The sequence below is a fragment of the Cygnus olor genome, chromosome 3 (assembly GCF_009769625.2).
Source record: "Cygnus olor isolate bCygOlo1 chromosome 3, bCygOlo1.pri.v2, whole genome shotgun sequence".
Classification (NCBI taxonomy): Eukaryota; Metazoa; Chordata; class Aves; order Anseriformes; family Anatidae; genus Cygnus; species Cygnus olor.
This window is the reverse complement of record NC_049171.1, coordinates 56,711,104-56,783,192: the sequence shown is the minus strand read 5'-3', so window position 1 is coordinate 56,783,192 and position 72,089 is coordinate 56,711,104. Positions and strand designations below refer to the sequence as shown.

General features: G+C 38.2%; 1 protein-coding gene and 1 long non-coding RNA gene across 2 annotated transcripts; one reads left to right on the top strand and one right to left on the bottom strand.

The window, feature by feature from the left end:
- Window positions 1-60,036: 60,036 nt before the first annotated feature.
- On the bottom strand, window positions 60,037-67,178 carry CENPW (centromere protein W). The gene is made up of 3 exons (XM_040552668.1): window positions 67,018-67,178; window positions 62,688-62,801; window positions 60,037-61,081 (listed from the first exon to the last, which is right to left on the bottom strand). The coding sequence occupies exons 1-3, from the start codon at window positions 67,105-67,107 to the stop codon at window positions 61,055-61,057; spliced, it is 231 nt and encodes a 76-aa protein (XP_040408602.1). The 5' UTR covers window positions 67,108-67,178; the 3' UTR covers window positions 60,037-61,054.
- On the top strand, window positions 67,165-71,421 carry LOC121067809. Its single transcript, XR_005818460.1, has 3 exons — window positions 67,165-67,795; window positions 69,819-69,993; window positions 71,293-71,421. It is a non-coding gene; the product is annotated as an uncharacterized LOC121067809 (long non-coding RNA).
- Window positions 71,422-72,089: the final 668 nt, after the last annotated feature.

The following is a 72,089-nucleotide window of genomic DNA, read 5'->3' as shown; positions in this document are numbered from 1 at the left end:
TTTTCTGACAGCAAAGCAATCAGTGCTTTTTGCATGGTATCAAGGCAAGGTGCCTGTGGCACACCTCCTGCTTTATCTCCGTCATCCAGGGGGGATTAAGCTTCACCTGTGTTAAGAGGGCACACTGTCTGGCCATTGCAATTGCCAAGGAGAAACGCGCTTCCAAAGCATGGCTGGGATGACGCCCGTGCATGGCCACTTCATCAATCCTCATGGGCTGGGCAGGGTGTGGGGGGTTATTGTGGAAATCCTCCCATCTGGGGAGACCTCCAGGGCTTGATGAACCGGTAACCCCTGTAAGAGGAGCCTCTCCAAGTCAGTGTTTGTCCAGTACACAGACTGAACTCTGTACTCACTGTCTAATCCTACTTAAGAGCAGCATTTAAATGTTTGCTTGTTGCTCCTAATTAAGTGCCAAAAGTTTTGAGCTTTCTGCTCTCTGAGGGGAGATTCAGCCCAACTCAACCTTGATGTAAATCTGATGACTTTAGTTCTTCAGTCAAGCTACACAAGTCAAATTGATCCCACTTTTTTTACCCATTAGTAATAAAATGCAAAGCTTATTTTGAAAGTACATAATTGATAACATTGTCAACAAAATTCATCACTTCTCCAGCATCACCCTATAATGAAAAACAACTATGTTAATACAACACAGGCCATAAACAAAACATTGTGTAGCTCTGTGTTTCTAGTTAAATTGTAAGGCTTTTAATTTTTGTATATTGAAGTAGAAAATGGAGTATACAGAATATTCTAAATCTATAAATGCATCTAATGAGTTGAAAAAAGAGATTTTAGTTTTTATAGTCTTCTGTTATTATTTAAAATCCCAGACAGGGTTACTTAAACATATACAAAATAGATTATGTTTATCAAGAAATTTAAAGATCAGAATTCCTGTAAACACCAGCGTAACATTTGGGCACAATAAATTCAGTTTCCCTTTCTGTGTTAATGATATTCTGGGTAAATGGCTGCAGATCATTTACTTTGGAAAAATCTCTCTGAAAAAATATGAGGTTTTGCTCAGATTCTCTCTAGATAGAAAAAGTATTTGCTAATACAAAGACACCCCCACCACACACACACACACACTTTGCACAGCCATGAACCTGAAGAAAACGCCAGCCTGCACCTCATCCAGATCGTGGTGGCAGATTTTAGAAATTTAAGTCATACCTGTGCTGATTTCAATGGCCCACTGCACAGCAGGGCAAAGAAAGAGGGTCCCACCTTGTCAAGTAATAGCAGTATTTTTATCTTCCATCTAGCTCAGGCAGGAATTTGGGCTGGGTGGGAAGTTTGCTCTCTTTTCAGGACATTACAAGACCTCAGCCTGGATCTGCTTGGACATGGTGCTCCTGGAATGGGCTTCAAAACATAGAACAGATGCCCACACTGCCACCCTGCAGAATGCTTCATTGCAAGTACGCTGGAAAAAATGCAGAGGATGGGTCTAAGAAAGAATTATTTTAGCCCTGAAAGTTGTCTCATAAACTGAGGGTGCAGAAATGGCTGGGCCAGGTAAGGCCTGTGGGCACCAAGTGGGAGGTCCTGCTGATGGCATCATGGCCTTCCCTGGTCCAGAATCCCTTCACTGCTCTCTCGCATGCCACTGTAAGACCCCCAGTGTCACAGCGTGACTTCTCAAAGCAGGACCATGCCTGAAGTCAGACCTGCTCAGCTGATAAGTGTTGGTAGCTCCAACAGTGTTTGACAAGAGCCATCAATTCGTGCCTGAATCAAAGAAATCTTTGAACAAACAAATTAATCGTGTGGAAACAACCACAAATCTGCATTCACCAACCAAAAATACCAATGCCTGCATGCTTCCCCATAAAAACTGCAAGATTTTTTTTTTTTTTTTTTAAAAAAAAGTATTCCTTTTACCTAATTCATGCTATTATTTTTCCATACTATCTCAGCACAGATGAGTGACTATGGTAATGCTCCTGTTCACGTGCAGAGAGATAGGGTATAGACTCAATCACCATGGTGTTACCTGGGCTGTCTTCAAACCACATAAGAAAGAGCAGCATGATAAGGGTCAATATCATCAGCATTAAAGGACCCTACTATTAAAGTCAGTGGGAAAGACCTTCTGAAACAGACGGATACAGATTGGATCTCGTAGGTTCCTCCAAACTTACCTCCAAATTTGTTCACCACCTTGGATTCATCCCAAGTGACATTTCTTGCACAGCAGTTTTTGTCTTTCATCACCTCACACATTCCTCTATTTCAAATACAACATTTTAACCTTAAAGACTGTTACAGAAAGGTTGCAAACAGTTTTCCTGTTCTTGTGAAGTGACAAATACAGGCCTGTGAAATTTCTAGGATTCATAACAAGTTAATTTAGTCTTTGAGTGTTTTTCTGCCACTTTTATTTAAATCACCCTAAAATATCTTTAGACGCATCAGCTAAGTTGTTGAAGTTCTCCTGACTTCATCTCTGTTGGAATTTTTCTTCATTTTGATATTGATGGGACAAAAATTTGGAAGGTACACACATTTCCAAGAAACATATGCCCTATCAATTTCCAATCAAATTTGGGATCTTAGATGCCCCCCCACACACTTAAAAACAAACAAACAAACAAAACCAACAACAACAACAACCTGGATTTCATAATCAAAGTCTATTTCTAATAATAAGAGTTCCTTTACCTAATTCCATTGTATTAAGTAGCATCACCTGATGCTGTCCTGAGTTGCCCTTTTTCTAAATAGATTATCTTCATTATCACCATCCACAATCTTCAGAAATATGTACTCTGAATAATTTTCCACTGTTTTGCTTACAACATTATGTTTCTTCATGTAACTTATTCTATAAATGTCCGACCCATATTTAAATAAAGTATATGCACAACTCCTGAACAAGCAGTTCAATGTTTAATAGTAAACACACTAAGGAAACAAGCCTAGAAACATGCGAAGTATCATTTCTCATCCCTAGTAGAGCTGGATAATTTCATTATGGCACCAGAAGCCCTTGCTTTTCACTACCCAAAAAGAAACCTTCTGATGCACCCATAAAGTCAGAAATACTGTTGCTTTTTCTCCTGCACAGGATATGCTACAGCTCCTTCTGAAATCTTCAGACTTGCTGACAGAACAAAAAGCAAGGAGCCAGATAAACCCCTTTCTCCCTGTTGCACATACCTAAAAGCCCAACGCTTGCCAATTTTTTCCTCTTAGTGCAACATCTCTAACAAATGCACATATCGCATTGTTTTTTAAAATTCGTGCAGAAAAAAAAAATAAACCAAATGCCACATTTTCAAAGACCATTTCAGTTATAGAAAAAATCTTCTTCATTTAAGTTAAAAGATGGTGGCTTACAATAAGTAGGGCTGTATGGTGAAGATATTAAAGCACTGTATTACAGGTCAGTGTCTGAGGGAGTAGATATTAATATAACCAGAAAAAGAAATTGTGCTTTCAGCTGAGGTTTGGAACAAGTAGCAAGGCAGTGAAGCAGAGATACAAGACGGCTGTTTTGGATGGCAGGAACTTAAGAGAAGGTGATTCTCAAACCAGTGGTGTTTGGAAGGAACTGAGGTCTCAAGATGTAGCCAGCCTAAAAGAGCGAGAGCAATGGTAGGGAGATAAAGATAGGAAGGGCTTTCTGAGAAAGAATGGCAGAAACTTGCAGAGGACTTTCAAAATAATACAGAAACATGTAATAACATTGTAAATGTATCAAAGGTCCTAAAAGAAGAAAGCGTGTCCATGTTCTAGTTGTCTCTCTATCGATAACTTGACTTCCAGTAACAAAGGTCACACACCTAGTGTTTCCAATAAAGGGCAATGTTCCACATTATAAAGCCTAATTTCTGGAATATTGGAAGAAAGATTATTTTTGGAAACATAAACTGGGAAATCATTGAGGTCTCTTTTGTATGCTGATTTACCAGCTTTTCCAAATAGCAATATAAGGAGCGTTTATGAGTTCCTATCAAATATGGCTTCATTTATTTGTCAGAAAGTTCACAGAGAGTACAGGAAGTGGGGGACTTTATTGCTTACATCAAGAGTGGGGGCTGGGAGGGAAGTCTGTCCCTAAATCTTTCTGAAATAGCTGTGTTTCTGGAGAGAGAACATGAGAGAAACTGGGGGGGAAAGTGAGGGCAGGGCAGGGCAGGGCAGGGCAGGGCAGGGCAGGGCAGGGCAGGAGAGGAGAGGAGAGGAGAGGAGAGGAGAGGAGAGGAGAGGAGAGGAGAGGAGAGGAGAGGAGAGGAGAGGAGAGGAGAGGAGAGGAGAGGAGAGGAGAGGAGAGGAGAGGAGAGGAGAGGAGAGGAGAGGAGAGGAGAGGAGAGGAGAGGAATAAATACAAATTGGCATTGCTGAGTAAACACATGGCACTTGGAAAAGCCTTCCTCATTAGTTTTCAGACATTAAAAGAATCTATGTTCCTTGTTAAAAGAATAAATCTTGGCAAACTACCATTGTGACAGAATGGGATATATCTGTGTCAAATTATGAACCCTGTGTTGTATTAAGAGTGCAAACAAGCCAGGACATGCCCAATTACAACCCATTACACTGAATTCGTATGGCTGCTGGATCCAAACAGGATTTTTACACCTCTATAAAAGACTAATGCCCACAGAGCCTGCATCCCCTCCATCTGGGGGCACCTACAGGAGCGGGTGTGCAGGGACACAAGCGAGCTCTGCCCATGTCCGGAGAGGAGCCAGCTCTGGTACGGAGGCCACGTAGGATGTGTCTACATCAGCGATTACAGGCAGATGTGAGCTCGCTCTGCCAGCACTCTGAACCAGCAGGCAGACTTGTGGCCATGTTTACTGTGGCACAGAGTCATTTCTGAAAGAAACAGAAAACAAAAAACAACAGCACGTCAGGATCCTGATCCTGCCTTCCTCATAAAGCTCTGTGTTTGGGCCTCTCGATGTCTATACAACTTGCATTGTACTGCTAGACACGGCTTTTTAGTTCAGGCTCAGTGCTTTCTGAACTGCAGTTGCACCGTCTCCAGCCCGTATGCACAACAAACACTGCCTGCAAAAGACACGCACACATACATCAGTGCAGCACCAATCTCAGGTTAGCTAAGCTATAGCTGCTCTGCAGCTTCCAAAGCAAAACTAGTCAGGTACTAACCCAGATGGCAGAAGAATTCAGATTTCTGCATCCCTCCAGACTTGCCCAGAAATGCCCACCTTTGGCTCCCTGCTGCTGTTTTGCTCCTGAGAAACACATCAGCAGCCCTATCATGCTTATGTATTAAGCATGTGATCTCAGAGACAGTGAGCTCGGGTTTGAGGAACCTGTGGGAGTGTACTGTCTTTAGGGGAGGTTTTCCAGGTGGATTTGGGGGCATCCCAGGTACAAGAGACTGAAGAACGCAACAAGTGTGTATCACCATCCTGTACTACACAGAACCTTGTAATTGGGACAGTCAGATAGGATGTGAATGTGAAGTGCTGCACTACCTGAGCCAGGGATGGACTTCAGATGGAGGTTTCCATAATGGGAAACCATAATGTGTGAGTGCCCTGGCTACCTGGCTTGTCTGAGGTAAATGTGGGGATGAGTCATTCGCTTTTTCCCCTTCAAAATTCTGACCTGTGTTGATGTCATGTCAATACAGAACTGGAAAAATAAGTGTTAACATTTTTAAAGCAGTGAGAGAGGGCAAAGAAGGAGGAATGTCTTCTACCCCACTCCAAGCCTCAGACACTGATTTCAGTGGTCTGCTGTCTGCGCATCCATCCGGGAAGCGCAGTTGGTAGGAGGGTGATGTGCCCAAGCCACACACTGGAATCCACACTGAATTAAAGCCAGATCCTCTGGGATGTAGTGGCAATGGGAGATAAGTGAACATTGAAATGGGCACTCAGATGATCTTCAAATACCAATACTTAGCTTTTACTTTTTTACTTCTTTTTAAGGAGGCGTTTCACAACCAGTGCCTATTTTGTCAGCTTCCTCTAGATAGCCTCATTAATTGCACATAGCTACACTAGGCAACTCATTTTTCTGCTGTCTAGATCTAGAGTAGATAAACTGTGATGAGTGTCCATTTTCCGAGCTGGGAGGGGTTTGGTGGCAGGATCCTTATTTCCTGCAGAGGGCTAACACACTGCACTACTCAGTAACCTGTGACCCTGAAAACCAAGCATTGTCAGAAACCTCAAAAAAGAAGCTGACATAATACTGAGAAAATGAAGATTGTTAAGTGGGGACTCCAGCATAAGTGCAGTTCGCCCATTCCCCTGAGCAAAAGCCAATACATAGCCAGAGCCTTCTTATGGTGTTATTGTTCCTCAGGAGTAACACTTAAAAATTTTACCCACCCTGACAAAAAAAGAAACATAGAAGTCAAAGGTGATAAATTTCAAGTACTATCCAAAGAAGAGCAAAATTAAGGTATTCACAAATAAGCCGCCAAGGAAAATATCTTAGGCTCTCTCCAGGGTAGTAAAACTATGGAGTAAAGCTGTGTGTGCATGTGTGGATGCTACACGGCTTATTTAATGAAGTTCTAAAAGCATGCATTAGCTTATATTATCATACCTATAAAAGATAGTATAGAAATTATGCCAGAAAGTTATGAAGAGGTGAATAGCCATCTATGACACTAGTATCTGGAATAACTTTCTTCAGTTCTGACCTCTTAGTACCAGAATAATGGAGTGGAAATGAAAATCCAGAGAAGGTTGTTAACTATTGTTAAACACACTAGATAACTCTCATTCAGTGAAACATTTAAAAAAAAAAAAAAAAAAAAAGAAGAAAAAAAAAACCTGAAAGCACAGATGAAGAGGGGACAATGACGGTTGCATATTAGTATTTTTGTTTACATCTAAGGAAGTTTGTAGCTGAGAACAAAGTTCTCCATTTCAGGATGCCTTGTTTAGTATTGCAAAACTGTTGTTCCGAGTCACAGCGTGAACTGAAAATTTCTGGGTTGTTTATAAATGAACATTCTGAAAATACAATTTGATCCAGGAGCATCATAATATTTCATATGAGAATTTAGAAACATAATAATACAAAATCAAATAATGTTGAAATGAAACATGATTTCAAAATGAAATGCAAGACGGGATTTTTTTTGTGTTTCTGGAATGTTTTTTCCAATTTTCTTTTGTAATAAAATTATAGTGAATCAGACAGTTTTATAAAGCAATTTTCATTCCAGCAAAAATACATTCTCTACTTGAATTTGGTTTTATTAATAGAACTGTGGCCAGCTATATTCCTACTACTCATCCATTTGAAAAAAAAAAAAAAAAGAAAGAAAAAGAAAAAATAAAAAAGGATATCCAACAAAATTATTAGACAAAATATTTAACACCAATAAAAGCAAGTACAGCTGTAAGATGCAACTGAATCCAGAATCTTCATGGGAATCAAAAACAGATGAGATATTTAAAATGGGTAACGAGCATAGGCAAAGCTGCAGCACAAAGCATTTACAAAAAGAAAGATACCATCTAGTGCATAAGTCTAACATTAACTGATTAGTGAGAAACTTTCTGTACAAGCAAGCTATTCTTGACTGTCTGCTATGGTATTTTATGCACTTTCTGTGAGTTTCTGGTGCCCCTCAGAATCAGGTAGTGTATGAATGGATTGCTGGTCTGCTGCTGTTTGGCCCTGTCTCTGTTACTGTGCACCCTAAAAGAAGTGGAGAAGATACTTTGCAGGCTTCATTGCTGGAAGACCCATTCTCCTCTCACCCTCTGTCCCCAAACTTTTGCATCTGCTGTTTCAGAATTATTCAAAATTTGGCTCACAATGCAACAACTCATTCATCCATAATCATGCTGCCTGGAAAGACCTCTTTGAAGATATTTTTCACTGAACCACTTCCAGAGATCCCCAGTTTCCTCTGCTAACATAGGTTTAGCCATTTCATTGTACTTTCTTTACAGTGTTTACCTACTCAGATGACTTTTATGTCATGGCTTGCATGTCTGCTTGTTCCTTTCAGCAACGTTTCCTCCCCTTGCTTAAAACTTGCTGAGTGCCTTCTTACATTTATGAGGGAGCCCATCTACAGTTCAGCCAGAACACTGATTATATTATACGTTCTGTTTATTACATGCCCTGGAGAACTGTACTTAATAGTGCAACTTAAAAAAAAAAAAAAAAAAAAAAAAAAAAAAAAAAAAGCAAGAGAATGGCTATGCATACTTAAAGGAAAGTATTAAGAGGGAAACACACAAAAGTGCAATTCTTGCAGCCAGTTAGACAGACACACTTATCTATTTCTTCAGCGTTACCTCACAGACAGTAAGACACTCAGCTGCAAAATTTATCAACCATGAGGTCATTAATAAAGCTGGTCAGTCTCAGTAGTCACTTTAAAGACGATAATGCTCAGTGATAAAGTAAAATGTTAGAAGATAGTTTTGTTATTTGTTAGTAGCTGAGTTATGATTTTGTAGTTTAAAGGATTTTGACAATGCTTTCTTTGAAATTTCTGGCCTAGATTTTCAGTCAAAGAGCCATTTGTATATTCGTCTCTTTCCCTCAAGTTGGCTTTAAGACTCAAGTAATATAGGTGAGTCCTCGCCAAAGAATATATGAGAAAATGCAAGAATTTAGATTTATAGTAGAGCTGGTACAGACTAACTTGGAGAAGGCTCCCCGGGCAAGCAGGCACTTTTCCTTACAAGAAAGCTCTTTAAGCTTGCAAGCTATGGAGATTTTAACTAATATCCATGGAAAATTCTGATATGAAAGCAGGAAAGCAGCAAAAATTTAAAAGTCTAATTATAAGTTCTGCTATCAACGCTGTCTTTTATGCAAACTCTTAGCTTGTGCCCACTTCGATGTTGTCCAAATTCAGACTCAAAGGAGCCAAGGGGGAAACATCCCTGCACACAGCTGCTGTATATAACGCAGCAAAGAGAACCCAAGTTCGTCTCTGCCACTGGTGGAAAATTGAAATTTGGGATATAAAAAATTCCCTGTGATCACAACTGCAAATGATAAAGTACCTCAAAATCCTTCTCAGTCTCCTAAATATAAGTGTTCTGGTGAATATTTCCCTGGACCAAAAAATCTTCATTAACCTGCAGAGGACGGGTGAGGGCTGCCTTCTCTGAGCCCCCCCACCTCCTGCTCGTCTTCTCACACCTTCTTCAGCAACAGACTCAGACCCAGTGTACAGAAGCTGCTTCTTATCAGAGCCTTAAATATACATACCCTTGAGCTACAGGAAAATTTCTATCCAAATTGTGCAAATTGAGGGCCACATCTCTCATAAGCCAGGCAGAAAACTGTCGAACGCTTGAAGGTATATTTTCAGTTAATGCACACAGCAGATTAGTTTCAAATCAGCTGCCTAATCAGGGTTCCCAGGAAGGCTGCAGGCACATTTTCGAAGATGAAGAGAAAGGCTTTCCTGCCACTTCAGCCACAGTTGTTATGAAATCCCGGAGTGTGGGGCTGGCGCAGGGTGGGTTTCTCCTCAGATGCTTCCTTCTCCTGCATGCTGGGCTGTCTCCTTTCTCCCAAGGAACGCTAAATACGCTATGTAACTTCTTACCACATCACTCATTTTTCTTTTTCTTGTTTTTACTTTCTTGAAATAAAAGTGACTTCTCCAAATACTACGCCACACAGGAGCTGGTATTTTCAGATATTATTTATCCCAGCTGAACAAGGGAAAGAAAGAGATGGAAAAAAACCCTTTGCCACATTTTAAACATGATTATTCCATCACGCACTCCTCCTAATTGTTTAACCTTCTTATGGAGATAATAGGCCACAAAAGGAATCATTGTACAGGTATCTTAAACCAGATTATTAAAAAGTGTCTCGATTTCCTCCTTCAGTTTAAAACTCAAGCATATATCACTGCTCACCATGGGGACCCTATGTAGGACACTGCAGTGTGTAGAACCATCTCTGAAATATATTTCTTCAAACTTAGAGGTAGTCCCTGCAGACTTAAATGAATGTCCCTTCTTCCCAGACACAGAGCTCTCCGTGCTGTCTTTATCTGCACGAGGGGTCTGCCTGGGAGCAGCTATGGGCCCTCTGCCTCTGGTGCAGAGCAAGCTGCCCAGGAAAGTGTGCAGCAGGGTCTGTCTGCAGTGCGCCCACGCCACCAGAGATCCCACCCAGGGGAAGGACATAGCACAAGGACAGCATTTCTGCTAGCTAACCTACCATGCCCTTCCACTGTCAGCAAAGAGCTTCTGTGAGGCTGTGGCTCTCTGAACCTACCTGATGGTTTCTTGGAGAGCTTTACCAGCCTTTGGGGTTTAGTCTAACTAGTTTCCTTTTCCTCTGCTTTACATAGCTAGAGAAGGTGTGTGAGCCATGCACTTTGCTGTGACAGAAAGAAGCCTCTGTCCCTTGGTCATTCCCTTTGACCAGTGCTATGTTTCTTCCTCTGGTCAGAGACCTCTTCTCTTTGCAACCCACTGTAAAATTATTTACTCTGTCTTCTGGGAAATCCATCATTGTGCCATAAACAAGATGAGTTTGCTATAAAGCTGACAGTGGTCTAACCTGCAAAAACACAATTAACATTAATGCCATGCACGACTTTTGCCAAATCCTTGCCTTGTGTCATCACTATGATTGGCATGTTTGCAGCACACATTGCAGGAGCTTGATTTGGTTCACAGATCTCAGTCATTTTTATGTTCAGACATATAATCTAATGAGGTGAAAATGGAAAGCAGCCCCCGAGCATTTGGCTATTCCTGGGAAAGAATGCAAATTAAATATTTGAAAGAGAGAGTGGGGCGTGGGGTGGCGTGTCATGGAGCTTCGGAGTTCCATCAGGTGCCTAGCCAGCTTGCACAGCCTTTGTGTCCACATTGTCTGCCTGCTGGACGGAGCTAAGAGACAGAAGAATGACAGTCTGGGGGAAAGAAAGAAAGACAGTAATTATGGGACGTATGTGATTAGCATGGTAGCCAGAGAAATTAAACCACTAGTCCCAGGAATCTTCCCTTCTATAAGGTACCTGTGGTGGAATAGAAAAGCTCCTCACCACAGAGTTCAGCTGGAATCCACTCCCTGCTAGTTTAGCTTGATTGCTTTTTTGGATACCTACTGTGGGGGTTCAGTTCCTTGACCTTCCTTTCTATGGGACTACATTGTCCTGACATGAAGAAAGGCAGATTAAGAATTTACAGGGATCCTTCCATCACTGGACTCTGACAGGAGTGCTCAGGGAGTTCATTTTTCATGGCTTAAATTGCTTCAGGCCAGCATTCTTATCAAAAAGGCTTGGTTTAATGTAAAACACAGACTTCTTTCTCTTTCTTTTTAATTTTAGCTCTGTATAAAACAGCACTACAAATTTCCCTTTGAACAGCAAGTTCCTGAGCTGTTTTCCTCTGAATAACATATAAATTTCAGCTAAACTTTATTGTTCCTGAGTAAATCAGTCTACTTAAGAACTTTATAATTATTATTAGGGAAGCGAAATGTTTTGCATAACAGCTGAAAAGTCTGGAAAATTCCTGGTGATAATTAGACTGAGGATTCATTATTTGCTTGCTCTCTAAAGGTACCAGCTTACAGGATAGTTTCCAAACTTTGTCTTTTGGGTGCCTTAAGATCTCGACAAGGTTGGAAAGAAAAAGAATTGAAAGTCTGGTAAGCATTAGCTGGCATCCGGGCTGTCCCTTCCAGCAGGATTTTCCTGCACACCTTCCAGTACACAGCGCTGTTTCTCCACAAGCACATTCCCTCCATAACTCCCCGAGGTTCTCACTACACATATGTTGCTCTTCAGGTTGTGCCCACCTGCAGGCGGTGGGGCGATTTGGAGAAATCCTTGGGGCTCAGCAGCAGTGTGTTGCTCGTCTCTGCAAGGGGTCCTCCACGCACCCAGGAGCACTGGGGAGCTGCTCTCCCTGAGTAGCACCACCAGTGTAGTTAGACTGGGAGCCAAAAGTTCATTCCTCTCCCATCCCTTAGGCACTTTGAACCCACACTTGGTTTGCAAAAATGCCTGAACTATTAGCTGCCAAGCTTCTGGGTACTCAGAGACAGGAAGCTGTTTCACTTTACAGGGAATAATTAAATATAAATTTGGCAAGGAAGACGGAGCTGGTGTTAGCGTAATTCTGGAGCCCAGTGAGCACTCATCAGAGAGGATCAGACCAAGGTTCCTGTCCCTGCTCCAAGGACAGTGTACATAATCTTACATTAAGCCTCCCTGAATAAAGCACATGCAGCAGAGCTAAAGGCGTAACCAGAGCCAGGTGTCCTTCCAGCACCACGCTTACATGTGCTCTTCCTCTGTTTCTCTGTCCTGTCTCCAGTCAGTCCGCACAAAATCAGGCCCTCATGACACCTAGGATAGTGCTACCTTTCTAGGAATATATAAGAGAAAAGGCAACAGGGAACTGGAGCTACAGATGAGGAAAGGACCTTTATCCTCATGTGTACTGTTGCGTCTATCAAACGTCAGCTGATCCCTGAAGCTGTTACCAGACTGAACATGTTGGGTGAGACAGTCTGGAGAAAGCTTGTGTACAATTTTTTTTGAGGAGCAGGTCTAAAATAGGCACTGAATGGCTTAGTGCTCTCAAGGCACAGGTAATAGCCAGCTGGAGAATTTTATAGTCAGAGGGAGAATTTTAACAACAGAAATGTAGGTGCCTAGAGAGTTTAGACACCAGCTGAGCAGAGATTTTGAGGATCTAAATTTTGGACCTAGAGTTAGATCCCCTTTGGAATCCAGTCTTAAATTCCTAGGGTGAAATAAAGGCCAACTGAAGTATACAAGAATTTTACTATTGGCTTCAGTAAAGCCAAAAACTCCTTTTTGGAACTAGAATAGGGACACTCATAAAGTATAGTCTACTTGGCAAATGACATGCCATTTTCTCCAGTGCTGTGATCATAAACAATACATACATGCCATGATCAATATTTAATACAGCAATTATAATTTCCAAAGAAAAAAGTCTAAAAACATCTATTTTTGCAAGCACTGATAATATGTTTGCAACCTTCTATGTGCAAGCCTACCTAAAACGTCTGTCAAGCATACTAAAAGTCTAGGGAATCGGTATCACAGTCAAATGCTGTAGATGGATTGTTTCATACTTTGTGGGAAAGACTTGTTTTTCAAATAAAAAGTTTTAAAACTTCAGAGATGTTGATGTATTTTCAGCTAGCCAGATGCTGTATACTAACTTTGTGCCAGTATTCTCTCAGTGCTGGAAGAAAAATAGTTGAGACAACATATTTGATGGATTTGTTTAGGGATTTTCTATGCATATGGAAATCGTTTGTTTCTCTACTGCAAAGTATGTTTGATTGTTCAGTATCAATATTTAACTAGAAAAAGTAGCTACAGTGCTCCCAGTTGTGTAAAGCACAAGCTAAACTAAACAAAAACTGAAAAGCAGCTTCAGCATATCTCATGCTCATTAAGAGAATAAATGATGAAAAAATTAGCTGATGACAGGTATGCAGATTTTTGTAATTCAACAGTTCAATGTAAGAGTTTGCTTGGTTTAGCTACCCAAAGGGAAATCCTAAAAGACTGATGTGAATCCACCTACAAAAAAAAAATAAATTGGGTTGGTGAGCACCAACACATTATGATAGGAAGTTTCATTGAAGTGTTTGCTATGCAATACAATCCCTAAAGAAAGAGATAATATCTTGTTTGTATGTTCTCACCACAGTAAAATAGCACTCATGTAAAAAGTTCCTGGCTTTCTGTTCCACAGGTTCCCAGACTTGAGAGTCTCAGATGGAAATACAGCCACATGTGGCACACTCCCTGTTCAAGGTCATGCATTACAGGTGATCCAGGACACATCGCATTTATTATGCACACACCGCAGAGATGCATATGCACATCCAATTAGGTATATTCCAGACTGGTTAGACTAGTTTGCATGCATGGATAAATTCTGCACCCTGGATTCTGCATGTTCAATGCAAATGGACAAATTCTTTATTCTTCACACAAACGTAGTTTCCATGCTTGGATTTCCTTGCACGTGTCTTCCAATAGCCCTGTTTTATTATATTCATAATCCGATGATGGTGAAGAAATTCTTATTTTAAAGAATAAGAATCAGATTTTGAATAAGAATAAGATTTTGTCATTCTGTTTCACCATAATTGAAGTTGAAAGTTAAAATTACCTCATGATATTTTTTCTTTCTCTGAGTGGGTTACATGTAACTACCTTTCTGGTGCAAATTTCACAAAAGACAAATTCAAAATTCACTTCACTTTTTTTTTTCCTTGTTGTTGTTGCTTCACCATAAGATCTGTTTTCCTGAAAACATTCTCAATAACAAAAAGGCAAAAGCAAATTTCTTTCAGAATTCAGTATCCACCCAAAACTGCATACTGCCTGGATAACTTGTTTTTCTTTATTCAAATGCAAGTAGTTATTTACAATCAAGCTATGTAATAATATTTCCTAATATTTCCTAAGTTTTGGTCTTCATGAACCAAAAGACTTGTATATAATTGCTTTATGAAACTTCAGATGTAACAATTTTGCATATACGAGGATATAGCAAAATTAGAAAGAAACCACTACATTTTGGTATACACTACAAACCAGGTTGTTTGAGTTTGTACATAAGAAACAACTAGAAATGGGGTCAGACTACCTGCTAGAACGGGTCTTGAATTAAAATCTCATCACTGAAACTCCGGTTGTGCTCACCACAACAAACTTTTTTAGAATTTAGGACACAGATTGTGACTACATCTACAGCTGTATCCCTCCTGCCAGGAGGTGTCTTTTGCCACCCAAGAGCATTGTTCTCACCCTACAGCAAATGTTCTCCTGTGAAGCAGGCAGTTGTCATAAGAAAACTGAACAACAATCAAAGAAATCTCAAAGTAGGTATTCAACCACTATGGAATTCAGAGGAAACATCAGTATGGATTCCCAGGAGTTTGTTACTAAAAGGGACACAATTGATGGGAAGAAAGCTGTTGAGTCTGGATGATGCCCTTCAAATTATAGTGTTCTCATGTCACATGTTGAGGATTATATGTCATGGAGGGTGAACTTGTGACAAACTAAACGGACAAATATAACTCATTGCTTGGGACCAGAATTCTGGGAAATGAGTTCTGTGACTACATTTTTTTTCTCTTTTCTCAACCCTAAGTCTGGGAATTGTGTTTGAACCCTCCTGCCTGGTCATGAAAGACACCCGTAGCCTTCGTCTCCCCTCTCCTTAGATCCAGGAGTGCTGAGGTGGGGAGTCCAGGGGCACAAATAATTGAAGGAAAGTGATGAATTTCTAAAAGATACAAAGGTCTGCACAGAGGAAAGCTGCATCTAGTGCAGGCAATTACTCAGACTTTTCTAATCAATGAAAAGTAGGTTAAGACAGTCCCAGGCAACCTCAGAGAGCAGCTAAATGAGACATTGTATGGACAGATTACCTTTCTGTTTCTACGTTTTCCATCTGACATTATTTTCAAAGCTATTTGGGATGGAAAGGAAATTTTGTCATGCATTCTATATGCATATACACCCGTCTCTGGTCACAATCGTATCTCACCAGCAACATAGAAAATACTGTCTTAGACATGGAAGAAAAATATCTGCCTTTCCTTTCAGTAAACACATATCTGTTTGAAGTCCGATAATTATTTTTATCCAGTTTGACCACTTCTGAGAAGGGAAAATCAAAAAACCCCACGAGCTCCCAAGAGAACTTACCTTTTTTCAAATATTAAGCAAAATGTAGGGTACGCCTATACAGCAAAGTACCAGCAGGAACAAGCTGCTTGGCCCACAATAGATCCAACTGGACCAGGTTTATAGTGATTTCAAGACAGAGGTGATTTAGTTATATTTCACAGTGCTATTCTCAAGCATTTGAAATCCTGGGATCCCTGACAGCTGTGGCTGGCTGGGCACTCAGGATGCCCCCGTCCCAGCCTTGGGGCAGCAGGCTCAGCGCTGAGGCCAGGCCAGGCTGCTCAGGGCTGTGTGGGGCTGGGGCTGGAAACCCCAAGAACTGTGCCAGCATGGCCTTCCTGGGCAGCCTGTCCCATGGGAAGAAAGTTTCTCCCCGTATCACACCTAAACCTCTCATTTTAATTTTCACCCATGGTCTCCCATCTTCCTGTCATGTAGCATTGCGAGCGGCCTGGCCCTGTCTTCACAGAGTACAAACACACTGTGCAATGTAGGTCTCAAAAAGTCTCAAATAAATGTACCCATGCTGACATTGTCACCAGCAGGTTGGGTTAAATTACTTTTGGGGGTTGCATCATGAGCTGGCAGATTCTTTAGGTCACAATGGCTTTCCTAGCTGCAGCTCAAACTGGCCATGTGTGTGTGCAGCTCTCTGAAAGTTCTTACCTTTGCCTACACATGTTGTTCCTGCCACATCAATGGGCCTCTGCCCGGTGTTTGAAGTGAAATGTATGGAAATATTCATATGGTCAGGTTGAGATAATGCAGGAGGATCTTGCAAGACCGAGCAAGCAATAGAACAGCAGAAAAAAAATCAGTGGAGATGTATGTAAAGCAATATGGGGAAAACAATCTCAACTTCACATATAAAATACATGAGCTGACTGTTACCACTCAGGAGAAAGATCCTGGAATTATGTTCTATGAAAACAAATCTGTCATAGCAATCAGAAAAGCAAATTGAATGTTAGGAACTAATAGGAAAGAAGTAGAGAACAAACATAGCTATGCAGCTGTACAAACTCCTGGTGCACCTACACTGCAGTTCTGAGTTCCACACTTCAGGAGCATAGTGGAAATGGCAAAGGTTCAGAGGAGGCTGACAGGGGTTCCCAAAGGTTTGGTATGGCTTCCATAGCGGGGATGGCTGAGCAGAGCTGGCTCTGCAGCCTGGAAGGGTGTTATGACCACGGTCCACCAGAATTGTGAGTGGAGTAGGATCTGGTGAGCACCATCTCTTCTACTGAGGATCGTCTGGGCTAATGGGAGCCAGGTTCAAAATCAGCAAAAGATGACTTCTGATGTAAAAGGGAATAGATCTATGGAGCTTATTGTTGACAGGTGAATCAGGGCAGGCAGTCTCAGGAAATCTTTCAACCCAAAACTGGTTGGAATCTGGACAATAGTCAGGAAAACTGTGTTTGCCCTTTTGGGAGCATTTTCTTATGGCCACCATTGGAAGGAAGACATTGGGCTAGATCAGCTCTTGCTCTGACACAGTATGCCCTTTTTATGTTCTTTTCAGGGTCATAGTGTGTTTGTACTGCTATTTTGATGCCATTATAAATTCACTTTCTGTGAGCATCATAAGGAAATAAACTTTTAAAAGAAAAAAAAAGACAAAATTTCTACAGCTCAAAAATCAGGGTTAAGAAATTAAGAAAAATATTATAGCTCAAAGACTTTCTCTGTAAGCTAGTAAAGACAGGTTTAACAAGAACGAGTGATGGCAGCTGAAGCCAGATTAGATGGACTCAACACAGGAGCAGTTAGGTAACATGCAATGGCCTGTGATACACAGAAGATCAGGCTAGATGGTCTAATGTCCCTTCTGGCCTAAATATCTCTGAGTATAGTACTCTGGCAGCCACACAAATGTTGAAAGCAAACTCCGACTCAGCATGTTTTCTGTCAGCCACACTATATCTAGATAGATTTTCATGCCAGGTTTTTAAAAACTTGTCCTGCTGACTGTATAGCTGCACCTTATTTCTCTGCATAAAGGAAATAATATCAAAATTCTATGATATTTTAGAGCCGTGATAGCTTGAAATCTTCAGTGTGCATTTATTTATGTAAATATTTGTTTTAGTTTGAACAAATTCAATATTTTCATCTCTGTCAGCTCACCAGTAGTTTGCTTTTTGAGTGTAGAAAATGTGTTTTTTCTTGCTCTGTGAAATTTTGATTCCTACATATTTTTATTTTTATTTTTAATTTTTGACAGAACTGTAAGATCAATGAGTCCCATTGACCTGCAGATCAAGCAAAGAATTGTTCTTTCCTCACAGAATGGTGGACTGAAAAACGTTAAAAGCTGGTAAAGCAACCTCAATGTAGTATGCAGTGCTAAGATGGGGACCTAGGATGATTTTAAAAATGTGGAGAAGAAACAATAACACGAGTAAACAAAGAAATTTTGTAACCAAATCAGAAAGAAAAAGAATTCTCTGATAATTTGCTGGTCGTTCCTGATTTAATACAGATAGTAATAGAAAGTGCTGTAAGGTTACTGGTTTTAGTCACTCTTCTATACCCCATTTCCAGAGAAGTCCAGAAATCTTTCCCTTCTTCTCTCCTTCTCACTCTCTCTCTCTCTCTGAAACTAATGTTTCAAAATAATTTAAATCACATGTAAAAAGACCTTCCAGTTTCAAGTTTCCTTTGGAGTAGCCTATTAACTCTAATCACCTCCGATTCATAATTTTGGGTGGCATTTACAGATTTCTGCAAGTATACACAAAATCCATTGAAGATTTTATTAGTCCTGTCTAATAAAAACACATGCTTGAAATAAAACTGCTACTTTATCTAGTCCATAAACTCTGTTTGTCTATTCAGAAGACAAATTGTTAGTAGAAGTCAGTGAAAGCAAAGGTTATATCTGAATAACTGGTACATCTCAAAAAGCTCATAATTTCATCACAAAGCATACAAAAGAGCAAAGGCTAGCTGCAGTATCCTGCTTGTTATACCATATGGATTTTTTTTTTCAAAGCAATTCTGAGATAAAATATTTATAGGCATTAGTCTGTGGTATTAGATTAATACCTGCAATTACAGATAGCTGGACAAGACTGAACAATCTAGCAGGTTTTTTTCACTTCTAGTTACCAGGTATCCATTAAAGAACTAATGAATAATAACGAAAACATAAACCTGTGTCCACTAATCAATCTATCATGCTGACCTAAGGGATTCACTCATTTTCTCAATAACAATAAAATGTTTACTCCTCAACTTCTGTAGAAAAAAAAGTCTCAAAATCAATAGCATATGTGTGATGCGTTAAGAATGAGTTAGCTGAGAGATTTCAAAATTTAGCTGCCAGTAGGGTGTCACAATTACATGAAGTTGTTCTTAGTGAGGTTCCAGGGAGCTAATGTTATTTCAGGTGATATAAAAAAAACAAATTATCATAAGTAAATAAAAACATATGTCCATTTTGATAGTGATAGCAAAAAAATTAAATGTCTAAAAACAATACCCATAAATCAGACCCAGAAATTGCAGACAGGATCCCAGAAACAAGTGCCTGGAAAGAACTGATGAGTCAGCAGGTGGAGAGCTGAGCCTGAACTCCATGTGTGATCTGTAGCAAAAGGGCTAATGCAATCCTTGCATGTATAAAGAGGGAACCAGTCCAGGACTATGGAGATGAATTTATCCTTCATGCAACACGGGCCCTATAAATTCTAGAGTGATGTACAATGCTCTGGTGCACATTTTAGAAATGAAAGCAAAACAGTGGAGAGGGTGCAGGAAAGAACAACAAAGACTATTAAAAGACTGAAAAAAATGCTTTCATATACAGTTGGTGAGGGAATAAGAAGTGAAGCTAACTGTAGCTCTGTCAGAATATACACTTGGGAGAGGAAAGATACAGCCATAAGGAAATGACTATTTAACATCAAATTAGGTATTAATGGGAAGGAGACCAGACTTCTCCCTCAAATTCTGATTCCAATATGATTCATTCCAACTGATTCCAATGACCTGCATAGTCGTGCTCAAATTATCTTACTGACAGAGGGTGCAAGTGTAAATGGTTGCCTGTTCCATACCAAACGGTAAGAGAAGGTCATTAGACGTCCCAGTCCCAGAATATCCTCCAGTGCATACAACATGAGGTTTCAGTGCAGTGAGAAATACCTGAGCCACTGGAGCAGAAAAAGTGGTTACACCACTTTTGTTACACCGGATACAGGGCATACATGGTGCAAAGCCCAGTCCAGAAGGCATGGTCAGAAAATAAGCACCATTATGTGTGCTGCAACCAGGACATACATTCCTTGGCTTAGTTTCACCCCTGGTGTCTTCAGGAGCTCAGTTCAGCTTCAAACAATAGATTGACACAGATACCTCAGGTGGAAAAGAAACTTGATTGGTGTTAACAAAATATGGCTGAATATGAACCAGCAGTGTGCTCAGGTGGCCAAGAAGGCCAACAGCATCCTGGCTTGTGTAAGAAGCAGTGTGGCCAGCAGGTCTAGGGAAATGATTGTCCCCCTGTACTCAGCTCTGGTGAGGCCGCACCTCGAGTACTGTGTTCAGTTTTGGGTCCCTCACTACAAGAAGGACATGGAGGTGCTCAAGAGAGCCCAGAGAAGGGCAACGAAGCTGGTGTGGGGTCTGGAGAACAAGTCTTACAAGGAGTGGCTGAGGGAGCTGGGGTTGTTCAGCCTGGAGAAGAGGAGGCTCAGGGGCAACCTTATCGCTCTCTATAGGTACCTTAAAGAAGGCTGTAGCGAGGTGGGGGTTGGTCTATTCTCCCATGTGCCTGGTGACAGGACGAGGGGGAATGGGCTAAAGTTGCGACAGGGGAGGTTTAGGTTGGATATTAGGAGGAACTTCTTTACTGAAAGGGTTGTTAGGCATTGGAATGGACTGCCCAGGGAAGTGGTTGAGTCACCATCCCTGGAGGTCTTTAAGAGACGTTTAGATGTTGAACTTAGTGATATGGTTTAGTGGAGGACTTGTTAGTGTTAGGTCAGAGGTTGGACTCTGTGGTCTTGGAGGTCTCTTCCAACCTAGATGATTCTGTGATTCTGTGAAAAGCAGCAACAGCTCTTATGGCTACAGAAATTACATGGCACTAGAGTGTGCACATGGAATTTAAAGGACAAAAGTAGGAATTTGGTGGGCTGTAAGCACCTGGGGATGTATGTGTACCATACCCTCACTGTGCAATAGTTACCCAGCTACCTCTGAGCAAAGCGATTTTCCTTCTCTGCTGGTTGCAGAGCTGCAGATAGGTGCCAGCAGCCAGTCCATGGTTTGGCACAGATCTGAGCACTGAGAGGCCAACCAGCAAACCCACCTGGCATGCCCAACAAGCTGGGGACAGTTGCACACCCATAGCTATCCTGCTGTGGGTTGCACCTCCCATTCTTCCTGACCAGACTCAGGTACGTCCTGACACCTCAGCACTATGTGAGCTTCTCGTGCGCTTGCTTTCTGTCCTTCCTCTGTCCTGGGCATGGGGACTGCAGGAGACTCCCAAAAGTAAATGCTTGTCTTTGCTTGTTGGAATGTGCAGAAGATGAACCAATGCAATGAACAAAGAATAAAATCTCTAATTTAATTTTGGTATCCCCAGTGAAAGTAGACTGGCTTCACAAAGCCAGGGGAAGTAATTTCATAATGAATAGTAAAAAATTACATAACTTGGCTTAAAAATAATAATAATAATTTCAGTGTTTTTTAAATATTCAGAAAGTTTGATTTTTTTTTTTTTTTTGCACTTAACAAGAAATATTAAGCTCAGGAACCTGCCTTCAACCCAGCAAAAAAACTTTTGACTCCATGGTAGAGTTGCCTATAAGGAAACTGCAGGACTGAATCCATAAACTTAAATCAGACTGCTGAGTCTATCAGCAGTTGCAATCACTAATTTTGCAGTCACTAGTTCCTTTACTTTTTCCTAGTTCAAACACAACAGATACACGAAATTAGCACCTACACATACCATTAAACTTAACAGTTGGTCATTGCTTTCATTAAAATTCCTTTTTTTCTAAATTTTAGACTGCAGAAAGAACTTGACAATATCTTCCAGCCTGGAAACAATTTTTATGATTGCAGATTTTCAAAGGGAGCTGTTTGGTTATTTTTTAGTTACAGAAACACAAGAAACACATATCTAGCATTTAAGAAGGGGCTTTTCTTGTTATTGTTGTGTTGATTCAACTCGTGCATGGATGGAAATACCATAAAGGGTATATAGTATATTCATTACAAGACCTAAGATTCCTTCTTTTTTTGACAGAGCACCTGTGTGTGTTTATAAGTGATGTGCAGACATCAGTGAGGGGCCCAACCAGCAGAAACTGAGTCTGGATTCCATCATTCTGAGAATTGAGTGGTTTTGGATCGAGGGATTTGATCTGAGCCCATTTCTTGTAATGTATTTTAAAGGTGAAAGGACTTTTCTTCTGCCAAGATGAGAGTATAGGGCTGCAGGGATTTCTATTTCTCTTGCAGCTGTAGACATCACTAACAAATATGGCCTCAATTCTGGAAGCATCTTAGCTCAAGTAGGTCTCTACTGTGACGTAGTGCTCCGTTACAGGTGGTCTTCAGAGGCAGAGTGAGCCCCACCAGCTGCAGCATGAGGTCAAAGAAGACCAAGAGAGCATGTGCAGTAATGTTTCCACACTGCTCTCCTGAACATCCCACTGCATGAGCCTTTGGTATTAGTGCCCTCTGTGCCAGGAGGAGATATTCAGACTCCAGGGAGTTTATTGGAAAAGGAAGGTACTCACTGTAGTTCTTTAAAACTAGATTTTCAATAACATGATAAACATGTTACAATAACATGAACCTCCATGGTCATCAGCACCAAGAGCAGATGCTCCCCTGAACCCTGTGCCCACACAGAAGGAGGGGTGGTGGTGGAGGACGTCGGAGGGGGTTGAGGCAGGCTGTGCGGAGGGACAGGAGCACTCAGTTAAAGTTTATCTTCATATGATTGTTAATTAAGTACCATATTAATCTCCTTAAAACCAATTTACCTTGCAAGCCTACTGCCTCTAAGTGTCACAAAGCTAAGTAAAGCATACTTGCACTCTGTCCTGACCAACCAAGGAAGCTGAGAAGGCAAAACCCACCTTCTCAGAAATATTTTCTTACAAAAGCTTCAGAATGAAATCTGATGGCAAAATCACCAACTCTCCATTGTGGCATATCCACGGGTTCCATTATATGATTTCTTATTCTTTGTTGAATTTGGAATCTTCTTCTTTTACTGTATTTTTCCCCAAGAAAATGACAAATCACTATGAAAGGATTCTTTGCAGTTAATTGAACAGCTGTCCCAGAAAAGTTAGGTTTTTGTTTTGTTTTATATATCTTATGAGGTAAGGAATGAGTGTCATGAAAGAAAAGCTTCTTAGGGACATTCTTATTACAAAAAACAAGTTATTTCAACTCTGACGATTATATTACCAGCAGTTGTATATACATGTAAATCTATATCTACCTGTGTACAGACACACATTTACACACATGCATATACATGCACTTCAAAAACTATACTTACTCATGTTTGCTCTTGAAAAAAAGATACGCTATGAAGGTAAGTTCATGTGTAACATTGATTGAAGTTTGCTTTCCCTGTAGTTAAAATGCAGGAAGCATGTGATGCAACATCCTAGTCTGTGCTACTTCTGACTAGCTCATATTGAATACAAGCTCTGTTAAGTTAAAAGGATTTCTGGTTTGTTTCAACTTGAAAGTGATTTAATATGAGGCCCAGAGAGAAAATCTGTCTCAGTAATCAAATTATAACAAGTAAGGATTAAAAGTATTAAGAAGTTTAAGCAATCTTTTAGCTGCCCTGTGTTCTTGAGGTCATTTGAAGCTGGCTGTGGGAATAAGTAAAATAAAATAACAAGAGAGGAAAAAAACAAAGTATTATAGAAGGGAATCAAAGAGTGTCCTTCAGGATTAGATTATGGTACAAGAAAGGGACTGAAACATTTTCCAGGATCCTTAATTAATTTTCCTTAGGGAAACATAATTTTAAAAGGGTATTTTAACAGCAATCTTTCTTTTCTTTCTTTCTAAACTGGATATACTAACACTTAAAAATGGAATGCTTTTACTTATATATATATATATATATATATATATATATATATATAAAAGCCATAAATGCTGATAACATCCACTAACTCACAAAATAAAGCGTTCTTCAAATAAGCAATGGTAGGGACTGTGTATATGGTATTATTTGTTTATTATTTGGTGTATACATATGAAGATATATATACGAGCATATTCATCCTAAATCTTTGGTGGCAAATGCATAAACTTCAAACAACTTTATAGCAACTTATGTAAGTGTGCTGATGGTGCCTTGCAAAGGACAGCCATGTCTGCTTTTGCAGGTCTGTTTTTAACAACCTTAACAAAGAGACAAACCTGAACCAACCAATTAGTTCCCTCAAATTAGTTTTGTCAGGAAAAACATTGTAAACTATTTTTACTTTATTCTGATAGCCTGTGTCCAAGACAATTCTTTAAACATATGGATAAGTATTCAGAATGAGTTGTTAAGTCCTCTCAAATACATATGTATGGATAACTGTTGCGTATGCCAGAGAATTATTTTACAGTAATGCCTCAGGTCTAAACTATTCTGCTCAAAAGGTGCTGTCACCCCCCTGACATCCCCATGTCCACTACTGCTCACCTTGCTATGTTGTCATCTGCTCTTCTGAAATGCTCCTCAGAAATGCTCTTTGGTCCCCTGAGGGACCTCCCTTGTACTGAAAACTTATGGCCTACATGTTGCCTTGTCACTGTGCAAAGGGAGAGGAAAGGGAAGAGCAGGACACAGTGCCCATTTATTAACAATTAAAGATTCTAATTAGGTTGTGATGTGGGAATAGTGGACATCTGATCTTAATTAGTGTTTTTAGAGCAAATGAGAACTTGTTTGCATGATTAAAAGGAAAATCCTTCAAATTAGGTATCACCAGCCAAAATGCACTGTGCAAGCTGGCCCCCAGATTTGGTTGCTAAGTCCTCAAAAAGCAGCTGCCAATTAATATTAGGTTGCCCAGAGAGGCTGTGGAGTCTCCCTCCCTGGAGATCTTCAAAAGACACCTCAGCGTGGTCCTGGGTGCCCTGCACTGGGTGTCCCTGTTTGAGCTGGGGAGTGGGAGCAGGTGACATCCAGAGGTCCCTTCCCACCTCAGCTGTTCTGTGATTCTGTGTCTTTGCTTTCCCTTCCTCAAGAAAACAATGAGTGTATGCAGCACTATGCAGGTATGTGGGTGGAGGACTGTTTCATAAAACAGAAGCAGGTGAAATCAATGTTGGATTGCACAGACATCTCTGGACACAGCTAGAGAGTCTATGGTCTCAGGAGTGTACCAGCAGGCTGACTAGGGAGTACAGAAAGTCAATTGCTTCCAAAGGCAGCAAGCTACATTCTCCTGCCTTTTTTTTTTTTGCTTTTTTTTTTTCTCCCTCTTCTTCTTATAGGTTGAGCATGTAACTCATTTAGCTTCTGACACATAAATCCAGTCAGTCATTTTCACCCACAGTGGCTTTAAGTCCATCATCCATGTATTTTAAATCAAGGTATTACTGCCTAGGCAAATTCCCTAAGAAAGTCCCTAAGGGACAGGGTCTGATGCGCATGGCAGGTCTTTGACCAGCAAGCATAGCTGGGTCCCCAACATTTTTCTTGGTCATAGCCCCAAAATCTGAAAGTCATCAACCTGCTCCAGACAGACTTTTGCTAAGTCATTTGTTATGGAAACCTTGGCCCGTATATCCATCTGACTGGGAGAGATAAAAGTGAATGACTTTTCTAACAAACGTGTAGTGTTGACAGTATCTCTTTAAACTTATTACGTTAGATTGTGAAAATAGGGTTACTTAAAAAAAATCACATTTGTTTCTTACCTAAGCATTTTACTTTTAGTAGCTGTGTTGTTGATATGTTCCCAGTTTGGATAATAAAGCTCAGCAGAGGCTGCTGATAATTTTTGAGTAAATATATACACGAAACTTTATGTGGATGTGTTCCTCCAGAGCAACAAGAAATGCCCTATCCTATCTAGGTTGCACATGACTACCTGAATTTCACTGTTTTCTCATTTTTATCCACCTGGATTCCATTTTGGAAAGTCCTTGGTTGTGAAAGGGCTTGGGTCCATGCCTGCTGAATTCAAGATGAAGTTGTCAGTAGATCTTTGTTGGACAATGACTTAGAGGAGTTTTCCATAAGTTAAACAAACTGATTGTTTAAAGCTCATGAGGAGGTACAAAGCCCCCTCATTGCAGGGGGAATTGGCTGAGATAAAAGCTTTTGATGGCATCTTTTACGGGATGTAGAGAAGAGGAAACTATCTCAATTTTTAAACATATTGGGGACATACCCTACAGATCTTTTTCATTCAGTTTTTACCAGTGATTTCAGGAAAACTGCTTTGGACAGCTTGGGGCTTGGATTACTCTACTTATCCAAGGAATAGAACTTAAATCCAAAGATATTCAGTCTATGGAAGAAGGTGTTTTCAAATGCTCTACAGTCTACCACCATAAGAAGAAAATACTCAGTAGATGTCTAGTAGACATTCAATTCCTTTTCTTTCTAACCCTGATATCTGTCACACCCTCTGCACTCCATCTGATCTGAGTGAGGTATAAACTGCGTACCCAGAGATTCTCACACACTTGCCACCACCTGCAATATGACTCCAACTGCAGATGTGTGAAGTACTGCATTTTAAACTGAGGCACTTCTCTCCGTAGAGAAATCCACTCCCAGACTATCACTGTGACACACAAAGTTAAATTAAGATTAGATCAAAATCTGGGAGGATAACTTAAAATGAGAATCAAAAGGTTATAAAGCTAAATGCTTTTTCAGAGCCAGTGGTTGTCATGGTAACCACTTGGACAACTTTTTTTTCTTGGAAATACAGAGTAAACACTTATTAAAGTGGGCCTCAATGATACAGTAAATACATGAATTTATTACTATTTGCAGTCAGAGCTGGGTGAAGAAATCCAGGAGATGCTATTTCAGAATTTGTTTTCCTTCTCAAACCAAAGGTCCAATGATACAAATTCACTCGAGCAACCAAGGAGCCGGAGATGCATGTTTATTGTCTGCTTTGGCCCATCCCTGGGGCCCTGCGGCTGCAGCTAAGCAACCAGCTTCATCTGGGTCAAACTCAAAGACATGGATAGTACACATTAGGTTATCGTGTTATGAAGAGTATTACATGATGTACAGCTGGCATGGAAATTTTTATTTAAAGAAACAGTTTCAAATTTCTCCTTTTTCTGTACTTATTAGGTTGTGGGTTTTTTGTTTGCACACAAGCTGTATGAGTTAAAACTCTACTGGAAATAATAACACATAATGCAAGCTGCTTTCTCTCCCAGCTTTGGCTGTATGGGACAAACCAAAATCCTGTTATACAAGACACCATTAAAATTATACGCAAAGCATTCCAAGGTGAATGGTTTGGGTCTATTAACATTTGCATTTGAGCTGTCACAGACATCTACACTTTGAACTTTCAATATATCAGGTGCTTTGGATCAGTTCAATAAAAATTTTTAAAAACTGCAGTCTCAGGACAAATTTATTCAATGCAGACATATGAAAATAGCAAATTCTTGACTGTGTGTGAAAACATGGTTAAGTTTAAGTCATCTGAAGTCCTAATTTAGTTTTTAAATTTCAAAAAGTCTTAACTTCAGAGTCAAGTAAACAAATCCTTTTTAATAGAATATTCTTGTGAATGCCAGATGACTTACAACCTAGAACACAGGTGGGAAAATGTACAAAATATGGACTAGGCAGTTGGGTCTGACAAGTCAAAAGTCTTCAATCAGGATTCAGAGATTAAAATGTAGTTATATGTTTATATGATTAAATTTTACACAAACTGAAAAAAAAAAAAAAAAAAAAAAAAAAGAAAAAAGACATTCCTTTTAATGTAGACCATTGGTTTGCCAAGAATGACCAGATTTACCTACTAGGTAAATCTGTTTCTAACAATATTTGTAGGAGATACAATCACTGCCATTTGGGGTTGATCTTGTGAAACTCAGTGACTTTGTAGTGCTTTAAGCCCTCAATCCTCATGTTGGTTTTAATCCTCTTGTTGAGTGGGAAGTAGCGGTACTGGGCACTTCTTCAAATGTACTGTCAGCAGCTCCAGCTTTACCACTGATCTCTTGGTTCTCATATTTTTCATAGATTTCAACTTTCAGTGTCTTGGCAAGCTGACCTTGGCATGCCTTATCCTGGCATCAAGCAAATTCCCTGCCAAGAAGCATTGGGTAGTCCTGCTGAAACCCAACTATAAGTTTATTGGGATGTGCTAGGATATACAGACAATGGATCTGTGACATACACACTAGTGCTTTGCCTCACTTTTTCATCTACTCTCCTGTCTCGGAATAGAATATGGTTAAGATCGCTCCTGATCAAGTGAAATACTGTCACCAAAGAGGATAATTCAGATACAAACTCCAAAGAAATTACCTTTGCCTCTGAAACCAGCTCCATAGGTGAGGAAGACATGGAGAACTTATTTCTTATTATATACAGTGTGCCTCCATGGTGCTTAGCTATGGATGGGCAGATTCATTGGATACCATAATGGAAGCAATCCCCAAATCACTAATATCAGAATGTAGTGGCTTTCAGATTCTCTTTTTTTTCTCTCACTTTTTTAACCTTCATGTTGTTTAGCACTCTAGGATAGAAAGAGTTAAATTATGTTCAGCATATCGCATGTAATGTGGCAGGACATCAGCTTCTGTGTAAGATGTAGTTAAATAAAGACTACAGGATTTGCCCCATAAAGTATGGAAGGCCCCTACTAATGATTCTGAGTTTTGTGTGTTCACTGGGAGAAGCTGTGAACCAAACCAGTCAAAAGATGTCTGTGACATTCACCCTTACTTTATTAAGCAGTGGTACTTAATGATAACTTTGGATATAAACTCTCTATGTAGAGTAGGTAGAGATAGTCTCTACCTTAGACCAATGTAGATAAAGAAAACAAAGTCAACCCTGAGTAAACTGAGTTGTAAAAGCAAGGGTCAAATGTTGAGATCCCAGCCATAAATATTGGTAACATATAGCTGATACAAACTATTTAAAGATGACATCAGATCTACAAAATACAGTGTCCTCATTGCAAATATAATCATGGAACAATTGAGGTTGGAAAAGACCTCTAAGTTCATCAAGTCCAACTGTGTAATGCAAGGTAGAACAGCTCTACCCTGAAACAGCTGTAGTGCTGGCTTATGGCTAGGAGGTTTTGGACATTTGGACTTATACTACTCTCCTCTTACTATCTCCTTCACAAGGAGACTTTTCTTTAGCAAAACAGAGATGGACTTGGCTGCAAGTCAAACTCAGAGCCAGAGCTCCAAAGTTACTTAAAGTTAACAGCATCTCCTATATGTTCAAGGTTTGTATTAGGGGAAGGAGATCTGAGCATCTGTCCTACTTTCCAGTGACTGTAAAAATAGAGGAATAGTCTTGGAAGCAAGGCCTGGAACCCCAGTCTTCTCACCACAAAGTGATATTTTTCTTTGCCAGGCTACGTGTCAGGTTTCTGCTTACATGCCTTTATATTCTCACTTAGATGGAACAAATTCTTCTCTGCACTATGATGCTACTCCAAAAAAGCTGATTAAGACTGTCTCAGCTTCAGCTACCCAATTCCTTCCTCTAAAGGCTGGTTTGAGGGTTGCCCTGTGTAGTAACAGGTTGGCAGTGCAGATTCTCGTTCCCTTAGGAGCTCAGTCTGGAGGCAGTGTTTCAAACCAGGATAACCTAGTGGGAATTATTTTTGTGGGAAAGGTGAAAATGGAACAATGTGTAAATACAGTGTCAACAATAACTTCATTTTCTGAAGATCCCAACTCTGTGAGGTGTTTACTTTTCTCAACAACACCTACTAAACTAAGCATCTCCAGGAGGCAGATAGAAAACATGCTGGCTACATCTATGCTACTAAATCAAATGAGCGTGGAACTGTTTTCTGTCACTGAGTCCAACTGGCATGGAGCAACCTACTTCCATACCGCTAAATTCTCTTCTTCCAAAACATGCTGGCTGCAGTCAAATTGCCTATGATCTTTAATTGACCTTCGGCCTTTGCAAATCCTTACTGTACTCAGCAGTTGTTTAGGATAGTGCTAGCTGATCCAGGTCAAAACCGTACTAGGAACCTTTCTAACAATTTAACAGTTAAATGACTGAGTTATCATGTCCAGGAACATTCCCAGCACAGTCTAATTTACAAATATAGATGCCATCATTTTAACTCTTCCCCAGACAGGCACAGATGTGAGTTAGGAATTAAGCTGACTGTCAGGACTTGGGTAGTTCTGGAAATGTAGACAGTTAAATTCAATTAAGTTTTCAGTTTGCAGTTTTGGGTGTCTTGACACCGAGATTTCACCTAAGACCTACCTAGGTGCTGAAATGCCTTGATCTGACTCTATAATTTTAATGTAGCAAATGCTTTCAGAACGAACAAATGAAAGCTTCTAGGCTCACTTTCCTTCATAAATAGCACAGTTTCCCTCTCATGAAGCAATCAGTTCTACCAAGCCTCTCAGCTGCATGAAACACAATATAAAATTTCTGCGGGAAACCAGAATTTGTTCTGGTTTTTCACTCTACATAAATATTTCTACATGGCTTCATTTATAACAAAATTCTAGCTTAAAATATCCATTTCCCATTTATTGTTGGTTTGTGATATAATCATCTATAACTCCTTGCACTATTGCTTTTCATTATTTATCCAGCTTTTAAACGTCTGAAAAAGAAAACTTGCATTGTACTTGAATCATGACCTGCTAAAAGCACTCCCAATAAAAGTTACTTGATTTCTGATGGACACAGGAATCTACTGTTGCAGTCCCCACAGAGGATTCAGAAGTATGGAGCCTTAGGCTATGTAGTGAGCATGTTATAAAAACATACAGGTCTTTTCAAAAGTAACTGATGCATGAATATGTCATATCAATTCTTCAGTCTTAGGTTGAACAGCATGGGAAGTCCTTCTGTGTACTGTGGGGAAAAAGAGTAATACCTAATACCTTCCTTTGGAGAACTACAGCTGAGAAAAGCTGGTCCCTTCATATCACAGCTTTTCTTCAGGGCTTGCCTGGGTGCTTTGCTGGTGGAAGCAGAAATATTCCAGCTCCATTCACTCAGTGATGGACTTATAGTCCCTATCAAGTAATTTGTGGCATTTACTATATTGTGGGTATCTATAGACCCTGGGGTGCAAAATGCTTATTTTCTTTCATTCCCAAGGCTGTGTACACTCTGAAATGTTTGCTCTACATAAAAGTCAAAGTGCCATGGGATTTTAAAGCAGGTAAAAAAGTGCAGGACTGGACAGCCCAAGTTCTTGTTGCAGAGAACCAGGGAACCAAAGACATCCTGATGCCTCAAACAGAAACAAATTAAGCCCAACAGACTCCACCAGCACACTGGAAAGTGGCAGGAAAGGATGGAAGGAGCTGAGTCACTCTGAATAGAGGGAATCAACAAAAGAAGGGAGTATGTTGAGATTAGTGAACCTCCTGTCAGTGTATACCACAGTTGTCTAAACCAAAAGTGAAAGCTTCTGAAGTTTGTTCCTCACCTTTTGCTGGTACTGCAAACAACAGTATATTGTGTCCTATCTTAATTCAAATGATAAACCTGATTGCTTCACCATTCAGTGCAAAATAAAGAATAATTAACACCCCTCTTCCACTCAGAGAAAAGTCAGTGTCTGTACACTCTTTTATATAGCTGAAGTACAATCAATTTGGCAGGAGCCATGAGGTAAACTTGAGCTTAGAAAAGAACCTAGATGTTCAAATTAGAGCTATTTAGGAATGTTTTTGACTAGACAATTTTTCTGTACACACATTGAAACGTGTTTCTTTAGTTAAATCTGATTTTTTAGTTGAAACGTTACAATATGAACTTATTTTTAGTGAAGAAAGAAAGATTCTCACCTGTTGAACAGTATTCCAGGTATGGGCAAAGAAAGAGAGATACACCCAACTTCAGAATAGCCAAAGTAGGGTGTATGACAGATCTAATTCATGTTCCTGGTCAAAAACAGGCAAAAACTCATCTCAGGCAAGTGCCCTCATTCCTGGGATAGCCTTCATTCTCTGTTCTTTTACTACTTATGAACTGCATTGTTCTCAGGGTAGAAAAGAGCCTTTTATCTATATACTTTTTGCAAGACCAAAAAAAAAAACACAACACACTTTTTCACACCTAGCTCCACTTTTGATCCCTAATTTTGCACCGCTGTACTGAACATTGCTACAATTGTCTGCACAGCAACTCCTGAGCCTACAGAGGCAAATCACTGCCGTGGCCAAGAGCTGATCAGTGCAGGAAAGTGAGTAGCCAGGAAGATCTGGTTACAGCTCTTTGATTCTCCGCCAGCACTGGCCACAGAGTCAGCCTGCGTTAGAGCAGCCCTCAGGCTAGGCTAACCTACATCAGATGACAATGGTCTTAAGGTGGCAATCTGCCAGCTGGAATTATCTGCACAGTAGCACACTGGTCTCATCCCCTCCAGCCTCTGGCTTTATTATTATAGCTGCTGGGACCAGTAGGATTCAGAGCTATGCCAGTTTATGTCTACTAAAAGCTCCATTCTGCTGGGAAATTTTCATTTGGCCAGATACACCTGAAATCCTGAGGCACAAAGAGGCCAGCATATGGAACTGAATCTGTCCCAGTGTATTTTTGGTCTATCATCTTGTTAACTCGTCAGTTAAGAAAAACTTCTCAGTTTTGAAAGAGCCTTGCTACGGTGTCACATTGTGGTGATCCCACAACTTAATAGTACTCTTTGCACTAGAACTCAATGTCAGTGACGCATCTCAAAGTGAGAGGTCACATCAAGAAGAGAATCAGCCAAGAAATTTGACAAGATACAGCTTTCTTGGTGCTAATGGAGCCAAGATTCGCAGAAAAGGCTGTTTCTAACGGCTAAAAGATATCAATACTACTGGTGATAACCACCACTTCTTACACAGTCGCTGCCATGGTTACAGAAAATCCTGTTCAGATGAGAACATGGCAGAAGAAAACAGGGACTTAAATTGAGCTTTTATAAATATGTGTGTATGTCTGTCTGTTTATAAAATGATACAGTGCAAGTCTTTCACTGAACTAATACCCTCCAAAAAAAATCTTATTAAAACAATTAATTTTCCACACATACACAAAAAATCAACACTCCTATTTCTAGTCAGTATAAATAGGTGGGTCGGATAAACAAGGCAGTGGGAATATGAATTAACTGAAATTAACACGCAGTTGCCATATGTCTTTTCCTAGGGAAGACAAGTACCTTTGATTACAGAGCTTTATTCTCAATGCTGTCAGTAAGGAGCATCAAAAAGACCATGGTGTCCAGGGGATATAGCAGGGCACTCCTCGTCAGAGCCCTATGGCTCTATATTCCATGCTGGCATATAAAATGTCCTTCCTTGGGCAAGCCGCCCTCCAGCACTGTTGGAGAACACTTGTGTGTTTTCCTAGACCAAAAACCTTCATTCCACAGTCTAATTTTAGACAGTCAGCAGAACCAAAGTACTCACTTATCACAACAGTTTTAGGAGACTGCACTGAAAATCATTAGAATAGTCAAAGGCAAAATAATTCTCATACCCTCTGTACATTTAGTGCAATTAGGCAACAATTTTTAGCTGGGTAAAAATAATAAAATCCTGGACAGATGTCAGTTCAGGATAATTTTCAGGTGACCTGCAACTCAAAACCTCTTTAGTTTCTTTCTGGCACATGCCTTTGTATTCAGAGTAAACATAATAAATACCCAAACTAATTTCTCCGTCTTGGAGTTGGAGCACAGAACAGTTGGTAAATGGAAATTACAACTTTAGTTTCTGCTATGCTTATATCTATTTCTTACTGCACTTCTCAAAAACAGCTGCTGATTGATCAGGGTTCTTCTGAAATTCAGCCAGCTTAAGGAGAAACATAAGCCCTTTCACAGAAAGGTGGATGGGTTTCTGTGTACTGTCTCCTCTAGAGGACAGTGGCTTTAAAGACAAGGCAACCTAATACCATCCTTCTCTGTAAGCAATGGACATCTTATTGTAAGTTGCTGCTTATAAAAGGCTACTCTTTGTCATGAGCTTTTCTGTGGTGCTTATCACTGTGATATCTGCTCCCTAAATTACTAGAAAAGAGTTTACTTTCATGTAGCTAAGTTAGAGAAAGAAAAAAAAAAAAAAGAAAGAAAAAGAAAAATAGCCCATCAGTTTTTGATGTCAAAATTAAGACATCCATGGCCAAATTTTTCAACTATGAAATTAATCATTAAGCATGGCATTGTACTTGATATGTTGAAAGTACAAGTATCAGCAATTCCAATGACATGTATGAGAACTCTGATTTTCTGCAAATCAGAACTTATGCTCTCCAAACATGCAAGGAGAAAATGAGTCATGCATATACAGTAATCACACGAAAAGGACTGGGAATAAATGAAATTTCAAGTATCTTATCCCTTTGTAGGAGATGAAAAATAGTACCTATTTTTTGTAACAGCAGACAAACACTTTAATTTTGCAAATGAGCTTTTGGTTTTCACAGCCCTTCCCATTGTCCGAGAAGACTGAGCCTTTTAGACAGTCACTACTCAAGCCTGATTCATTTCCAGAGCAGCTCCACTCAATGTTCTGAACGGAGAGTGAATTTCTGGAACCAGTACTATGTACTCAGGTAAGTGAGGGTTATCATAAGCCACACAGAAGAATAATGGATTGAAGTTCCACAGGAGTAGGCTGGCATGCCATTTTTAATGATAGGTTGCCTTTACAATGTTATTACACTAGGGTGTGTGGTTATTGTTGTTGTTTTTTTTTGTTTCTTTGGTTTTGTTTTTGTTTTGTTTAGCATTAGTTTTTTTTAAACCTGGAGAAATATGAAGAAAAATAGATAAGATCCCCTCATAAAAGCCCACATAGGCTTTACAGCATAGACAGAATCTTTGGTTACTTGGCACAAATTTTTGCTACCTGAAGTAACTGGAAGTGAATAGAATAACTGGGAGAAACAGAAGACTGTTAATAATATTGTATGTGAATGAGCCTTTGGACATGAATGAGAAACATGCTTTGCATTCAGCAAATATTCTTGAAATTTAATGACACAGTGTAGTAACAGAGTCTACTAAGTCTAGAAGACCAGGTTGGATGGGGCTTTGAGCAACATGGTCTAGTGGCAGGTGTCCCTGCCCATGGCAGGGGGGTTGGAACTGGATGGTATTTAAGGTCCCTTCCAACCCAAACCATTCTGTGATTCTACCAAGTGTTAGATCTGCGTGGAGAACATTCATATCACCAAGCTTTGGGCAGCTAGCCCAGTCAGCAAGTTGCTCTCTAGTCAATGAAAGAAGATAGACCCATAGGTTGATTCAAAAATCTGTCTTATTCCTTGTCCTAGTGCAAGATCAACCTTTACTTGTTCCTTCCTGAACAAAAGTCTGATCCATCCTTATAAAACTTATAGTTCCGTGAAAACTTCACAACCACCCAAGACAACCCAACAGTTCACAATTCTTAGCGTTAAAACCACCCAAAACAACCCAACAGTTCACAATTCTTAGCGTTAAAAGGTTTTTCTAATCCTCATATATATTGTCATCACTCCAATTCAAATGTTTTTTTTTTCTTTTTGTTTTGTTTTTAAATCATCATTTTGGTCCTATCCACAGTGGACATAGGTGAAAGGCTTTCTCAGAGAGTGACTAAGAAGAGAGTCTACCAACAGAGTTCAGACAGTGGCTTTGCAATTTGGCCTGCTCAGATCAATGGCCAGCTGTATGGATAGCCCTAATTCATTTTTAACAGCTGTATTTCCCTTTAGGATAGAGCTGGTGGCTTGTCATGGCAAGAATGAGCATAAACAGTTTTTTTCTCATCACTGAATATATAAAACCCATGGCCAACTGAAAAGAAAAGGGTAGAGGGAAGTGGAAAATGAAAGAAAAGCCTGTGGCACAGAATGCTTTAATTAATAATAGATTGCTGGAATCGGGAAATCAGGAGAAAAGTCAATATCCTCTACCTCATAATAAAAGTGGTTTTAAAACATTTTATTATTAAACTAACAGTTTCAAACCCTTTAAAATTATATTTCCCCACTAGGCTGAAAATGTGAAAATTCACAGAGGAGTCTCTCTCAGTAGTGGACTGGCTGATGTGACAAAGAGCGTGACTTTATTTTTTTAATTCTCAAGTTATGTTTTCAGTTGTTTTTTCTGTAATGGAAATCATGGCTAATGAGACACATATAGCCTTGGGGAGAATTTACTCACTCACTTCAGTGGGAGCACCTTCTCATTTGACTGAAATACACTAACTTTGGCCAAAATGGTCTCAATACATACTGCAAAAATTGAAAACATTTCACAAATAGTGGCATGCTGGGACCACTAACTCACAGGGCTTTGAAAAAAATCTTGGTGGTCTTTTCCCTTAGGCAGAGGAGATACAAGGCCATGTCTTTGGTGGTGCTATTTAAAAGGGCTAGGAAAGTCTAGGAAAGGAACAACAGCTGTTACCATCTAACTGTGGTAGAAATGTAGAATACAAGCATCTCTAAGCTTCCTATGCCTAAATCAATAAAGGGCTATTCTACCTTTAAGCTTGTCAAAAAATAATATAAGGGATGTTTTGACTTCAAAAGCACTTGCACAAACCATAGTTTTTGTGAATATTCATATCTTACCCTTGTCAACAGTTCCTCCCACGCTAAAAAGGTATCAATATATTTATTTTTATGTTTTGTAGGGTCAACCTTTCCTTCACTTAGCTTTTCTTGTTGAAAACAAACAAACAAGCATCATCAGCAACAAAACCAGATTATATCACTAGAGGCAGCCTTCATTAAATTCAGGACTTGCTCTGATCTCATTCTTCCACGCAGTGGCTGTCCTGCATGTCATCTACATTGCTAAATGGTGTCTTTAGACTATTGAACAGTCCAAATACTGCTGAAATTCATGAGGTTTGTCCATTACATTATGAAGAGAGAAAAAAAAAAAAAAAAAAAAAACACCTTTATCTCTGTATTCCAAAGTCTTTTTATACTCATAAAGTAACATTGATTTTTCAGAGATCACCTTCTCCTTTGGTTGCTATTAAGAAACAAAACAAAATAAAAAAGCATTTTACTAAGTAAAGGACAAAAATATGCATTCAAATAACAGCTGATGAATACACAGTTAAAAATATTTTTTTATTTGTTCTCCTCAGATGATTGAGGAGTTTTATGTTACAGAAATATTTTTAAAAGTTTTCTCTTCCAACCATGGAACTGATTTATTGGCAACCAATTAGCACTTCCAGGTAAATCTCTAGTGTTCACAGCAATATTTCAGTATCATTTAATTTTTTAACTATTTAGTTTTATGTTCTCATAGAGTTGTATAACTTAGTTATTAAGAAAGCTATTTGTTCGTTTTTTTCCATCTTGCAGGTCAGCGCCAGGTTTGTCGTTATTTATAGTTTAAACAGCTTTGTTCAGGCCCTGTTTAAGCATCCTAAAGGATGGCTATCCTACCACTTTTCTTGGAAAACTTTCTACAGCTTTATAAACTTCATTAGCAGGAAATTATACATATATATATATAAATCAGCCTAATTTTCCTATGCTACATTTAAAACTGTTATTTTTAGTTATAGTGTCCTGGGCCAGTCTGCACAATTCAACATCCTGCCTCTCTTTTTAACACCTTTCAAATTTCTTTTCTTAATTTCCTGCCCCTAATAAGTGTTGTTAAATACTCCTTGGACGAAACCCCTTATTTTTGGCAGGAGACACCCAGGTAATGCTTGGTACATCCTATTTACAGTCATCTGACAACCTTCAACAGCAGAGCTTTTTTTTTTTTTTTTAAAAAAAAAAAAGAGCGCTAGATGATATCATCTGATACTACGTTGTAGTAATTGGGTATAGATAGACAGATACAAAAAGTTCAGGTCTGCAGACTGCTTACCTACCAAAAGTGCTTTATCTGTTTACTTGTGCTAAGGATGCCTGTGCTTGTTCAATCAGACTGCAAAAACTGCTAGTAAAGCTGAGAGGTACTACTTTTCCCTACTCTTTCTCCCAGGATTTTTCTCTCTGAATGAACAAAACTGAACACCATGAAGAGGAGCTAATTACAATTTTGTTTCTTTTCATAGCATGTGTTCATAATATTTGAAGAGCTGCTGTATAAAACCATCAGCAGTGCTGCCATTGAGCAGCCAGACAAGTGGGAGAAGCTTCCCATTGTGGAACTTCAGGCAGGACCACGAAGACATCATTTTTCTTCTCATCAGCAAAGCTGATGAGAAAAAGAGAGAGAGAATCTGCCACTTTGTGAAAGATAATTTCTCTCACAAAGAGAAAGGCAGATTAAACTATCCTCTCACCTTTAGAGATGGATATTGTAAAGTATATGTGAGATCAGGGAAAAACATCTTTCATAGCGTCTCTACTCTTCTGTGTACCTCACAAGGCCAGCACAATCTCATTCCTGATAACTTATCTTTGGCCAGTTTCAGTAGAAAACATAACTCTGTAAAACAACAGCAGTTAAATTATTGTATGAAATGTCTTAATTTGAAAGAGTACACAATAAAGTTGTCAGAAACCTCCTGAAGACAGGTCAGAACAAGCAGATAGAAAGCTGCTGGAGCAAATAGATTGGTGGAGGAACACGAAATGGGTGTTGTGGTGGGGCTCCTGCCTATGGAAAGGTAGTACGTGAACCAACTCTCAAGAGGTACACAACTCACTGTTGACCTACCAGTTGTGCCAGATGTCAAATGAACATCTCTAATGATCTCTCTGAAGATCTCTAGTGAGCTGGCAAATACAAATTTAAAAGGAGGGAGAAAGGATGAACTCACAAGTTCATGTGGTATAAATCATTTCTAAAAGAATCACGTTTCTATATGGAATTCCTAAGTGTAATTCCTCATATTTTAAAAGGTTTAGCCATGTTCTCTGAGAAAACACTACATTTTGTTCTGCTTTTCCTGAGGTCAAAATTATTTTTCTTGTCTTCCTGAGCTTTAAAAAACCTCCAAGACAAATGATGATACCTGCTCTTTTTGTCTTGCAAATACTGTTTGTGCAAATGAGATAAATATGCCACCTATAAGCATAACTGGGGGAAAGCCCTGCAATAACGCTCCATAGATTATTCCATATTCATAAAACCAGGACTCTACCCAACACTTACAATGGTGTTTTTCCTATAAATCTCCAAATCCTCATGTGGATGATGACTGTATATATACAGTATTTGTATGGAAAAACTGAGCAAAAAAGTACTATAACAAGCTGGAAACAATTCCTCAATGTGCTGTTTCTTCCAATAACACTACTTGTCTACAGTGCATTGTGGCAAAGATTGCAGATTATGATTCCATTAAATGCTTGGCTTACTGGATAGTTTTAAAACAAGTAGTTCTCTGGGATTATAAAATAGCAGTACAAAATGGAGACAATAATGGACATAAAGTTTCACTTGGTTAATCAAGTACTTGGCTACATGCTTTTTTGCCAGATAGCAAACATTCATTTATGAGGGTAGCTCAAGGGTAGCTGCAGAGTTTGCAATGCCTTTCTGCCGAGGAGATTAAGCATTCAGCAAGTATTTAGGTTTAGAGCCTCCAGGATACATGCGTGTCTGTACTCTCACTTACACATTTTGGCATCGGTGGTGTTCTTCAAGTACTCCAGTTAATCCAGGCCAGATCTAAATTTCTGCAGGTCTGTGTATGTGAAGACGAGCCACAGCTGGTGAGTTGTTTGAAGCTCCTGCCACCCTCCTAGTGGAACAGGAACTTGGTGCCAGGCTGCCAGGTCCCTAACCGGTTGTCTATTGGCCACTGAAGAGTGGATCTTTCTCAGTCTTTCCTGAAGAATTTGTTGCATTTGTAGAAATCCCCTTTCCTTGGGGAGATGGATTGAATTCAGATTCCGTACTACTAAGACACACATTTTTCGTAAATAGGGAAAGTTACCTTTCTGCATGTCCAGCTACAAGAGAAGACAAAGACTCCCTGAAGGAAGATTCCCACCTCTATCCTCTCCATCCTTCCGGCAGCTCAGGAAACTCTCTGCTTGTTTCCCAAGACCACTTCCTTGGGCACATAACTATATCAGAGCAATGACTAAAAATCTCAGACATCTAACTAGGGACTGAAACTTCTACAACATGCAATGCATTTAAGAGGTGTTTCACTCAGCACTGCATCACCTAGGTATTTTAAAGACTTGTAATAATCTCCTTAACCCATTAAATAAATAAATAAATAAAACAAAACAAAAAAAAAAAACACACACAAACAAACAAACAACTTTCAATACCTTCAAGAGCTCCAGTATCTGTGAGAGATGAGCAGCAGCATGCCACTTATATATTTAGCTTGAAATGCAGTCTGCAAAAATACCTTTAAGAAAGATCAGTGGAGACACCCTTCACAGCTCACTGTGTGGATCACAGCATTGCCTGACATTTACCATCAGACACAGATTCATAAATTCCTTTGGTAAAAGGAGTGGTAGTGTCTGCACCTTTCACTTTTTTTCTGTTTTGCTAGTCCTTTTGTCAAATCCTTTATTATCAAGGGCAAATTTTGACCCTATTCCATTTACTGACTGAACTCTTACAGCTCCAGAGCAGTGGACAAAAACTTTACTTGCTCAGGGTCAGCAGAGGTGAACAAGCAAGCATGCTGTAAAAGGCAACACCATGCTGTTTCCTCTTCCTCTAAATCCAAGACACAAAATCAATAGTCATAGTTTTTAATCATTTTATATTTCTTACAGCAACAAGCAACTTGCAGAGCACCTAAACTGGCTAGAATTACAAATGAGGGAGTATTGCTCTTTTGAGATTAAAAGGCAGACTTTCCTGCCTACGGAAAGGTAGTATGTGAACTAGCTCTCAAGACATACAAAACTGGCTGCTTTTTGCTCCCTCATTTTTGTGGAAAAATAAGTCCAGATTTTATGTCTGAACATGTACTGTTGTAACTGCATTGAATTCCACATAGCTTATCCTTCCAAATAAAGAAAAAAATAAAAATAAAAAATCAGGTTCCTGATTCTATGATTCCTGCCAGAGTCATGCGTTGATATGCCAAGTCCACCCCATTTCTGGGAGGGGCAGTTGGGGGCTACTCTTGGAATATATATCTTGCAAGCATTTATATGAATGATTAGCCAGAACTGGCATCTTCAAAAGTGGGTGCTTACAGCATTACACTGTGAAATACGAATTTGGATATCTGTAATGCTGTTATACAAAGGTTCAATATATACCTTTCATCCATTTTTGCCATTTCATCTAATTTTACTCTGCCTAATTCTTAAGAATTTGTGAGTCATTAATGTTTTGTTTGTTCTATAGTAAATGGAAGACTTTGATAAAAAACAGTTCCCTCTCTGTGGGTGTTGCTCAACTGTTTGCTCTCCTAGTAGTTCTAAGCACTAGCAAATAACACTACCAGTCCAAAAGGCTCATATAGAGTAATAATACATAAGTTTGTCTTTCAGCAGAGTGTGACCTATTTTTAAGCAATGGAAGTTGGCAGACAAAATATATTTTGAATGAGAAGACAAAAACTGAATGACTTTACATGTTACCTTAGGAATCAAATTCTTAGAAATGAAACTATAATAATATTTCAAACATCATTTAGAAGAAAATAAAAGTTAATGTGTGATATGGACTATCTACTTGTTTGTCAGACAATGCATTTCCTTAGTCTTTTTATTTTTTACAAGGTGATGCTTTCCTCTCTACAGGAAACCATTTACATTCAATATATGTATAAATGTATAAAAATACGTACAAAAATGTATAAAGAGTCATGACTATGAGCCTTTTTTTTTTTTTTTTTTTTTTTTTTGGTCATGTGTTATAAAGTTGTGACATGGATTTAGTTCACTTGCATAGGAAATGGATATTCCTCCAATGCTTCTCCATAGTTTCTAGGAGACAAACTCATAAACCTCAGAACCAAAAAGGACTCAGTCTCTCTTGCAGAAAGTTGGCAAATCTTAACACCACCCAGACCAGACTATTACAAGACAGGACCATCTTTCTTTGTCTTTATGTGAGGGTGTCTGTGGTGAGCCTTGTGATCACCACAGAGGCTAGAGACTTTTCAGCTACTGTATAGTGATGCACAGTGCAACACCCAAACTGTCTGTCCAAAAGATAACTCATGCAACATAAAACTAGAACAGGACTTCACTGTGATTAATTTACTGTGATTTTGTCAATGTAGATTCGCCATTTTGGGCAGCAGTGATAGTGGAAGTAGCCTTTCTACACTTTATTCCCTAGCCCTGCAAGTCCTTCTTATCCTTGCACTGCACAGACAACAGCAGATCAGATACCTGGTCAGATTAAAAATAAATAAAAAGAGGTAGTTACCCAAGTAGCCATCAAACTTACAGTTCAGCAGAGCTCCACAGAGGGTGTCCAAGTGCACTTCTCCATGGCTGACGTAATCAAACTACTAAGCTATGAGAAACCAAACCGAGTCTTTGTGTGTGTATGTGTGAGTGTGTGTGTGTGTGTACACCCCAAAGATTAGCAATTCAATTTAAGCAACCAGGTGCTTTAAAGTTTTGAGTGGAACGCCAAAAGAGAAATCCTGATCATTTCAAATGGAAAACAATGCAACTTTTTAAAAGCTGGATGCTGGGGGTGGGTGGGAGGTGTCTATTTGTTGTTTATGGTTTTCTCTTAAAAGTTGTTAAATGTCCTTATGGAGAGGAATTTCTCACTTTTTATTTTTTGACTAAAAAATAATTCATCAGATATTCTTCACTGCACAGAAAATTGAATCTTATTTGGACCAGTTTGTTTTCTGTTGTTGAGAGAAAAGGCTATCATTTTACTTGTCTGAAGAAAGCTATAGCTAGATGAGTAAAATGTGTGGAGGAAAAAGCAGCTTAAATACTAGCATGCTGATGAAATGATATCATCAGGATGAAACGATTATGTGGTCTCATTGAATAGGTGCGCACCCAGCCACTATGACTCTTGCCATTTCCTTAAATTGACCCAAAAGGCTCACATTGTTATGTCTGTGCTAATCGACGTGATCCTCCCTTGCATGCTGACTTTGCAAGGACAGCTGAGTTTCTGCAATCAGTTCAAATGCTTCTTTTGAAAATGTGGTTATTCAATACATGATTTTTAATGAGGTATTACTATAAGGGCTGTACCGTGTAGTCCCCCTAAGGATAAACTTACTCCAGATGAAAAGGATCATCTGGTTTAAAATGGTTAAAGCTGATTTTTTTCCTGATTTACTTTCAGCTTAGTATAACAGGAGATAAGATATTTGCCCCTTTCAAAACACGGCCTAAGTCTGCAGTCTGCACCATTTGATTGAAAGGGTTACATGTAGCTGAAAAATATGCATTTTTGAACTGTACCTAGAAATTCCAGAAAGGTAGCCTGAACATTAGAACAGAAAATTTGGAGACACCTCAACCAGTCAAGTCGCTAAAAATCTTGGTGCTGATTAATACAGTATTTATCAAACTCTCTAAAGTCTGAAAAATTGGAATGAAAATTTTAAGGGAGAGAATTTCCTTACAAGATTTCTCCTCAAAAACACCAAACAAAATAATCCCCATCATAATGGTATTATGATGTGCCTGCTTTTCTTGTAAAGCAGAACTGAGAATTTCAATCAAATGAAATATATGTTCAAGGGGAAAATAATCCTCTCATCCAACCTGTGTATAATGACTCAGAATCACAGGATAGTTGAGAATGGCAGGGACCTCTGGAGATCACCTGGTCCAACCCCCCTGCTCAAGTAGGGACAACTAAAGCAGGTTGCTCAGGACCATGTTCTAGGAGAACATCTTTTAAATTTTAGATGAAAAATGAAGCAGAGCTATTCCTCCATCCCCTGAACTTACAGAAAACCTCTGACATTAACATAGAGCAGCTTCCCCTTTTTGTGATTTTCTGCTCCTAAACTTCTTTCAGAAAGACTCAGGACTGGGATAGTTTCCTCCACTATATGTTTCTTTCTCTTATATCAAGAGTACTGCCTCTGAAACCAAACAAATAATTCTCATCCTATTTTATTGGTTCCCATACCATCAATCCCTGGAATATGTTTCAAATGTTACCATTTCTTTGACCATTCTCCCACTACAGAACAGCTAAATACTTCTACAGAGAGAAGATTTATATCTCTTAAAGAATGCAGTGGGCAAGCAGCCTGATTATTTTCTTACACCTGTTTGGCAGAAAGGGTTTGCATTGTATTTGAAAGGTAATGACTAGTGTATAATCCAAAACTTTCCCTTGTCTCTAAAAAAAACACCATACACAGTGCATTGGAAAGATATAGCTTGACTTTTTTCCTTCAAGAAAACTGCATTTGATTTGATTATGGAAGTTTTTCAGAGGTGGGAAAGTTAAAAGTATTGTTTCAGCCTGCATTCTGCATTCAGCCTGCATTCTGCAGGACCAGAGTTCCTGCCTCACATATTTAAATAATTCAAAAAGAACTCAATCATTATCTGAATTAAAGATCTATAAAGATGGTTATTTCCCAACATTTTATACTCCATTACTTTTGTATGCCCACTGAAAAGTAATGCAGATGCAACTTCTTTAGGAAAGGACACTACAGCATTTTCTACTTGCTTTCAGCAATGCTTTTAACACAGCTGTTCTTGCTATATCTAATATGTTTAGTTACAGTAGTCATGAAAACCTCAAAATGGGTATAAGGTTTTGCAGCTTCAGCAAGTTACAAGTCTAGCAGTCTCTGGGAATGATGAGCTATAACTAAGCCATCTACTTAATCTTTATGATAGTACACAAAGCTGCTGGAGTCTAACATCAGAAAATTCTTTTGCTGGGTCAAACATAACTATTTTTATTAATATTTTTAAAACCAAAGAAACTGTATAGCACATCGCAAGTTTGGTACTGCTTTAATAATGCTAGATGATGGAATATTTTGCTTCACTTAAATGCCTGTGATGAAAATCCACATTTCCTAATGGGACCTTTGCCTAAGTAAGCCAGATCAGGTTCAGAATTAATATTTCTTTCTTTCTTGCAATTTCCAGTGCCCCATAGAAATCAAGGCAGATATATGAGCACAAAAAGAAAACTTTTAATGGGGATTATCAACCAAACTAATCTATTCTGACTTGATATTCATCTCAATATCCAGCTCTGATTAAAAGTTTTCAGGAACTCTAAATTGAGAAAATTTTAAAATCCCTCTAAAATTGAGATTTTTGAATAAAGCAAGATCCAGAGCTCAGCCCCAGCACTAAGAACACTGTGCAACTGGCTTTTGCATATCTTAAGGAAAACAGAAAGAGAGCAAGAGAAAAAACTTTCATGTACTGAGATTTACTGAAAGGTATGCTTTTAAAGTTTCATTTCATTAGAACACTTTTGCAAAGTATTTAGTTTTGTGATTATCTCTTTCCTCTATCTTTATAGACAAAAGAAATCATAAAATGAAAATGATACAATAAGGAAATCCAATTATCTCATGACTTTGTAACTTTTGCTTTAAAAACAAGCACATTTACCCAACTCCAATGGACTGTCAGGTAAAATCTGAAAATTCTGGGTCAACAAACCTATCAGTCCACCTAGGATGAAATGGAAATCAAATGGGAATAATGCAGGTCAATGCAGTACAAAAAAACCTTCCTTTTCCTTTGGAACAATATATCCCAAGAAAACTGATGTTTGGCAATACAGCATTGTGTGATCTTTTTGAAGAGATACTTAAATTTACCAAAATGAATTAGAGCAGAATTAGAGGTAGTCCATGAAAGCTTAAAAACTGACTTCATGCTACAAGCTGAAGTGTGAATGTGAGACCTGTCAGAAGAAAGGTAAATTGCCTCACATTTATAGTAAGATGAAAAAAATTTGTAACGTAACTTATGCCATTGTAATTAATGTTTTGCTGTGTCTAGACCCATCCTTCCACCATTTCTTTTCTATATGCCACACATATTTTACTTAAACAAATGGAGTCTAGACCCATCTTTAAAACGCTGTGTTTGGGAAGGTCCCACTTAACATATCCAAACCTGACAGGCATTTCTCTGTTTTAGGAGCTAAGGCTTGAAAGCACTGGCCTTTTAACCCAGTCTGTCAATACACAATAAACACATGCCCCTGATACTTCTTCACACAACAAACAAAGTTCTTAGCACTTGTAGTATCTAGAAAGTGGGAAAAAAAAAAAAAAAGAAAAAGAAAAAAAAGAAAAAAAAATTAAATTCTTTTTAACATAAACATTTAGATAAGCAGGTGTTAATATGAAATATTTAACAGCAACGTCCTCTAAATGAATTTTAAAAAAATGTAATTCCTGATAATATAATCAACTTAAAATTTAGCATAAAACTGAAACCTTGTGTGTTCAGTGTAACAATTTGCTAAAAAATGAGTCTGAAAGGAAACTAAGAAGCAATGTTTTAGTCAGCTCATTATTTCAGAATCATAAGACTTCTCCAAATATTCTGGATATATAATGAAACAGAACCAGGATAGTATGGGATTATATTTAAGAGAGGGGCCTTAAAATAAAATTCAGCTGTATGTAACTGAACACAAGACAGCTTCCAGTGCCTCTTGAAACCAAATTAGCTTTTCCTTTCTTGGCTTCAGAATAACATGTGTGAGTCCCCCTAGTTAGTACATTTAGGTTGTGTTCCTCAGAGGATCAGAGACAGATTCCAATGGGACTCACCTGTCTTCTAGACAGTATCTTGCTTTAATTATGATCTGATTCAAAAGCATATCCGAGTAACATATCTTGGCAAAACAAAGATGTTTTACTTACTATGAAGGACTGTAAAACCTTCTGACACTCAAAAAATGTACTTGTATCGGGAGATGAAAGGTTGGAAGTGTGGGAGTTGGAGTAAAGTCAGTCATCCTTTCCACTGAGTTTCTGATGATTCTCACTTGGACACATTCCAGGTTTCCTTAATAATATGGAACAATAATATGGAATAGCACTCTTTTCTTCATGAATGGCCAGTTGGTAATTTAGAAAGCCCAAAGAAACCTGGTCATGCATAATCTCTGCCTCTTCCCCTGAAAAGGTTAGGAAGAAAATGAGAACTATGAAGACTGTCCAGACTAATCTTTCTGGGGCAGATAAGAGCAGCCTTGAACCTGTTCTACCCTATTCTGGATGCCAACTGGACTCAAAATGCCACTCAGCAGATGACAGTGCCAACAGCAACAGCTGTTTGTACTTCACTCTGTGCTGGAACCTTTGATGTAGGAAAGTTAGAGGAGATAATACAGATCTGGTTAGCCCTCATGACTAGAATTTAACTCTTTTTGGCCGATGGAGTGATGGATAAGGGTCAGAGTGAATTAGAGAAAGAGACCAAATATTTTTTACTTTACAGTATATAGCAGTGCCTGGAACTTAGGACTCAAGAGCCTGCGTTTGAAATCTGTTCTTGCTTTTCCTTCAGTTCACAAGGACTTTACAGTTCTCAGCTATAAGAATGAAAATACAGGACTGGAATCTGAGGCTGTGTCTTGCCAATACTGACATTCAGTGAGCTGACTAGACCTGTCTTCTTAGATATACACATAAAAGGATATGTATATGTATATGCACTCTTCTGTATGTGTATATAAGTGAAAAAATAATCTGTTCTCTTCCATGTAGATTACAATATTTATGGATTTTACAATATTTATGGATTTTAAAATTATGCTCTGGAAGAACTCTTCTGCATTTTTTCTTGGTAATAGCAGTTCTCTAAATATCTTGCTCTTGAGAATTTACTAAGGACTGTTATTCTAACATGCATTGAGACTGAACTGGTTTAAAAGGTTATGCTGTAAACACTTATCAAATTAATGATAGAAGCTACTGCAAAATTGGCCATGTAAAGCCTTAGGAAATTCAAAACAACAACAAAACAAAACAAAACAGTGTTTTTCACCTTGATATTAACTTGATTATTCTACATAGCTCGTGATATGCTCACATAAAACACAGTGAACAATCTTAAAATGCATTATTTTTGCTTTATATAAAAGAACAGTGTGATCTTGGACAATGCGATAGGTATAAAAAACATTTAATAACAGTTATAACATAAGTTTCTGACAATTTGTGCTTTTTGAGGAATCCAGCAAAATAAGGACGGCACCCAAATGTATGTTTTCAGACTATGTCATTTTCAATTTATTAACAAGCAGGAAGCATGAGAAGCAGGATTATATGTTCTCCTTCCCCCAGCCTCTTTCAGGAAGGCAAACGCCCAAAATGGTTGGAAAAGTTCCAGAAGAGGAGTTGAGTTCTGTCTCTCTCTGAATTTGGGATAGAGCAACTGGCACGGCTTTGTGCCAAAAAGGTGTTGGCTGCCATCACGGCTGTACCCAATGAGGGTTTAAAAGAACAGGAGAATGTTTCTGCTTATTTTTAGTTGTTTTGATACTCCTTCTTCTTTTGAAGAAATTCTTATAAAAACGTTTATCTTGTCATTATGTGTAAATTATGTAGTATATTTTCAGTATTAGAGAGTCATATCCACCCCACTGTGGGTTATATATCAAGATTCCTGCAGCTGTTCTTAAAAGTATTTTACTCTGAAGATACTCCAAAGTTCTGGTTGACTTGAATTTGGAATAAGGATTTTGCCATTATATGCTTTATGAGAGGGAGACTGGTAAATGTCTGGACTTTGGAACGGACTTTGTGATATTTGGACTGCGTATACACATCATGTGGTGAATTAGCATGTGGTGTTCTTATGCAAACAATAAAAACAAAACAAAGAAAGAATTAAAAGTGCATTTGAGAAAATGAGTTTCAGCATATGACTAAAACAATCCCATAATAGCAACAACTTTGTGGTAAAGGTACACACTTGCCAAAAATATCTGCTAGTGTAGAAGCCTAGTATTCAAAATCCTGAGTTTAGCAGTCGTACAGATGCCATTACTTAGTTAATATCCTGTATCACGGAGAAAATAAATACAGTGTGAAGATTATGCTTCAGAGCGAAATGCATAAGGCAGATCTAGGGGGGCAAAATCTTATTCCCACTTTCAGCAGCATGCATCATTTCATATGACTTCGGATTTACACCAATCTACATAGGGAAAAAATGGCCCTGATTTTACCTAGAGACAAAAAAATAAATGTTATCAATCATAAAATAAAAATGATGAACATTATGAGAAGTTCACCTAGGCAGTTCCTTATCTCAGCCAATCAATAATTTGCCTTCAGTAACTGCAAAGTCCAGTCAGCTGACCCTTAAGAAAATATCTAAAGACAGTGACAAAAAATGGTTCTTATTACTGGAGACAAGACACACTAGTCCACATTTTTACACTGATCTCTTAAATGTTAATAACTTCTGTTGTTAACCTCAGTTGAACTAAGATTTGGATCCTACTGCAGGACAGATAAACAGAGAAAGTAGCTAGCCTGTCTAAATAATAACAGAGGGCATAATATGGTAAAGTTATTGTCTGCAAATTTTTAGTACTTGGCTTCCTTTCAAATCAAAAGGCTTCAGTTCTTAGAACCACTTATGTTGGAGACTACATTTGTTCTTCCTGGACTTCGCCTAAAAGAGGGGTTTTCCCCAATGCACTTGGTCAAATCTACTACTTATGCACTGTATAAGTATAGTGTTTCACTCCAACAAAAAAAAAAGAAAAAGAAAAAATTGAATTTCAGTAAGGCTGTATTATTTATTACGCTTACATATTTCTGCAACTAGTACTGATCAACTACAAATATTTATTGAGATCTTTAAAAAATGTGTATTTCAGCTTCATTTTTCCCAAGTTAATGGAAAAAAAGAAAAACAGCAGTTTATCATCAGGAATATGGATATAAGTAATTTAAGCACACTTTAGAAAGTGTTTACTGAGAAGCATGTTTACATCTATCTTCTACAAGCTTCCAGCTAAGAATTATTATATATGCTCAATCAGTACAAAGCAACATAGCATGCAAGCTAACTGGCTGATTACAGACTGTAACATTTCAAATGGCAATCAGCGAGAACAGACAGCCCATCAGTCAGCTCAAAACCAAGACTCACAAAGAATATTCAACAAACAATTCTGAACGGCAAACTTGAAGAAGCTGAATTATTCATCAACAATTTGCGGTAAATAAGGAAATTTTTATGAATTATCTGTTCAAAAAAGTTTTACAGTTCTGCAGGCTGAAAGAAAATATTTAAATAACATACATTTGCTGTTTAACAGAAACACAAGTAAAATGGATGTTTAATAATAATATTTCAGAGATACTAGGAAATTTGATCAATCAACATGCCAGATAGTCTCACAGGGTAACAAAGTGCAATCTCTTATTAGAGAAACAAAAAAGACACCTGAATCTGAAAAATAAGAAAACAGCATAGAATGATTTTTAGTTGCTTAGGATGCTCTGTTGTCATGCTCTTCTACTCAAGGGATATATTACAATGTATATGAGCCAATAATTCTAGCACATATTTGAATAATAGATTTCTATGACCTAATAAGTATTATTTAAACTGTTTTTGGCAATTCTCCACGGATTTGGTGTTGGATTTTTTTCTTTTCTTAATAATAAGGAATACACTCAAACAAGGGCTCACATACAAAATTGGAACAGGGTTTTCAAACCCTAGGATTTAAAAACAACTTATTTGCAAGATTTAAACAGGGTTAATAAAACGTCAGGTTGACTCATTTCCATTATTTCATTATGCCTGGAAAAACGTATTTACAGCTTTCAGTCAATGTTTCAAATCTATCTGCAAGCAACTGTTTTTTTTTTGTTGTTGCTGTTTTTTTTTTTGTTTTCTTTTGTTTTTTAAATCATATGCAGAAAAACAAGGTAAAAAAAAAAAAGGTAAAAAACAAGGTAAAAAATTAAGGTAATACAAATGCCATGAGTTACAGAAGTCTGTCATAGCAGCAGTTATGTGATTGTGTGCAATGGATGGGTAGAACTACATTTTATTTGCCTGGTGCTGGAATGCAAATCTTCAGAATTAATTTCTTTATGGGCTTCATACATGCTCAAGTAAAACTAGAGCAAAAACACACAAAGCAGTGTATAGGTACACTTTCAAAAAGATTTAGGAACTTTGGAAAAAAAAAAAGAGTTTGCTTTCCTCTTAATCACTAACCTCCTGCGATGTTTCTGTTATCAGATCTCCACAGTTAACAAGGTAGGGAGAATCTTGCTTCTTGCATAATGAAAATATGACAAATACCTTCCGCCCCAATTTAATCTTATAATTACAAATTTCTGAAGCACAAGTTGATTGTGTCTTATCAGCCCAGTCTTACATTGAAATTATTAGTGGGGAGGGGGAAAAGAATGAAAAACTCTGGAAACAGACAACAAATTTGATACAGGAATTCAGAAACATTCACATGCCTGCTGACCCACTTACATGCTGAACAGCTCTCACAGAAAATGTTTTAATTCATTGCTATACATCCTCAAGAATGTTCTCCTCTAACAGTTCACGTCTCTGGTGTAGATTAGTTATGGATCTTTCATGCTGATGAGGTAATCGCCTAAATGTACTATACACCATAGGATATCCTCCTCCTCTGTTTCATGTTCTGAATTGTTAAAGGTTAGCAAAGTGTTTCATCTGGTGCTAGACCCTGTTTAAATCAGAAATTACAAGAACAGACCATTATTTATTTATTTATTTATTTATTTGGGGGGGGAATAGTTCAAGAAACCTAGGTGAAAAAGGACTGCAAGTATATCTTCTAATTAAAAGTAGAGTTATAGTTTTACTCAAAATTTGATATTAACCTGTAAAGTTTTATTTCCAGTACAGTGATTGGTAACACATTGGTACTGATATAGTAAGATGAGATCCACAGTATAACTACTAAGAAATTTACTCGCAGAAAAAGTAGAGTTCACATCAAACAGCTAGAACATAAAAATAATTTATGTTGAATGCAAAAATTACTGCTTTAAACACATGACTTTTATTAAAAGTATACTTCCTGTGTAACAGAGGCATGTAAAAATTAAATTAACTCAGAAATAAAGATATTTTGTTACACAAATTATGTCTCAAACATAGCCCACATTTCTTTTCAAGAGGGACGCAGACAGGAATTTAACTTACTAAGCTCTAAAAATATTATACATAAGCTTTTTAACAACATTGTAATTTTACATGGACTTTGCAAGAAAAAGCTTGAAAAAACTTGGTATTTCAAACGTGTTCCTTTACTATTTAGAGTATTTTGCCGGTTTTCACAATAATTTCAAGTCATTTTTTAACAAACTGATATTGTTACAATTTCTACAATTCCAATTGTCGTATAACTTTAAACATTCAGCTACTAATTTTTAAAAGTTTTTCTTAAAAAAACTCAACACATATTCATCAGAGAAAAATATAAAGAACAAGAAAATAAATGTTTTTCAATCAATAATTAACTCAGTAAAGAAAAAAAGCAAATAAATTGTCTTGGCTCATGTCTATGCTAGATCTGATGCTTCTTTCTGGTTTTTTGCTAACAAGGAGAAGGAACTTTTTTGAGAGAAACAAAACATTTCCACAACTTCTAAGAAAAAGCAACAGCATTGCTAACAAAGGTTCACCTTGTCAGTTGTTTCCCAAAGCACTAATTATGCTAAGGAACGTGGAGAATTTCCTTCACTATTTTCACTAGTAAAGCATGTCACCCATTGGTACTATTGCTTACATTCCAGCATTGCTTACTTTCCTCTGCAATACTGCAAGGGGGAAAATTAAAAATCTGCATTAAAAACAACCAGCACACAGTGTCTTTTGAATTGTGTCCTCAGGCATCCCCTTCTCTTCCCTCCCCTTTTTTCTTCTTGCCTTCCTTCCCCTCTTCTCTTTTTAATATTTAAGTTAGGGGTTGGGAAGAGAGTAGTAGAAGATACTGGGTTGAAATTCTGCTTAGTCTTCAAAATTAAAATAATATGGGCATGTTATGGAAACTGGAAGACTTTTCTGGGACATGAGTAGTAATTGGATTTTCATGCTTGAATGAAGGAAGAAGATATCAAATACTTAGAAAAAAATTAAATATCTATCAGGACCTATAGTTAAACAAACAAAAATAAACAAAACAAAAAAAAAAAAACACAACACACACACAAATTTAAAAGATTGAACACAAATCACCTCTATTCTCCACTGAAGAAAACTTTGATATTTTAAATTGATGGCTTATTCAGAGAATAAAACATAGCTCCAAGTAGTCTAAGTTTCACAAGGAGCTTTTTACAATGGATAGGATCTATGGTTTCTAAATTAAAAAATAAATCCAAATTTCTTAAAAGTTGTATATATATAATCCAGTATATTCAGAAAAGGTCTTCAGAGATCAGAACAGCAAACATTTTAAAATACAGGTAGCAAGATAAAATAATATATTATTGGTAAATCACCAAATTTGTAAGACATCATTTTAAATACATGTGGCCTTCTGCTTCATTGGGAACTTCACGAAAAAAAAAAAAAGCCATTAGAAGAGTTTTCCTTAAAATAATGAAGTATCTAGCTTATCCCAACTTCCTCTCTTGTGAGTAGAAGCAGGCAAGCAAGAAGTAGGAAAAAACATGTTAGCAGAAATATCCAAGGCACAATTCAGGTCAACACACAGATGTTTGTTTTGGAGAAGCTCATTGTAATTAAGCATCCTTTCTACCCAAATAAAGATGATTTGGAAAGGTGTTTTCTTTCTATTTCCAGGAAAACCTTACAAAAGATGCTAGGTTCGTGAAAATAATATGCCAAAGGAAAACTGCTGTGCTTTCATTCATCCTGTGTTTTTCATATTACCTATTCTTCCAACTCTTGGTTATAACTACATTGCCAGATAGCTGTTTCGCAAACAAGAAAAATACTACATAAGGCATGGTCGTAAGAATTATAACGATAAATTTCATTGTGTTTGTAGGTACAAAATTACAGTACAAGTAATGCTTTCTTAAGCCAATAAACTATTCCTTGCTTTGTTAAAACTAAACTTCAAAATTTGCAGTCAACAAAATGCCATTAAACTCTAGCTCCTATATTCACAACCTAACAATGTTTGTGTCTATGCCCCATATGTATAGAAGTATTAAAGTGAACAGCACACAGCTTTCTTTTTCAGAAAGCTTGTGTTAGGGCTACTAGTTCCTGTGTTTGGTTCCTCCCTGAACACTTATGTTTTTGGGGAACATTTTGTATTTAGATTTTACTCAAAATTTAGGATAAGTAAAGCAAACAAAATAAAATATACTAGTGTCAATGAAAACACACAAAAGCTACAGGTAAGTAAAAGGTTTAAAAAAAGGTAGAAAATGCTCCAGGTTAGACCTACAGTAGAATTATGTGGAAAGGCACCAAGGTCTTTCCAGTACCGATGTCCAAAGAAATTCCCCCAGGATGTTATGTTACAGCATACAGCATTCGTTGTTACAGCAACGAATCTCCCCAAGACCCGGATATTTGCCCAGAGCAGCTCTTTACACAGCATACCATATCTAGCAGGAGAGCACACTCCTCAGGGCTACGACAGGTGTGACCAGGGGAAGTCACACACTCCAGCTTGATGGTGAGATTAAAGCTTTCTCCTGTGCAAGTATCTTCCAGATCCAAACTAATTTGGGGAAATTCATTTGCAAAGCGTTACATATATTTAAAATAATACTAGTGATAGGGTTAAGACTTTTTTTCCTCTTTTTTTTTTCATATTTGGAACCATTCCTAGCCAACTGTTCCATCTCTCTTTCTCATTTTATAAACTTCAGTCAAAGAGAGGAAAAGAAAGCTTCACCTGGCTGTTGATGGCTCCTTTAAAGTTCTTTCCTTAAATTCTCTTGAACTCGGTATACATTTCAAAGCCAACAGACTGCTGAAGGATTCTTGTACTAACTGCAGTACCTATTCATCAAGTTAACCATCTTTGGTAACTTTCCCTTTCTTTCTTCTAAAAAATAAAAAGAAAGAAATGTGAGCAGTGGTGAATAGGGATTCTCGTTCTGAATATCTGCAGACATTTACATATACACTAATCTACGTAAAACATTTATAGATGAACAACCTATTGCTCATCAATAGTATTCAAACATTGAAATGAGAAATGCATTTTTGCCCAAATTCCTATAAGTAACATGAATGTGCCTTCAAATAAAATTGATAGCTAATTTATTCACTTGGCATTTTTCAATGTTGTAGCTGCCCTAAAATAACACACCATTATGTTCTCCAGTCTTAACAAGAAAAGGAAAACAAAAAAGAAAACAAAATCAAGGTGAATTTCTGAAAATCATTTAACTTTTATGTACTGTCATATATGTTCAAAAATTTATTCATTATGGAAGAGTTTCTGTTAAGGCTCTTACAGCACGCAAGATGAAGTTCTTTTGTCCACTTCTGATCTGAATTTTCAATGTTTATTCAAATGATTTTGTGGAAAAACCTTCACAAAATGGCAACAGGAAAAGTATTGTCAAAATTAATTACCATGTGGAACTCCAATGACAATTTAGGAAGATAACCCATATCCCAGAAAAACTTAGTTAAGCTGAAGTTAAGGTTGAACAGACATAGCATTAACTTTATTGGAAAAAGTTTTAGAAGAGCACTGTTACTTAGACTACATGCAGAACACTGGCACCCTTCCCCAAACCCAAACCCTTTAAATTTGGAGAACATGGAAACCCACAAGTAAGCTTCAACCTGAAAAAATAAACTAGGAAAAAACAAATACTGGAAGCTAGAAAGTGCAGTTAATGTTGGCCAGGCAATTGTTTACTATGCCATGTGCCACCTTTCCTTTTTCCCTAATTGCTCTCCTCTCTTTTTTTAAATTAGGGTCTTTAATTTTCAGTTGCTATCCAACCTTCAGAAATTAGTAAAATTTAAACAGTTCATAGAGTTTGGAAACAGCATTGTACACACATAATTTTCTCTGAAGAGTAAAAAAGGAATAAAGAACGTGTGTTTAAATAATCCATCATCAGTACATGAACTTCAGCTTTTACCCTGAGTACCCTCAAACAGCTGGGACTAAAGGCTTCCTTGTAGTAATGTTTCAGCTTAGCTTATGCAATAGAATTTTAAAAACTGGTTTACATGTTATGTAAATGTTTTCCTTGACCTGGTTTATTTATAAAACTTGCTCAAATCTCACTAAAACTGATTTCAGTTATATAACCTAATCTGTGTGTACTTACCTGATGAAGTTAAACGAATTAAAAATACACATTAGGCTGTCAACTTTAAAGATTTGTACAAATACAGTTAGACCAATTTAAACCCGATATAAGGAGTCAAATGTGGCTAATCCAGCTGTATTCCCTGTTACATTTATTTGGAAGTGTTTCCCCTTTATGATTTTTTATTCAGGATCTGTTCAATTGCCAAAATATGTATCTTTCTGTGCCTTCTGCACACTTACGAAACAAAATATGAGTCTGTTCCTGCAGCAGTTGAAAGAGCTTGACCTGTGCAGTGCTTGGAGGCTAAGAGCAAGCCATTCCTGTAGGAAGTGCCCTTGGTTTCCTTTAACCACTGCAATCACAGCAGCACTTACCCTGTAGTAAGGCTGTTGTCTACATTTCCTTTGTAAACCAGATGCAATTTTAAGAATGTCTTGGTGGCCTTACCTGTACTTTTCTACACTCTGCCTATTCTCCATCCACTGAAATCATTCCCGCAGGAAAGACCCTCTCAGTAAGAAACCTGATCTTACAGGTATCAAATGACCTGAACAGGTCTTTCAGCAGTTTACTCAGGATAACATTAATATCCCAGGCCTCAGCAGAATATTATGTACCAAAACCTGTGTGAATTTGATGAGTGTGGACCGCAAAGAAAACGTCACACCCTCACCATTGTTAACCAAATAGCAAATGAATGAATTCCAACTGACCAAATATGCAGAATTGAGAGCTGTCAGGTGAAAAGGCTCCTCATTTTCTTCCTCAAAGTTACAATTTTGTATTTAGCACAACAAAAATGCTGGCAGGATCTTTTCACCCTAAATCTAAAACTACTCAGGCTGAAAGTCTGAAACAGTCTGAAGAACTTAAACTTGACATCAAGTTTACAGCTGTGGAAAAAGGGGTTTTGTTTTACTGTAATCAGCATTTTTACGTGAAATACCAGTCACACCTTCTAAATATATACTTCTAATCATGTCACCTCAAAAAACTATGTATTTAGCAGTTATGATGGCCTATCATTAGTTGTTCTAAGCTGACAAAAGGCTAATAGAAGGCTAACTGAATCAGCAACTCAACCAATACTAGCTAGATGTTTAAATTTAAGGTTGCTATATGTATAATGTCCTGTAAATACCTCCTGCATTAAAATGCCCATAAAACATGCCAGCTTCTAAAATGAAGCTGCTGTACAAATAACTATAGACTTGTAACTGAGTCAGAAAATGACCTAATGCTGCAACATAGAGCTTCGAGAATAATCTTCAAGATCCATTAAAGCCTCATATATATTTTACCCTCTCAGTACAAATCATTTCTGAAGAATTTTTATTTATTTATTTAACTTTAATTGCCCTGCATGTGTCAGCAGTGCAGGATTGGTAGTCTTAAAAAAATAAATTTGGAAGCATCATAAATATATATTTTTTAATAAGGATAAATATCTTATCTCACTGGGATGTTACTGCAAGGAAGAGAAAGACACTTTTTGCTCTATCCCCACCTTATGGCTAGAAAATGAATTTTCCTATTACAGTACACATTTCTGTCTTGGGTTTTTGTACCCTTCACTGTATCGTTATAGCCAGAGAATACTTACTATTTGTATTTTGCGACTTAATATTCTTCGCAACCATGCACTCCTCTGTTTATAAAAGCAATGATGGGCCAAGGCATGTGTGCTCTCCAGCACCTGTGATGATTCCCTGAATCAAAACAGCAGACAATGTTCCTGATGTTCCAACATAAATTTGTATTCAAATGGCAAGGTGATTATTTGGGCCCTAGTCCACAAAAGTGTAGAGGCTCATATATTGCTGTTGGTTCCATTAAGAGTTAAACAGCTAGATTTTAGTCTTGAGAAGAGGTTGCTCAGGGGAGACCTTACTGCTCTCTTCAAGTACCTGAAAGGAAGCTGGAGGTTGGCCTCTTCTCGCAGAGAACTAGCAATAGGACAAGAGAGAATGGCCTCAAGTTGCACTGGGGAGGTTGAGGTTGGAAATTAGGAGAAATTTCTTCTCAGAAAGAACAGTCAGGCATTAGAACAGGTTGCCCAGGGAGGTGGTGGAGTCACCGTCCCTAGGGATGTTTAAGAAAGGCTGGATGTGGTGCTTAGGGACATGGTTTAGTGGGTGACATTGGTGTTAGGGGGATGGCTGGACCAGATGACCTCTGAGGTCTTTTCCAACCTTAATGATTTTATGATCTCTCTACATATCTAACCTTTGCTGATATACCATTCATGATACTCATACTTTTATATTCTGTAGTTTTAAACCTAATAATCAGGTGACTTACATACTGTGGTACTGCCTTACTCACTTGCGAATAAGCCCACTGGCTAAGGGGGCTATGTTAGCTAGTTTGTAACACGAAATACAAAACACAGGCCACCAGAATTTCTGCCAAATTCGTCCCTTGCTTCATTTTATCTTCTCCCTCTTATGTCAACTGTCGTAGTAACAGTGTGAGGAAAGATGTGAAGTTGAAGAACGCTGGGAAAGCTGTAAAGAGAAAAAGAATGAGAAAACTACCTGCTTAACTTTAAACTCTTCTACCCTGCTTTCCTGAGGAAATGACTCACAATTGTACTGTCTTTTATTTCTCTCCTTCCCAAAATACCTTGAATCCTACCTTTGAAACCAAAGAAAATTCAATAGTGAAGTCTCAAACACTGAATTTCTCAAGGAAATTTCATCACTCCTGAAAACCATTAAGTAGAAGAAACCCTAATAATATATCAACATAGCTCTTAGCTTTTTCCTCTCGAAGGCAGAGAAACCCCACAGGAACTCAATAAGTACATGCAGAGTCCAACGTCATTAGACCTTCTACCACAAATCCAGTTGAAAAAGACACTTTCTACAAAGCACTAAAACGTAGTTTTAATTAGCCACCTGAGATTCGCTGACCCAAAAGATATATTACCTAACTATAGCCCCCAAGGTTATAGTAATTGGAAGTGTCTGGGGGTATTCGGACAACACTGCTGTAAGGAGACTTTATTCTAAAATGAAGGATACACATGAAGGTGTAGAGAAATGCTGCCAAATACGAACACAATTAGTCTTCTAGGGAATATTCAAGAAGAACCTACTAGGAAGGCATAATAGCCTTCTGGTTAAGCAGTCAGAAATATACACTACATCAACCACCTTAATTTTCAGTGAGAATTTGAGAGATAAACATGAATACCTACTGAGGTATACGTCTACTGAATACCTGCCTGCTTCAGAATACTACCAATCTAGTTTTGACCCAAACTTCTCAGGGCTTGTAGAAAAGCATCCCTCTCTCACAACAAAAAGAATCATAGCCATGAACAGAGACCAAAGAAAAACCTAAAATATTTAAAAAACCACACATGGATGGCTAGTTTTAGGCCTTGTCTCCCTTCTCCGGTGGCAGCTAATCATCCATCTACTACTTGACAATGAGAACATTAGACTAAGCCCGAGTGGATCCTTCTCCTATGCAAATCAAAAAAGAAATTAAAGTCAAATCAAAACAAGTTCCAAAAGAAGCAAGACAGCACTCAGACATCTGTCCAATGAGGAAAGGTATGTGGTTATATAAGACTGTTGTAAGAAAATACTTCAGGGAAAAAAATAACTGAAAACAGTTCTAAGAAAATCTAGCGTTTCAAAAAAATTAAGTTGTGGAGAGTAATTAAAAAGTAAAATATAAATACTTAATCAGATCTCTCATTCCTGAGAATGTACTTCAGATCATTAAGTCCAAATATCCTCTATACGTGTATGTTTTCAGCTTTCTTTGTGGATTCCAAGGGAGTAAGAGAAGAAAAAGCAGAAAAAGGAATCGTCGACCTTCATAAGAAGCAGACTGAAGTACGCCGTATGAGTTAAGTAACGCAGAATACACATCTTTCCTTTCTGCATACCGTAAAAGGACTTTTCTTGGGTTGTACAGGATTTTTAGAAGGGCATGGACATGATACAAGATTCGAAGTTCTGGCATTGTTACAAATTCTTTAGACTACAAAAAAACTTATGAAATACATTTTTTTGCTAGGTTTCCAGAATATACTCTGTAATGTGTAAAACAAACTACTCAATGCATAACATTGAAAAAAAATCTTTATTTGGAGAATAGCTCACTGCATATTACCTACAAAACAGTATTATCAGCTCAAACAGCAAGATTCAACTATCTTTATAAAAAGATTAACTAAGCAAAGTGTTCAAAAACTGTTTTAAAATATCAAATCAAGAATAGCATATGGATTTTAATTAAAAAATATATTTTTATATAATGCACATTTCCAGACTTCTGACAAGTTAGGATGACATTTAAAAGTGGGAAGGTTCAGCATTCATGTCAACTTATCTTCACTGTTTGTACAGGGTCTAACTTCAAAAACATCAGTTGTGCCTGATATTCCCCTTACCCCCCCCCCCAACATGCATCTGTCCACAGCAACTAAATCAGAGACCAACTTGTCTCACATAGCACATCAAAAAATAGACCAGCTTTAACATTTCAAAGCACGATTTCTAAATACAAAATGTGTTCTTCCTGCACAGCCCAGAAGCATTAGCCTACGATTCAAAGTCATTTAAAAATATTAAGACATTTATAAATAAAACAAAGCCAAGGTACTTTACTAGCTTCTACAGCAGTTATTTTGAAAGCCAAGATTTCGTTTAGCTAGTAAAATCTGCTCTGAATTGCATAACCTATAATGGAATTAGTGAAACCTGCATTTTTATTACTGCTCCCATTACAAAGTTTTACACTTCTGATTAAAAGTTACACACTGTACTTGAAGAGTGAGTATGGTACAGGCATTCTTCCATTATTATGGAAGAAATAAGCTACAAAAAAAGTCTTAAATGACAATTTACTATCACTTATAGGTGACATTTTAAAATTATGCATGAAGTGTGTGAACGCATTACATTGTGTGTGCACATAATTATTTTTTTTTTTAAAAAAAAAGCAGCAAGATATTTAGAGTCAGGAGACAGACATCAGTAAAGCTAAGTACTTCCAGAAGCGCAAAGCTGACTCACAGGATCTCAAAAGTGAGTAAGAAAACACAGAGAAACATGCTTTGAAATTCCATTGCTCTGTTTTCTAGCCTCTGCTTCTCTTCAAAATAACCTGCAAAAAAAAAAAGTATATTTATCACTGCTTATATACTGTATGTTAGATATTACAATCCAGGCAGCACTACAAAGTTCCAAAACACTAGGATACTCAGACCATTTGCTCATTGTGCCAGACAATCTGTTTCAAACAGTAGAGTGACCAACGGTAGTAGTCAAAGGAAAAGGATAGGAATAAAGCAAAGGCATATAGAAAAATGCCATATGAGAAAACATTAAAAGAACACTCATAACCAAGAACTTGGTAAAATAATTATTTTTTTTTAAATTGACTGTCAAGAAGTGGCAATAGCTCTCTCAGGCCCTCAGCAGATTCCCTGAAGCTCTTATCCCATTAGACATACACAAAAAGAAATAACTAAGACTTGCAATTACACAGCTACTATGCTCAGTTTTTGTTTGCAATGCCTTGCTTCTTTCTATATCAATAGTGCCCAGACCCCTGGAAGGACATTTTTTGGTTTGGAGTTTAAGTTGAAAAATGAAATTCAAAGCTCAAGTGGGACCATTTAAGTGTTAACATTATTAAAATAAAGGCAGTTTTTCCTTTCTTCTCATCTTAAGAAAAAATAAATGGAGCACAAAGATGTTCAAATAATGTTAAGATTACAGTTAAAAAGAAATTACAAATGCATAAGATTCCAACTGTAACATTAACTTGGCTACCCTACGCATCCTGTATATATTTCTGTTACTATAGTAATAGAAACTATCAAACTAAACATTTCGCCAGAGGAAAAAAAGACTGAAGATAAACAGAAGCCACAGGACCAAAATATCAGATACCACTGCGTTTTACTCTTCCAATTTACACAGCAGTAGTAGGTGGTTGAACAGATAAAGCCAGCACATTAGAGAGATCAAGTTCCTTCATGAAACAGAGGTAAAGCTGTCATATCCCACCAAGTGAAATGACCTGCAAGTATCTGCTTATGACTGCTTTCAGACTAAGGTAAGAACTAAAGGTGCAAATATGATATATGAACTATTCCTCACTTGCTCCATAAAGCTTCTTTTATGTTACTGCAGTTAAGATAGCCTGCTTCCTTGATAGGATATCATCTGAGGTAAGAATCCGCCAACTTTGGAACTTGCTCCTATTCCCTGCCTGCCAGAGTCCAGACTTCTCTTCCCCATCCCAAAGCCATGACACTGAATGGCAAAACAAATTTTAGTTTTGCTAGTCACAGGTGTTCATAGGCAGATGTAAACTACTACTACCACCAATTCAAATCGGACACGCTCACCAAAGCAGCAGGGAGCTATACGACCACACAGTCCTATGACACAGAGTACTTATTAACTCATTGCCAGTGCCATGCTAGTCACAGCCACAGTTTTCAGCCCACGGATGTGTGTTGGTAGACTACTGCATAGACAAACCCACATATTGAACTATGAATTTAAACATGGAATAGCCAAGTAAAAATAGGACTATATTTAACAGGGCAAAGAAAATTAATTTGATGCCTTGGTAACATTTTTGCAAGTTTTTGATTGTAAGTGAAAACATTAACAGTATCACAGAAAACTTTTGTATATGCTCTCATAGTATATTTTGCATTGAACAGAAGAGAAAAATACTCAAAATGCTTTATTACCTTTGCTGCAGCTATAGTATGCTCAGGTTTAATTGTTTTACTTTTGTTCTCAAAAGCATTTGTCCTGGCTTCTTCTGCTAGCCGATGGAGAAACATTAAGAAGTTCAAATGTATCTTTAAAAGAAAAAAAAAAAAAATAAAATCAGGGAGAATTCAGACTGCTCATGCACTGTTTGTTTTGTTAGAGATTCACTGTTTGAGACAGAGGATTCCCATATTAGACTACTTCCAAATTCCTGAAGGGTGTTCTTAGGAAGACAGGGTATCACTTGGGCCAAACCCTAATAGATGCCCATGACATGCCGTACTGCAAAACTCTTGTAAATACAGTTTAAGTTTATTATACTTAAATTGTAAAAGTGCCGTAGAGTAGAAGTGATCATATAGACATCTAACAGAAATAAAACTTCATTTACATTTTATTACAAAAGAAAAAAAAAAGCCTGCTAAACAAAAGCATCAAGCAGAGAATGAGAATCCTTTTGCTTACTAGTAGATACAATCAGCTTTCAGATACTAAAAGAGTCAGACTGTTAACGAACAGCAAATTCATCCCTGCCTTATCACCAAATGGGCCATAGACAAGTTCAAGGACTCCTGCCCTTTTCCAGAGCAAAGGAGCATTGACATTAATTTCTCTAGCAGAAGTAACTCTCCACTGTCAGGAGCTTCCTTTCTTTTTTTCCCAGCTCATCACTTACTTAACCTTCCAACAAGAAAAGTACTGGTAGGTCAGTACGTTGGTTCAATACAAGATCCTGCTCTGTTCAATACAGCAGTGGCAAGAATTTCAACAGCCAAAATACTGCTACAACTTGTACCAAAAAATTGCCATCAAAAACACCCCGGTGTAGTAACGAACCTAATCCCTAGTGTTATAGAGTCATTATGTCAAGTATTTTAATAGTTCAACCTGAAAATTGGAAACTGCACATTTTGTAAATTAAGCCTTCAAACAATATTAACTTTGCTACGTGAAGCATATTAAATACTTCTTCAATCAAGAGCTCAAGAATATTATTGAAACATGAAAATTTTATTTACATGAATTAGGTGATATATTTGTTTTGCCATCGTATCTTTCTAGACTGTAGATCAGATAACAAGGAAAGTTACAATTTAGAATTTATGGGAAACAGCTTGGCTGGGTGCTTGCAGCAGAAGCAATCTGCAGGCATTTTAGCGTTCATATGACAAAACTCAATTCCTTCTAAAACTGCTGAACTAAAGGAATGTCACTGTGCAATACATACATCTATATTTTTGTATTTGGAAGCACCTACTACAGAAAAAGCAGATGCTCCTGCAGATTTACTTAGCAAAATATCAAACCAAGTTTTAACCTATTAATTTCTGCATGAGGAAGTTACCTCTGAAGAAAATCTGTTGCGGCACTGAGATAGTGTTAAACACTATACTTGCCATTATTAGACTTATCAACATAAGGGTTAGATTTCTGGGAACAACCTGGAGGAGGAGAACAAGGGGGAACAAAAACTTGCCATAGTTTCATGCCCTCTTGCTGAGGCACCTAAATGCAAAATTGTTCACTTTAAAACTGCCTTTGAAAAAATGCATCTTCTTAGACTCATTGCACCTATGTTTTCCTACTTTCAAAGAGTATTACTCTGCGTTGAGAAGCTTCCCCAAACTCCTATCAACTTAAAAGAAACAGATGAGTAAAGTCAGAGCATTCTACAGTAGAGCACACGTTAATAAATATTCCAGATTATTCAAGTTTATATAGTCTCTGCCTAAGGAAATAGAGAAAGGCTAATGAAAAGCATAATACCAGAATACCATCAGTGCAACAGCTACTGACAAGTACCTAAGTGATGCCACACCTGTTTAAAGCCATTGCTTCACTACATGTTAGATTGTTGTCCCTCAGCATAAAACTTCAAAAGTTTTGAAATACCCATTAAAAAAAAAATCTTACACAACAGTATATTTATTTCCCAAAACAGAAAGGTTGGAAAGTTTTAAGAATTTAAGAAAAACATGTAACACTGCTTGCAGGTCAACTTCCACACACCTGTTGGGCAGGACTCATGAACAATAGTGGCAAGCTCCCTCATTTTGTTTTCCTGCCACATTAGCAATTTATTAGATAAATAACTTGCCTTAAATTAGATATCTATGTCTACTCACTAGATTCTATGCCCATAACAAAACCAAAAGTGCTCATTCATACTTCAAGCCTGTTCTGCAATATAAATACAAACCTGCACTTCTAGCATAAAAAAGCAGCCAAGTGCTTTCCTTCTGTAATTCCAAGCTAGAACACAGTTCGCACAGCTCTTACATCTCAACCTCATCACTAAAATCCTTTACCTATTTTCAAGAAGGTAAATTACTGATTTCTACGCACATTTGACAAACCTCTGCACTATTCCTCTCTCTTCACTTAAAAATATTGTCATATTCCTTCTATAAAACAGCTTCTTGAGAAATTTCTAAGCTATACTGTGTACAGAGAAGGACGTTAACACTTAGAAAATAGGTCCTAGCAAAGCTTCAAAGCGTAGAAAGAGACTTGAGGAGAACCTGAAAGGGGAAAGAAGAGATTCAATTCAGATATTTAACAAAAATGTTTGTATTCTTATGACTGATCTTTCAAACTTGTTAGGAACAATCACTGAAGATGACACTGGCTTACTGAAGAGTAAAGAAAAAAGTAAATAACCAGACACAGACACAGATTTCTAGGTTGGACGAGACCTCAAGATCATCGAGTCCAACCTCCGACCTAACACTAAGTACTCCACTAAACCATATCGCTAAGCTCTACATCTAAACGTCTTTTAAAGACCTCCAGGGATGGTGACTGACATAACCAGATTATGTCATAAAACAGGCAGGTACACCACCTCCTTGCTGTACACTTAGTACCACACTGCATTCAAGCAAAGCCTGGATCATTCAGGAAAATACCCCTGAAAATGAAATAGCTGACTCTCTCATTTCCCCGCAGAAGACAAACAGCCTGTTCAAAATGTATATGGTTTAGTCTTGTTAAAATAACTAGTATATAGATTTCCAAAGTATGCAGATGAATCACTCTTACAAAATTTGTAGGGAATGTGTAGGAGAAACTAAAGCTTTGCTGGAGGAAGGCTGGAAAAAACTCTCATAACTTGTTGTTTTAACTACATCAGCTGAACTTCTTTTTTTTCCCAAGAAAAGATCAACACGGATGGAGTTCTGTTTACTCATTCATAGAAACAGAGAATGAAAGTGCTGCTAGCCATATGCCTGGCTGAAGATCTTGCACAATCAGCACCCCTGAACAGTTCTGTTCAGAAAAAGGTAAAACAAAAAGAAACCAAGCCTCCTAACATTTAAAGGCCATTTAATTTCACATCACCAGAAGAGATACTCTAAGCTTCCACCACACTATTAAAACTTGTTCTGATGTCATCTTTCGTATTGGAATGAGTACTTGTATAGCCATGTTTTAAGCCAGACCAGATTGACGTTGCTTATCAGTTTCAATCAATTCAATTTGCTGATGGCCTTTGCAGGCCACAAAACACTAGTGCCAGGATGAGGCAGAGACAGGAACCGATGGCCAAGGTTTGGGGGGTACATCCCACTTACCCTTTTTCAGACAGCCATGCTTCCTGGAAACCAAATTAATATGACCATGGAAACACAGACCAAGTGTTACTAACAACTGTAAAAAAATTATTAATGACTATGCAAGTTTGATTAGTTTCTACTGCATCCCACTGATTGAGCTTTGAGTGGGTCTCAGCATGAGTAGAGAGTGGACAGTCCTTAGGCCATAAAATACTCCACAGATAGCAAAAGTGGAGGAAGAGATCTTTGTTCTCATTAGACAAATTAGAAAAACATGTACCATTTGCATTCAAATGTAAACGTTGTCACGTAATTACCACCTTTATTTAGCCTTGCAGATCTAGATACCTACCTTCAAGTCACACAAATATACGATATGCATTATTGCCCTGAGAATCGCATGCTTTGGAAAACGAGACCACACTACAGTCACACCAGTTAAGCCAATTAAGTCACTTTAAAAAAAAATTAAAAAATTACGTGCAGATACTTCACACACACACCCCCCCCCCCGCAGGCCAGGCTCCCTCGGTGCAGTCGGGTCTCTTTTGAGCCTCACAACCCCCTTTCCGTGACCAACCCCTCGCCGCGGGTCAGAACGAGCCCACCTCGCCGCCCTCGGTGTTGCCGTAAGGCTCTGCTACCCCACGCCTTCACGGCAGGCCCTTCTCACCCACGACCGAGGAACCTACAGGAGACCGGCCGCCCCCTCCCCCTGCCGTTACCAATGACCCGGTGCCGCCCTCACCAGCAGGTCTCCGCCGGCGGCCAGGCGCAGCTGGGGCTTGTGGCTCCTCAGGACGCCGCGCAGGGTGCCGCGGGGAGCGCCGCGCCTCATCCCGCCCGTCACAGCACGGCACCGCTTCGAATCCGCCGCCCCGGCGCAGGCGCGCGCCCGCCGTGACGCACTTCCCAACGGCCCGGCGCGGCACCGCCCCCCCGCCGCGGTTAAACCGGCGCTCGCGCGTTGCCACGGCGGCCGGTTTCCCCCCTCGCCTCCCAACCCGGAGGGTGCCCGAAATGGAGGCGGCACGCCACCGGCAGCAGCCGCCTCAGGGCCAGACCCATGAGTTTTAAGCAGCCCTCTCACGAGTGTGACAGGATTTAGTGGCCGCAGAGGAGGAGGGAGCTGTGGGGCACGCACGTTCCCTCCCTCGGTGCCTCGCGTCGCCCCGCTGGGCGATGCGACACCCTGCGCAGGCTGCAGGGCCGGCAGCCGGATTCCCATCATAAACCCCCACTAAAACGAGCCTAGAGCGGTAGTCACGTACAGCCAGATAAAACGCTGCACAAGCTGAAGGAAGCGACTTTATAACCATAGACACAAACACTCCAATTCTCACGGCAGCCACCACTTCAAAGTGTCACCACTTCCCCAGCATCCGTCCCCGCGCGGCTCTCGGCCGGCGGGTGCTGCTGACTGAAGTACAGGTTTCCCCACAGAGGGGCCCCTGTAGCTTGGCATTCTCGGTCTGTTTGGACTCTGTGTACTTAAGTTGGAGAAAGGGTCAGGATTTCATACCGAGGTATGGAGTTTTTCAGCATATTTATTAGTTTTTTGTTTTCCTTGGCCTATGGGATGTTTGCAAGTTTGAACGTTAAGTCAGTAGGATAAATATATCGCCTTTATTTTAATATGCTCACAATTGTCAGTACCAAGATACAAGCTGGTTTTATTAAAGTATTTATTAAAGTATTAAAGTATAAAAAATCTGTAGGATTTGGTATTTTAGTTAATTTTGCAATACACACAAATGTGGTCCAAATAGAAGTATGATATCTGACAGCAGGAGAGAATTTAAGATTTGCCAGTTCATCATACTCTGTTGGGTATCTGAAAATCATGCTTTGTTCTTTCAGCTTTGACTGTCACTTGTCATTAACCATCAACAACAGTGCAGATCCTAAAATAGGGTCTTTTTTTTTTTTTTTTTTGTAAATGGATAAGCACACTAAAACAGCTTTATTTTTTTTTCCTGCAGTTTAATAATAATCACAGTTACTGGCTCAGCAACACTGACAAAAGTAAACATTTGTTTTGTCAGTTAACTAAATACATATGACTCAGGAGCTACATAGGCTCGTATTCTGTAAGACATACAGTCTACACATAGGAGCTTGCATTGGGATCGACAATAATTCAGCATGTCAACAGATTCAAATCTACAGCTGGGATAAATCAGTAGTTCACCGGACCTTTCTTAAGCTGAGAATTGGGTCTTGCAATCTCGTATAGTCTGTAGGAAACTGGTATGGACAATCATTTTTCAAACTGTATGAGATGCAAAACAACTCCACCGTAAGTCTAAAGCATACATCATATAAGTTTGCAGCTCTGAAGTGACCTGCATAAAACGACAGATGCCGAGAATCAAGACTCGTAACAATATCTCCAGTCATATGTTAGCTATATGAACAATTGTGATTGAATAATAAAATCTATTATTAAGTCTAATACTATTAGACTTCCATGGTTCTGATAATTTTATATTTCTAATGGGCTATTCTTTGGTTTTAGCTATATAAAACAATGTTTTAAAATGCAGTCTCAAATCTATTGACATACCAGATTTCCTTTCTTATGTTTTGAAAAGCTTATGACATTAATTACTGCAATTGAGAACAAAGAGGTCCAATGTAAAAATACTAAATTATAGGTTCTGATCTACGGAAAGAACATAAGCTTCGACGGCTAAAATTTCTCCTTCAATATATATTTTTAATTTATTCTCTTTATTGGTAAATATTTCTGTAAATATGATTTTTGAATAGTTTAATAGGAAAATTGTAGTACAAGAAAAAATTATAGTGCTGGACATTATGCATTGCAATGGGCAAAAATGATTTTACAAATTAAATTCCATAAAAATCACTAATGTTCAAATTATTTGATTTGTCTTAACATATGGATTAATAATAACATTACAGTGAGTCATAAAATAACTGTAAACTCACATTAAGTTCCGATTTTGGGCATAACTGTTTTCCTTTTTTTATCTGATAGGATCTGTAATGTTCTGATTTAATGCTATTATGAAGTACAATGTAAATGGCTAAAAGAATCATTCCAAATATATTTTAAATAAATTCTTGAAATTTTGAAAATTGTTAATTTTGCCATGCTCTTGCAGCCTTTTAATAAAAGGCGATTCTGTACGAAAATGGCATATTTTCATGCTTTGCTAGTTCAAAAATGTAGCAGTTTTGCATCCATTTACTACATGCAGCTACATTATTTTCAAGTAATATTTCAAGAATTTTAAGGATTTTGCTTTTTAAACAATCGCAACTTTAAAACACACTAGTTCATTTCATGAGCTGGACATGTTTCAGGGCTTCAGCTGCAGCACTGGATCTTCCCAGTTTTCCAGGAATACTGAGCTGTATTTTATAACTAAATGCACCATCTGATACTGATGATGAGATTAGGAAAATTCAGCAGTTAAAATTCCACCATCCAGGTGTGACTTCTTCAAGAAAACAAACAGCCTTTGCAGTGTTTGAATCAAGGCAATTTCAGTAACATAGTTTTGTCACTTTTGCTTCCAGATTATATGCATTTCTTGAAAACAGCTCGATACATTTCAGTGACTAAGAAGAGGCCTGACTGGGGACCATCACTACTGAACTGCAAACCAGTAAACACATTATTCTCTGTCTCTGTAAAGAAACAGATGAATTTAAAAATTAACTTCTGAATATTATGCTTGCTTCAGTTTAGAAGGTATTAAAGGAGTGGGTAAAATTAAACTGAAGAGCAGTGTTTCCCTTCTGTCATGAAGCTCTTATAAACCCATCTCAGCTTGTTAAAGTGGTTCTACCAACCTGTCCTTTATAACTATTACCTTAATTATTTTGTTTCTGGATTCTGGCATTATCTTCAGTCAGACTCTTCATCAGCTCTTCATTAATTCATTATTTTTGTCCCAAAGAATGCTGAAGAGCTCCATTTTAATTGTGTGATATCTTGAAATTAAGTCACATTTTATAGATTCTTGCTAAGCCAAAGGTCCCGTCTAGCCAGATACTAGCTGTTAAATACTTTCTGGTGCTAATCCAGTTTCAGTGGCTGATGAAAGACTTTAAAAACATATCCTGGATATGAATGTCAGAGCCTAAAATCTTTTGATGCTGTCTTCAGTGATGAAAAGATCTGTCCAAAACCAGAACAACAATTCAGCAAAAAGTAAACTCTTCTATAATGTAGTTGATAGGCTTGATCATAGTGGTTGGAGGTATACAGACCTACTCTCCTGTTACACCCCTATATTCTTTCTTTTGAATGCAGGATAATTCAGGTGTGGTTGAACCCTTCTGTAGAGAAACAGAAAAAGAGAAAATACAAAGGAGCAAATTGTATGTTTTCTTATCCTCCGTGGAACTTAAGCAGATCTCCTGCTTGAGAAAGAAGGATGGAAATGGCAATTTTGACAAGCAGCTTTTTTCTTCTGGCTGTCACTATTTGTAACGTGGCAGCAATTGGATTGCAGTGGTAAATACTAGCAGCTCAAAGAGAAAAACAGCTCTAGCATAATTTATTTTTAAAAATTACTTTTTATTTAGCCCTATTTCTATTTGTTTTCAGGCACAATATTAAATAGTGAAAAATCAAAAGGCACAATGCCATAAAATATATTTGAGATTCACACTATTTGCTTATTTTAGGGTATACAATTTAAGCTTCAGTTTTCTAGGACATTCTGCATATCAGATCTCCTAAGGCTGCATAGAGCTTGCCTAAAGTCAGTTGACTTCTACACAGGCGAGAGACTGTCCATCAGCCTGTTGTCACTAGGGACTGTGTTCACTTAAAAAAAAAAAAAAAAAATAGTCACTCAGTAGTCACTCACCTTTAGATTTTTCTAATGGAATTAGAAAAAAAAAAAGATTTTTTTGAAATTGAGTAAAAATACAAACACCAAAAATAATCTCCAGATAGCCACTTTGATTGTGTTTTTGTAACTTCTGTTGTGACTTTTAAAAATTTTAAGATTATTTACGTTTCACTCTCATATCTACTCAGGCAGACCCACCTATTTTATGCCAGTCATCCGTCCTCCACCAAATTCCAGAAGGAGCAGTGTTATCATCTTCAGATGTCATGCTTTCCAGGGCTACATACAAGCCAGAAGGGTCTTCAGGCACCTCTATTCTGATCAGCTAGTCCAGACTTGCCAAGAAAAAGACCACCTTCTCTGAGAAAGTTTCACAAATTAAACAAAACTCTGAAAAATACTTGTTATCTGCCTTCCAAAAAAGATATTTTATGCACATGTATTATAAACAGAGAAGGAGAGTGCAAAACTTAATGACGTACCCTCAGATCTTTACTGAAGGCATGTCTAATTAACATAATTAATAGTAATGACCATCAAGATAGAACTCAAAGATTAATATCATTCAACTACCAACGTTTCAATTACATTTATCAGGAAGGGTAGATCACAGGTGTTGACCATGAAAAGACCTGAGTTTTTTCTTCACTTTTGTTTTTCACATGAAGTGTAACAACATCTTTTAGCCTCACTAGAGGATGTGTTAACGTTCACAGGGAATACATGTTTTTCTTTGGCTTTCTTTTTATTTATTTTCAGTCAGAAAAGTTTGATATACAACAGCTTTTTCCTACCTCTTTGTTGATTTCCTTCAGGTTATGTACCATCTCAAATGCAGAATGATATGATACAGAAAGGCCTGCTTAGCTATGCATCTTTCCATCTCTTTTCTGGCTTTGACTGCAGAGGAAAATGGGTCATCCTAATTTGATATATCAATCCCTGCCCCAAAAAATCAGCTCCCTGCTGGTGTTCCTAATTGCCA

Excerpts from the sequence above, each read along its gene's own strand:
- CENPW (XM_040552668.1), bottom strand. The coding sequence starts at position 67,107 with ATGAGGCGCGGCGCTCCCCGCGGCACCCTGCGCGGCGTCCTGAGGAGC. Across the intron at positions 62,802-67,017 it reads CCGCCGGCGGAGACCTGCTG|ATACATTTGAACTTCTTAAT; the intron begins GTGAGGGCGGCA and ends TTTCTTTTAAAG. Across the intron at positions 61,082-62,687 it reads ATACTATAGCTGCAGCAAAG|GTTATTTTGAAGAGAAGCAG; the intron begins GTAATAAAGCAT and ends TTTTTTTTGCAG.